Source organism: Lathyrus oleraceus, chromosome 3 (assembly GCF_024323335.1).
Source record: "Lathyrus oleraceus cultivar Zhongwan6 chromosome 3, CAAS_Psat_ZW6_1.0, whole genome shotgun sequence".
NCBI lineage: Eukaryota > Viridiplantae > Streptophyta > Magnoliopsida > Fabales > Fabaceae > Lathyrus > Lathyrus oleraceus.
This window is the reverse complement of record NC_066581.1, coordinates 301,859,347-301,931,435: the sequence shown is the minus strand read 5'-3', so window position 1 is coordinate 301,931,435 and position 72,089 is coordinate 301,859,347. Positions and strand designations below refer to the sequence as shown.

The 72,089-nt window shown below is 35.8% G+C and overlaps 2 protein-coding genes and 1 long non-coding RNA gene across 9 annotated transcripts; 2 read left to right on the top strand and 1 right to left on the bottom strand.

Moving 5' to 3' along the window:
* Positions 1 to 25,551: 25,551 nt before the first annotated feature.
* Positions 25,552 to 29,291, top strand: LOC127127239 (protein SCARECROW). Its single transcript, NM_001427617.1, has 2 exons — positions 25,552 to 28,036; positions 28,381 to 29,291. Exons 1-2 carry the CDS (start codon positions 26,037 to 26,039, stop codon positions 28,838 to 28,840), a joined length of 2,460 nt encoding a protein of 819 aa, NP_001414546.1. The 5' UTR covers positions 25,552 to 26,036; the 3' UTR covers positions 28,841 to 29,291.
* Positions 29,292 to 40,937: 11,646 nt separating this feature from the next.
* LOC127129194 (uncharacterized) lies at positions 40,938 to 43,526 on the top strand. 5 transcript variants are annotated; one of them, XR_007806212.1, is made up of 6 exons: positions 40,938 to 41,301; positions 41,924 to 42,060; positions 42,188 to 42,291; positions 42,376 to 42,714; positions 42,893 to 43,094; positions 43,229 to 43,526. It is a non-coding gene; the product is annotated as an uncharacterized LOC127129194 (long non-coding RNA). The 5 variants fall into 5 exon arrangements; XR_007806211.1 differs by having other exon boundaries at positions 42,188 to 42,508; positions 42,622 to 42,714; XR_007806213.1 differs by having other exon boundaries at positions 42,188 to 42,508; positions 42,622 to 42,755.
* A 12,303-nt stretch (positions 43,527 to 55,829) lies between these two features.
* On the bottom strand, positions 55,830 to 62,373 carry LOC127127238 (probable galacturonosyltransferase 7). 3 transcript variants are annotated; one of them, XM_051056369.1, is made up of 10 exons: positions 62,105 to 62,373; positions 61,165 to 61,196; positions 60,983 to 61,045; positions 60,565 to 60,624; positions 59,686 to 59,761; positions 59,539 to 59,588; positions 58,933 to 59,234; positions 57,945 to 58,299; positions 57,306 to 57,848; positions 55,830 to 56,620 (listed from the first exon to the last, which is right to left on the bottom strand). In XM_051056369.1, exons 1-10 carry the CDS (start codon positions 62,259 to 62,261, stop codon positions 56,342 to 56,344), a joined length of 1,917 nt encoding a protein of 638 aa, XP_050912326.1. In that variant the 5' UTR covers positions 62,262 to 62,373; the 3' UTR covers positions 55,830 to 56,341. The 3 variants fall into 3 exon arrangements, with proteins under 3 accessions (XP_050912326.1, XP_050912327.1, XP_050912328.1); XM_051056370.1 differs by lacking the exon at positions 60,565 to 60,624 and having other exon boundaries at positions 62,105 to 62,372; XM_051056371.1 differs by lacking the exon at positions 62,105 to 62,373 and having other exon boundaries at positions 60,545 to 60,624; positions 61,165 to 61,202.
* Between the last annotated feature and the right edge of the window lie 9,716 nt (positions 62,374 to 72,089).

The window sequence follows — 72,089 nt, the reverse complement described above, 5'->3', positions numbered from 1 at the left end:
TTTTTCCAGGTTAATTATCCTCCCGATCTAATCAAAACAAAGGTTCATCCAGGCGGACACCCTCATTGGTTACATTTGAGATTCAGATGCATCTTTCAGATATAATCCATATGAATATTCATTCTGATAAGCACTCTGATATCCTCCTAATGGTGGCATCTTTAAGCCCATCCCAGACATTTATTGCAAATACAACATATACAACATATGATTCCTTCAACTGTGCCAATATGGTCTAGCGTACGACCCATTTGGATATTCATCCCCTCAGATACTACCTAGCGTACGGTACATCCCGAGGTGTAGTCTAGCGTACGACTACTTTTTGTCAGATACAACCCAACGTACGGCTCATTCTGCAACTCAGATACGATCTAACGTACGATCCATTCTGATCTTCTTTCCTCAGATACTACCTAGCGTACGGTACATCCCGAGGTGTAGTCTAGCGTACGACTACTTTTTGTCAGATACCGCCTAACGTACGGCTCATTCTGCAACTCATATACGATCTAGCGTACGATCCATTCTGATCTTCTTTCCTCAGATACTACCTAGCGTACGGTACATTCCGAGGTGTAGTCTAGCGTACGACTACTTTTTGTCAGATACAGCCTAACGTACGGCTCATTCTGCAACCCAGATACAGCCTAACGTACGGCTCATTCTGCAACTCAGATATGATCTGGCGGATGATCCATTCTGACCTGTTATCCCCAGCAGCGTATGACCCATTCTGATCTTTTCTCCCCAGTGAGGTCGCCAGCCTAACGGATGGCTCATTCTGCTACTCAGAGACGATCTAACGTATGACACACTTTGAAGCCCTCATCATTATACCTTCTGGATGGCATCTTTAAGCCCATCTCCATCAAGACTAACTTTTAACAAGTGCAAATTTTAGGGGCATTCTAAGCGTTCAATAATCTTCCACCTCCAGACCACGAATGGCGTACATACCATTCTAACTCTCTCGGTTCAAGAATATTGAACAGGGGCAGCTGTCATACCCCAAAATTTGCCCGTTAACCGTGCAAGACATTTTTCAAGACACTCCAACTCATTTTTTCAAGACATTGATATTAAAGGAACAAAGGCCCAGCACACGGGTGGCCAAATCCAAAAAATGACTTAAAATGGCTTGCTCGCTAGGCGAGCAAAATCCTTCGCCTAGCGAACTTGCGAGTACCAGAAATTTTGGGCTTCATTCTGAGCCCATCAGGTCAAAAAAAAACTATTATAAATACCAAGACCTCATTCAGAAAAGGGGACAGACAGAGAGGAAGGAAAACCCTAGCAAGCAAACCCTAACAGAGGCAATCGGAGCAAACCCTGGAGGCTAACCAAGAGAATTCAGAGCAACCCTAAAGGAAACCCTGAAGGAAACTCATCTGCACAAAGGTTACCTCCGCCCAACTCAATCCGGCGCCAACCCTAAGAGTGACTTGCCAATTCAAGGTTGCAATTCAATTGCAAACAGGTTTGCATTACTATTACCGCTTTATGTTCCTAATTCACATGTGATATCATAATTGAATTCATAAATATATTTGAGGTTTTGCATGTGGACTTAAGTATGCCTGGATATCTTGAATGTTTCACCATGTAATTGCTGTAATGGATGCCATAGGGTTTGGAGCTTGTTGAAACCGTACTGCTGTTAAATTCAAAACCCGCAGCCGTTCGCTAGCACATCGCTAAGCGAACATGTAGCGAGTGCTCGCTAAGCCTTCGTTAGGCGAGGCAGTAGCGAACATGACAGTCGCTGTTTTTCGTTCTGTTTTGATCTTTGCTCATCTGACCTGTTTTATTATAACCATGCTTGGTTTACCTGATACTATTACTGCTTTGGTGCAACTCTTGATTGCACCCCATTTGGTGTTATGACCTGTTTGCGGAATTTTGTAAGGGCTCACATACTCCCGAAGAAGGTAGCTTGCTAGGTATTCCACTCTATTTTTGGGATACCCTTGTGGAGATTCATCCTAATTACCTAATTGATTACAAATGTTTTGGAGATTCATCCTAATTACCTAATTGATTATAAAATATTGCCTGTGAATATGTGATCTTGGACCTCTCTTTGTTGCCTTACGGTATTACGGTATTACGGTCATGTCCCGCGAATATGGGGATACACTTAGCAAAGATCCTTCGATTAAATCATCAGGTCCCTATAAGATAAATCATAGTCCCTCGGATGTTGCCTGGGAATATATGATTTTGTCCCTCGATGACCCTTCGTTGTAGCCTACGGTTAAATGATGATTGTCCCTTTGAATGCTAAGGTATCCTTGCAAATGTTGCCTTCAATGACCAATCGATGACCCTACGATGTCCCTTTACATCCAAAGGATGAAACTACTTACTTCTCAATAGTAAGGACAGTTTTACCCTCATAAGGATAGGAAATGCCCATAAAGACCTTGAGTAGGTATAACTCTTAAATGCTGAATCACAACTCAAAATACTTTTCACACCTCACACTTTGCAAAACATCTACTAGAAAATCACCACTTGGTATACATTCGTACTAGAATCATTGCCAAGTTATATTTTTCTAAACAGTTTTCTAAACAGCTTTCAAAATTAAACGAGATAAACACTTTGTATACATTCATACAAGAATCATTACAAAGCTAAACTCTCTTTTCAAAACATTTTCTAAGCAATTCACAAACACTTTTTTCAGACAAGGAGAAAAACATAAGTGATTCAGCAGTTAAGAGCCCATGGATAACCATGGATACAAAGGGTGCTAACACCTTCCCTTTGTATAATATACCTCCCGAACCCAAAATCTAATCTAGGTCTTTCCTGTTCTTTTCCGCCTTTCCTTATTGGATAAAAGAAAAGTCGGTGGCGACTCTTGCTATCCGCGACATTGCGATTCAAAACAAAACACAAAAGTCCAGTTCACCGTATGACAGGTGGAGATATCGATGATGAGATAGACCGGAGAGAGTGGCTCTCTCCATTCCACTCTTACCCATATCTCACACCCTCCCCTCAGCGTCATCACTTACATCTATTACACACACACACACACACACACACACACACACACACATACACACACACACCATGCACCACCCTCCCCTGTATACACAAACAATCTATTCTTATGCCAGTTGCTCCTATTTTCACTATAACAACATTGACTACGAGCTCAACGTTCTTCATCATGAGGTTGTCGCTTTGCGACTAGAGGTGTAAGAACGAAATGACCGAGAAGTAGAGCAAACTCACCACTAGGACTTGTGGAACAACATGATCAATGGTATTTGGTTTTGGATGCAAGACTATGTCATGTGTCCCCTGAACCGCTCTCAGCAGGATTAGTCCCCAAGCTTTACCCATCCTTTCTTGCACTTTTGTCATTACATTGATGATAGTGTATGATTCAGGTGTGCGGGAGGAATTTCCCACTTTTATTAGTTTATATTTAATTACTTTTTAGATTTATTTCCTTTCTAATTAGGACTTCCATGCTTTCTAGTTTAGCAATTTTAATTTTATTGTTAATTTAGTGTTAGTGAGTCATTTATGCACGTGTATTTTTCTATGTTATTGATTTTTCCCATTTCTTGAACCGAACAATTTTTATAAAAAGGCTTAGGATTAGTGGCTCACTTAGAAAGTATATAGGTTCCAAAGGAGGAGAGACTATGATTAAGAACACTTGGGAAATTTTTAACAAAATCGGTATTGTCCCAACACCTAAAGCCTATCGAATATGGATATCAATTCAAATACCCGTTGTGCCATAGCCTCCAAATTCTTTTTCAAAGTAATCCATAAGTAGTTTATTTATTCAGTCATACATAATCTAGAAGCACACATTAACTAGGTTAATCAATGAACAAAATTGGAAAAAAATTGAAGCGTAAATAAATAAAGGCAGTTGCATCTACTAACTTGGGTAACCCCCACTCGATTACTTAGCCCAACGATGGTTGAACCTCGAGAATAAAAAAATAAAGCATGTGCATATTTGATTAAATATCTAAGTGAAAAAACATGAAAAAAGCACTAACCAATTTTCCTACCATGTGTGTGATGATTACCTAGATACCTAAGTACCTTAACGTGTCTGTCTCGAATGAATAAGGATACAAGAATTAGAATAGTGAGACTAAGATACAATGACATGATTTAAATTGATATGCATAAGAGGAATATTTTTATCCGTAAAATGTGATTTGTATTGTCACAATATCCTTATTGTTGATTTTAGTACCTATATAATTAACCTTTAGTCTATTCAATTTTGGAATCACGTATGAGTATTTGTGAAGTTGCTTTGCTTGAGTCCTTTTATGTTAAGTTGTTGTTGTATTTTACTTCTCCATACGTAAGCTAAGTTGCTTGAGGACAAACAATGGTTCAAGCGTGAGGGAGTTTGATAACATGTAGGATACACCATTTAATTAGCGCGATTCACACTTGTTTTAGGGTAGATTCATGAATCTTTATGGTGTTATGATAGTTTTCTACTGTATATTTAAGGTATTTATCATTCAGAGGTCTCTGAGCGGAAAAACAGAGTAAAATGGCAAAAACGAAAAAATTACATCAAGTACTGACTGTCATTACGGGCTTAGCCCAATCATGACAGACGTCATGCCTTCCTAAGGACTAAACCATAAGCCAAAAGTCAACATGAGCAAGAAGTGCTAGTCAACTTGCCATGATGGGTAGACTGTCATCCTAGATGACGCTCGTCATGGCCCACGATCCATAATTATTTTTAAGTAGTCTTGACGAGCTGACCATCAGTCTAACTGACGTTCGTCATGATGTTAATGACCAAAAAATTGCACTAGTAATCGGAAGCAGTTTTACTATTGTTAGGTGGGAATTCCGACATCAGGTTGGAAGTGATAAACTAAGGAAAGAGAATGTTCTTTGCAATTATCTGGGATTTCGACACAAAGCATTACTGACATGAGGAGGTGTCGAAGTCTGCCTTTTGTAAGGGAAGATATATGTGAAACTTAAGAATAATCTCAAGTTCAGAATATCACTTCGACATAATTTCACTTCGACATATATTTGAATTTGAATGACAGAAGAGTAATCGTATTTCATTCTTATCCGTTTTTGATGGAAAAGACGCGTGGAATGTTTTCTTGAAACGCAGACGTGCCGAGTGTAACGTGTCAGTGCGTAGGAGAAGATTCGTTGGAGACGGTTATTTCAGTTTAGTATAAATAGGCGTCCTGATATTAGGATTAGTGTGTTCAATTTGCTGTACAATCAATCATATTTACTCAAAGTATCCAATGTATAGAGAAAAGAGTACAATTGAGAATGTACGTTTAACAACACCATTATATTTATATCAATCAAAGTTTATTTACATCTTTAAGTTCAACAATTACTCTTCATTACCAGTTATTTATCAAGCATTGTTTTATACTTTACTTGCATTTCGACCATTTATCTTCTTAAGAACGCTTTAGGTAAACATTCTTTCTTCAAGGATATTATCGAGGTGTCCATCTTTTATATACGATTTTTAGAACAACAACACATGTCCTAGGATCAATCTGATTGATCCTGTGAGTAACCAAAGTTTCTATAATTTGGAAGATCAGCGGTTGTTTACCAATTGTCACGGTAAACAAATTAGCACGCCGAGTGGGACCCGTGCTTTGTTTTTAAAAGAAAACCTTTACCCATTCTTTATATTTCCAGTATCTCTTTGTATAACTTCGTTGCATGTTATTGAGAAGTGGTAAAGTAACCACAATCAACGAGGATAGACCAAGGAGAGGGTACACGAGGATAATGGTGAATCCACCAAATAATAAGAATCCTCCAGATAATAATGGAGAACCACCCCCTACTTCAGCGCCAGGGGTAAGTACGGTTACAATGTCTACTATGGAACTAGTACCATCCACGGCGAACTCGACACCTGTGCGTTCGAGGGCCCATAGTGGGCCTATTTTGTCTTATGCGGGGCCACAAGTCCCACCATCAAATACTTTAGGAATACAGGGTCCACCAAGGATCCCCCCTCCAAGGGGAAATCAAATTTTTAGGCCTTATGTGAGTGGCTTTTCGGTGCCATCGAATGGTCGCGAACAACCCTTTGGCATGCCAACTGCGATGATGGCGAATTTACATAATTCGACGTTGACATATGCCAACCCAATAGAAAATATATCTTCGTCATTACTAGGATATGGGTCTGGTATAAACAATTTGGGTCGAAACCAACCTTTAGGGATGAGTCTTCATACCTAGATGCCTAATATGACGAATAATTCCGCAGCGGTGTTGAGGCAGCAAATGGACGAAAGTAACCATGAAATGGTCCAAATGCTGGCCCAACAATGGGTATAATATTCAACCCATTAATCCAAGATACTACCCACTCGAACCAACAAATAGTAGCGTAAATGACGCACATTGCAGATTTCTTTGGTGTCCCACAACCTCCTCGACATCCTTAGAGGGGATGGACAAGAGAGAATCAAGGACTAACCATCGAATATGACCTTACCATTAACCAAGTCCCATGAAATGCACCACAAGAGAACATGGTGAATCAAGGGATATGAGTGGAATCATCTAGGGTCGAAGCCCCTAGGGCTGAACAACAGATCCCAAGAGAGAGGGAGCCAAGGTAGTGATGGCAAATAGGCACCAAAATGCTGACGAACTCGCACTGCAAATTCGATGCAATAATATTGCAATAGACAATAATCTAGCAGCCATGGTCGAAAGAATCATGGCACGAAATGGGGTAGACGTTGGCCTCCATAGACCAAATTATATGTCCCATTTATCTGAGTATGTTCTGCAAGCAGAATTACCCCCTAGGTGGAAAGTTCCTAAATTCACCTAGTTTTCTAGGGATACTAGTGAATCCACTGTAGAACACGTGGTCAGATACCCCATAGAGGCGAGGTAAATTGCAAACAATGAGAGTCTTAGGATAAAATATTTCCCAAGTTCTCTTACGAAGAACACCTTTATGTGGTTCACCACATTACCAGTTAATTCCATTGAAACTTGGACTCATTTGGAAAGGCTGTTCCATGAACAATTTTACATGGGGAAGTCGAAGATAAGTCTGAAAGAGTTGGTCAGTATCAAACGAAAGTTTATCGAGTCAATAGATGATTACCTGAATATGTTTCGTCTGCTTAAGGCAAGATGTTTTACACAAGTGCCTGAGCATGAATTGGTCGAAATGGCCGTTGGTGGCCTCGACTATTCTATTAGGAAAAAGTTGGATACACAATACCTGAGAAATATGACCCAGTTTGTTGATATAGTTAGAAAGGTGGAGCATTTGAAGGCTGAGAAAGCCAGAGCAAACAAAAATAATAGGAAGGATAGATTACCCTATGTCGAATTAGGTAACGACGAACCTTAAACATTTGGGGAACATGTAGATTTCGATGAAGGAGAGATTGACCTTGCTAAACTAAAGCAAGGATCACCCTATTCCTGCAATGTTCTAACTCCCTTAAGCGGAAAAAGTCCAGTTGAACCAGATAAGGATACTAGGTTCCCTAAGAAGACTTATACCTTCGATGTCACTAAATGTGACGAAATCTTCTATTTACTTGTTAAAGATGGCTAAGTGATAATGCCTCATGGCGCTAAAATTTCCCCTCTAGAACAAATAAAAAATAGGGGTTTTTGTAAGTATCATAATTTTCTGGGCCGTAAAACCTCACAATGTTTTCTTTTCAAGGACCTTGTACAGAGCGCTATAAGAGATGGAAGGCTCCAATTTGGAGATAAATCGAAGGCTCTGATGAGGTTGATGTTGACATGGTGGAAGTATCTGAAGATTTTGTAGAGAAGGCTGACATGGTTGAAGTCTCTGATGACTTCAAACATGAAGTTGCTAAAGGGGTCACTGAGGATCCCCATCAAATGTTCCCAATAGAAACAGCTAAGGGTTTCGTCAGAGAGGTCACTAAAGATCTCATTAATGGGACTGCTGTCAGTTTCACAACAAATGAGACCACTGAAGGTTTCTTACACGTAGGTATGCCTAAGGTCACTGAGGGCCTTAGAGTCAAGCTGGAAGAGTTAGACATTATTGAGGATGTCAATATGAGAATCAACATGGTCGAATTGACTCAAAAGACCACTGAAATGGAGGTAGATGAAGAAAGCCTTCGATAGGAAGAATACAACAAAACAACCTACCCCAAACAAGAGGAAGGCCTGGTCGAATTTCTCCATAGGTGCCAGAGGAAAAGGTCAGAAGTTATATTATGCCCAAGGCGCAGTTAGGTTTTCGACTGGAAAGCTGCGGAGAACCTCGAGGGGGTTCGACTGGCTAAAATAGGGAGAAATTGGAGGGATCTAAGAAATATCCAAGCATCCGACGGCAGATGGGATCTTAGAAGGGGAAACCAAAAGTGCTTGCCCCTTTAGGCAAACAGTCATTCGACTTATAGGCCTACTACTGAAGCCCCAACGGATACTTGGACGAAACCAACCGGAGGGAGAGGACAGGGCCATCAGAAATGGCAAAATTTCGATGTCAAAAGAGGATCCTCAATTACCTATTGGAAAGAGTTTCAGGCGTCAAACACAAGTGGCCTATCTTTTCGAGAATTATAAAGGAAAAAACCCAATGTCCCGCTCTCAATGGAGAAGGAAACAATGGTAAAGGAAAACCAAAAGAGAAGTTGCAGAACAGGTGAAGCCTGAATCCAGTAGCAGCATGACGTTGAAGCAGGAAAAGAAGCCAGAAAAGAAAGAGGAAAAGAAGTCGGTCAAGAGGAAGTTATTTTCTCCTCAAGATAAGGTGTATGCGGTAAAGTCTGATCATGACAAAGATATGATGACAGACGACTTCGACTCTGATTCAGACGCTTCTATGGATATTGTGTGCAATGTGGTATATGTCCTTCCTAGAGAATATGACCAAGTCACAGAGGTCGAAGAGCCATATGATATGGATGAAATGGAGATGGCGAAACACAAGCCTGTTTGTTATTACATCATGAACAATGACTGTGTGGAGGAGCAAAACGCCTTCATCAAAAGGCCAAATGATTCGATGAGGAGCTATCTAAAACCTCTGTTTATCAGAGGCAAAATGGAAAATGTAGGGGTAAATAGGATCCTCATTGATGGTGGAGCGGCAATGAACTTGATGCCGCATTTCATATTAAAAAGGTTCGGTAAGGATCCTCGTTGATGACGGAGCAGCAGTGAACTTAGGCTTTATGGTCCACAAGAAAGGTATCGAAATTAATCAAAACAAGACCAAGGCTATTATGGATGCGAAAGCGCCATCAACAAAGAAGGAATTACAATCGTTGCTAGGCAAGATCAACTTTTTAAGGAGGTTTATATCAAACATAAGTGGAAAGACTCAAGCCTTCTCACCTCTACTTCGACTCAAGCAGGAAATATTTGAATGGGGGCAAGTACAACAAGAGGCTTTCGAAAAGATCAAAGACTACCTTGTGCATCCTCTGATTCTGTCACCTCCTTGTAGGAATAAAAGTATGAGATTGTACATAGTTGCTTCTAATGTAACTTTAGGGAGCATGTTGGCTCAAGAGGATGATAATGGCATCGAAAGGGCCATTTATTACCTCAGTAGAATTCTAAATGATGCAGAAACTAGATATAGTATAGTCAAAAAATTATGCCTATGCCTATATTTCTCTTGTACAAAACTAAAGCACTATATAAATCCAATTGATGTGTATTTTTTGTCTCGTTTCGACGTTATAAAGTATATGTTATCTAAACCTGTCTTACATAGTCAAATTGGTAAATGGGATTTGGCTTTGACTGAGTATTCTTTAACTCATAGGCCTTTAAAGGATGTTAAGGGACAAGTGGTAGCAGACTTTATAGTCGACTACTCCATAATACAAAAATCCTTAAACTATTTGGAGTTGGAGCCTTGGAAGTTGTACTTCGATGGTTCTACTCATAAAGATGGAACAGGCGTGGGGGTACTAATTATTTATCCTAGCAAAATTCCAACAAAATTAAAGTATAAGGTCGAAGGCCTTTGTTCGAAGAATGAGGCTGAGTATGAGGCTCTGATAGCCGACCTTGAGATCTTGTTGGAATTGGAGGCAACTCGAGTCGAAATAACGGGAGATTCAGAATTAGTAATAAAACAAATCACAAAGGAATACATATGTGTTAAAGAAAATATGATTATGTACTTTGTGATAGCTAGTAGACTCTTACGTAAGTTTGAGGTGGTAAACACTCGACATATACCTCAACTTCAGAATCAAGAGGCCAATGACTTAACTCAGATTGCCTCTAGATATAAAATTTCGAAAGAGAAGTTACAATATGTGATCGAAGTTAGAGGAAGAGTAGTGTCGACTAGACTCTCCCCATCAGATTTGGAGGAAACAAAGCTAGGATATGCTGACGAAGAGAAGTTCGAGATTCTTACACTGGACTGTTTGGCGGATGAAGATTGGAGAAATCCAATAATAGAATATTTAGAAAATCCGACAGCATCTACTAAATGAAAAGTCAGGTATCGAGCTTTAAGCTACGTTCTTATGGGAAACGAATTATTCAAAAAGACACCTCAAGAGTCTTACTCAAATGCCTAAGCGAATCTGAGGCATACACAACCCTCTCTAGTGTCCATGGTGGGGCATATGGGGCACATCAAATGGGTCATAAGATGAAATGGCTATTATTTTGACAAGGGATGTATTGGCCTACCATGTTTAAGGATTGTATGAAATTCGCTAAAGGGTGTCAAGAGTGCCAAGTGCATGCAGGCATACAACATGTCTCGACAAGCGAACTCCACTCCATTGTGAAACCTTGGCCTTTTAGAGGTTGGGCTTTGGACCTAGTTTGAAAAATTCGACTAGCGTCATCTAAAAGTCAAAGATACATTCTAGTGGATATAGATTATTTCACCAAGTGGATTGAAGTTATACCTTTGACGAATGTCGACCAAGAGACCGTGATCGAATTCATTCAGAAGTATATTATCTATAGGTTTGGAATCCTATAAACTATTACAATGGATCAAGGATCAGTTTTTACTGGTCGAAAAGTCCAAGAGTTTGCTAAATAAATGGGGTTTAAATTATTAACGTCTACACCCTATTACGCTCAGGCTAATGACCAGGTCGAAGCAACAAATAAGGTAGTAATTTGGCTAATTAAAAAGCATGTGGGGGAAAAAGCCAAGAAATTGGCATAAGACATTAGACCAGATTTTGTAGGCATATCGAACATCGCCTAAAGAGGCTACAAATACTACGCCTTTCCGATAAACATATGGTCACGATGTTGTTTTACCAGTCGAAATCTATTTACAATCAACAAGAATTCAGAGGCACCATGAAATTCCATTTGAGTCTTATTGGAACATGATGTTAGATGAATTAGTTGATTTGGACGAAGAAAGATTAAGTGCCTTAGAATTATTAAAAAGGCAGAAAAAGAGAGTAGAAAAGTCTTATAACAAAAGAGTCAAAGTTAAATTATTTTCGACTGGAGATTTAGTGAGGAAAGTGATTTTACCCATGGATCGAAAAGATAGAGCATTTCGAAAATGGTCTCCTAAATGGGAAGGCCATTTTCAAATTACTCAAGTTTTTTCAAACGGCACATACGAGATCGAAGAGTTGGTTGGAGATCGAAGACTCTTGAAAATAAATGGGAAGTATTTGAAGAAATATAAGCCTGCACTTTAACAGGTAAAAATAGCGAAAGAATAATTTATGTAAAAGAGTCACAACCATAATGGTAAAACCAATGTCGAATAGATTGCTAAAATGGCTAAGTCATTACATAAAGATCCACCAAGGGCTTTAAAAAATCATCACAAGAATTAAACTAAAACAATCACTTCAAGTAAATTTGACCCATCCAAAAGGGGAACGATTTTTTCATTTTCTGGTACTTCGATCTTTGAAGCTGTAAGCGACGTTCCCTACCATATTTGTAAGCAGCGAAAGTGTCAATCTCCTCCCTTAGTTTCGGGGCCTTTTCCACATGTTGTAGGCCAATTTGCACTTATTTTGCCAATACATCTTCGTCCAACTTTAGGAGTTCCTCTTTGAACTCCTTAGCCTTGATAATCTTGGTTTGCAATTATTTGATCTGTTGCTCCCAAGCTCTTTTATTCTTGTCACAGGCTTAGATTTCCTTCTTATTCTTCTCAGAAGTTTTTTCCAACTCAGTGCTTTTGGAAATGGATTCGGAGGCTGCTTCCCATTTTATTGTCTGAGTCTCTGATTTGCTCTGAATTTTGTTAGAAGCTTCCCTTATTCGACCAAGGTCAACAATAACACAATCAATCATCATCTATATATCCATGACCAAATATGCAATTTTTGAGGAGGTATGCACGACATCGATTTGTTTTAAAATATTTTAGATCCTGAAGGAAGTAGAGGTGTCATTCTCTAAAAGTTGAATTAAGTCAACATCGAAGGCTTTCTCCTTAAGTTTCTGGAGCACTTCGCTCTTTGATTGGCTTGTGGTTGGACCTCTTGACACTGTCGAAGTGCTGAGACTTTTCTTTGACGAGCTACTTCTGGCATTGATGATGGCCTTTAGATATTCCAAGGGATTGCTTCGTTTAAGTGCTTCTAACTCCGCAAGAGATAGGGAAATGGCAGTGTTTGTCGAAGATCTTGAGACTTTGCTAGCAGTATCAGCTTTTGAGTTGCCCTTGGGTTGTTCCAATGTTTGTTGATCCTCTTGGACAATCCTTTCTTCATCACCAACGTCGTTTTGATCTTCATCATCATCTTTAAGGGGTTCTTCGTCGAAGTTAAACATAGATTTATCATCACCTTCTTCGTTATCAGGATCACCCACGTCTTGGTTGGTTTCAGGTGAACTATATTCAGATTTGTTGATTCTAAGTGTTGGCAGCAATTTTGGTAAAACAAAGAGTGTTCACAAGATGTCATGTGTGATGTCTTAACATGAGATATCCTATGTACCTGCTGGAGTTGAAGAACATATGCAAGCAGGATTGTTTCAGAATGCCACTTACATTGACAGGGCTTCTGATATTGGTTGTACCTGCTGGAGCTTATATGGAAGACATATGTTGCAGGATTGTTTCAGTTGACATACTCATTGTCATGGTAACTGATATGGCTGTACCTGCTATAAAAGGAAACTGGATTATGCAGGATTTTTCCAGATGTCAGACCCGATGTCATGACATCCTGTACACAGAACATTCAGTGTGAATGTCTGGTGTTTTGTGATTGCACAATTGGTGGCAATCATTGGTTGATTGAAGATATGGCTAGCTGGTGCATTCTATCAGGGATATCAACCAGATTTGTTTATTTTCCAAGGAGATCTTTACAGCTGATATGAAAAGATTTGATTGGAAAATATATTTAGGGTTTTCAAGCTGTCCAATGTTTCTATAAAAAGGGACTCAGAAAACCTGTTTGTACACACAACCAAGACTGAGCGAAATTTAGAGAGAGAGCTAGGGTTTGTGTTTGTAGGTCATTCAAGTCATCCATTGATGATTGAATTGGACTGATTTGTCTTCTTGATCAAAGCTTTGAAGCAAGATCAAGAGTGTGTCTTCTTGATTGAAACTGTGAAGTAAAATCAAGAATATTGTAATTGAAAAGTATTTTCTTTTCACAAGGGATTGTTGTTTAAAATCACGGGTGTGGGATTGTAAGGGAAGTGAGTGGGTTCTCATATCTAAGAGTGCTTAGGTAGAAATTGCACGGGTAGAGATTAGGTGAGAAAGGCTATAACTTGGTGAAGTGTACGGATAGTCTTTGAACTAATTCTATTTTAGTGGATTTCCTTCCTGGCTTGGTAGCCCCCAGACGTAGGTGAGTTGCACCGAACTGGGTTAACAATTGCTTGTGTTATTTGCTTTACCATTCTGTTTCTGTTTATCCATTGTTTATAACCAGATATCAGTGTCATGACATTACCTTCGACATCTTATATCTGATACCAGAATTTCAATTGGTATCAGAGCAGGCATCCTGCTCTGGTTCTGGGTGAGATCTAGGGGCAATACTTTCTGGTACAATGGAGAGAGATGGAGGATTTGTTCATAGGCCACCAATTTTGGATGGTTCTAACTATGACTATTGGAAACCTAGAATGGTAGCCTTTTTCAAATCCCTTAATAACAAGGCTTTGAAAGTTGTGCTAACAGGTTGGGTGCATCCTATCATTACTAATGAAGGAGTAGCCACCACTGAGGAGAAGCCTGAAGAACAATGGTCCAAGGAAGAGGATGATCTCGCTCTTGGAAATTCTAAAGCTTTGAATGCCATCTTCAATGGAGTGGACAAGAATATTTTCAGGCTGATAAATAATTGTGAAATAACCAAAGAGGCTTGGGACATTCTCAAGACCACTCATGAAGGCACATCTAGGGTAAAGATGTCTAGACTTCAGCTGCTCACCTCCAAGTTTGAAAACTTAAGAATGAAAGAAGATGAAAATATTCACGAATTTTACATGAGCATTCTTGAAATTGCCAATGCCTCTGGAGCTTTGGGCGAGAAGATGTCAGATGAAAAGCTTGTAAGAAAAATATTAAGATCACTCCCCAAGAGATTTGCTATGAAAGTCACAGCCATAGAAGAATCTCATGGTCTGATGGAAGTGAAACTGAAGAAGCCACAAATCATGTGAATGCTTTGACAGGAAGATGGGGGTCTGAGGAAGAGTCAATGGATGATGAAAGATCCGTTGAAGAGCTGGACACTACCTACAAAGAGTTATGCCACAGAAGGGCAGGAGTGTGCAGACAAGTTGAAAGATAGAAGCAAGTGATAGCTCAGCTGAAAAATGAGAAGAAAGAGTATATGGAAACCATCTCAAAATTGGAAACTGAGGCTGTACTCTTGAATTCCAAACTAGATGAGATGACTAAGTATGTAAAAATGCTTAACAATGGATCTGCCACCCTAGACAAGATTCTCCAGACTAGGCAAATAACTGGAAACAAATCTGGCATTGGATTCAAGGATGAGTGCAGTTGCAAATCAAAATCCAAACCTAAGAGCAGCCATGGCAAAAGCAAACCTGAGATGTCACATCAGATGTCACAATAGCAAAAAGGGAACCATCAAAGATGGAAATGCCAATACTGTGGAAAAACTGGCCACCTGAAGCCCTTCTGTTATAAGCTATATGGCTATCCTGGTCCTCTTTAGTCTCAACACCAATCTAGGACCAAACATCACAAGACTGTCAGCAGAAAGCAATGGGCTCTTAAGACAAAGGTCACAAGTCTAATAGCCCACACTTCCCTCAGAGTCTCAGCCAAAGAAGATTGGTATTTTGACAGTGGGTGCTCCAGACATATGACTGGGAACAAAAACCTGTTGACTGAACTTCATCCTCATGCCATGAGTTATGTTACATTTGGTGATGGTGCAAAAGGTGAAATCAAGGGAATGGGTAGGTTGGATTGCCCTGGAGTCCCTGACCTTGATGATGTTCTACTTGTTAAGGGATTAACTGTTAATCTTATAAGCATCAGTCAACTATGTGATCAAGGTCTTAATGTAAACTTCACAAAAACTGAATGTTTGATTACTAACAAAGAAAATAAAGTAATCATGAAGGGAGTTAGGTCCAAAGACAACTGCTACATGTGGAGCTCTCAAGAAACTGGATACTCTTCAATGTGTACCTTAGCCAAAGAAGAAGAAGTGAAGATATGGCATCAAAGGTTGGGCCATCTGCACCTGAAAGGTATAAAGAGAATCATATCAGTAGAAGCAGTTAGAGGGATTCCCAACTTAAAAATTGATGAGGGTAAAATCTGTGGAGAATGTCAGATTGGAAAACAAACAAGGATGTCACACCAGAAGCTCAGACATGACACAACTACCAAAGTCCTAGAACTACTTCATATGGACTTAATGGGACCCATGCAGGTAGAAAGCCTTGGTGGTAAGAAACATGCATATGTGGTGGTGGATGATTTCTCCAGATACACCTGGATCAATTTTATAAGAGAAAAATCTAATGTGTTTTTTGAAGTCTTTAAGGAGCTGTGTCTGAAACTTCAAAGGGAAAAAGAAAGCCCTGTTATCAAAATTAGAAGTGATCATGGAAAGGAGTTTGAAAACAGCAAATTTGCTGAATTTTGCTCTTCAGAAGGAATTCATCATGAGTTCTCTTCTCCCATCACTCCCCAGCAAAATGGTGCGGTGGAAAGAAAAAATAGGACTCTGCAAGAATCAGCCAGAGCTATGATTCATGCTAAGAAGTTACCCTATCATTTTTGGGATGAAGCCATGAACACAGCCTGCTATGTCCATAACAGAGTGACATTAAAGAAAGGGACTCCCACAACTCTCTATGAAGTCTGGAAAGGAAGAAAGCCTACAGTAAAATACTTCCATGTATTTGGTAGCAAATGCTATATCTTAGCTGACCGTGAGCAAAGAAGGAAGATGGATCCCAAAAGTGATGAAGGAATATTTTTGGGCTACTCAACAAACAGCAGAGCCTACAGAGTCTTCAATTCCATAACTAATATGTTGATGGAATCCATTAATGTAGTGGTTGATGATCAACAGACTGATGTCACAGACGATGTCGAGACATCTCTGAATGATTCTCCAGCTGACTCCTCAGATAAGAATAAGGAAGAAGAACCACCACAAGCTGAACCTGAGGATGACAAAATCAACAAGGGACCCTCTATCAGATTCAGAAGGATCATCCTAAAGACCTTATCATAGGAGACCCAGATAAAGGAGTCACTACTAGATCAAGAGAAGTAATCTCACATGGCTGCTTTGTGTCAAAGATTGAACCCAAAAATATCAAGGAAGCCTTGACTGATGAGTTCTGGATCAATGCCATGCAAGAAGAACTAGGTCAATTCAAAAGGAATGAAGTATGGGAATTGGTTCCTAGACCTGAAGGAGTAAATGTTATAGGTACAAAGTGGGTATACAAGAATAAATCTGATGAACAAGGGGTTGTTACTAAAAACAAAGCTAGATTGGTAGCCCAAGGATATACTCAAGTTGAAGGAGTTGACTTTGATGAAACTTTTGCTCCTGTAGCTCGCCTTGAGTCCATTAGATTACTGCTTGGAGTGGCATGTATTCTGAAATTCAAACTGTTTCAGATGGATGTGAAAAGTGCCTTTCTAAATGGCTACCTAAATGAAGAAGTATATGTTGAACAGCCTAAAGGCTTCACAGACCCAAACCTTCCTAAACATGTGTACAGATTGAAGAAAGCCCTCTATGGGTTAAAACAAGCTCCCATGGCTTGGTATGAGAGGCTCACAATGTTCCTCACTGACAATGGATACAGGAAAGGAGGTATTGACAAAACTCTGTTTGTGAAGAATGAAGGAGGGAAGCTCATGGTGGCACAAATATATGTAGATGACATAGTATTTGGTGGAATGTCAGAATAGATGGTTGAACACTTTATTAGACAAATGCAATCTGAGTTTGAAATGAGCCTTGTTGGAGAACTAACGTACTTTCTTGGGCTACAAGTCAAACAGATGGAAGACTCTATCTTTTTATCTCAAAGCAAGTATGCCAAGAACATTGTGAAGAAGTTTGGAATGGAGAATGCAAGCCATAAAAGAACTCCTGCTCCTACACATGTAAAAATCTCCAAAGATGAAAATGGTGTCAGTGTAGATCAAAGTCTATACAGAAGCGTGATCGGAAGTCTGCTATATCTCACAGCAAGCAGACCTGACATTGCATTTGCCATTGGTGTGTGTGCTAGATATCAAGCTGAACCAAAAGTCAGTCACATAAACCAAGTGAAGAGAATACTGAAATATGTCAATGGCACCTTAGACTATGGGATGTTATATACTCATGGATCTGGATCTATGTTGACTGGATACTGTGATGCAGATTGGGCTGAAAGTGCTGATGATAGGAAGAGCACATCAGGAGGATGCTTCTTCTTATGGAACAATCTGATTTCATGGTTCAGTAAGAAACAGAACTGTGTATCTCTATCCACTGCTGAAGCTGAGTACATAACAGCGAGAAGTAGTTGTTCTCAACTGGTCTGGATGAAACAAATATTGTCTGAATACAATGTCACACAAGAAGTCATGACATTATACTATGATAACCTGAGTGCTATAAATATTTCCAAGAATCCTATTCAGCACAGCAGGACAAAGCATATCGACATCAGGCATCACTTCATCAGAGAACTTGTGGAAGAGAAGATCATAGCACTGGAGCATGTTCCTACAGAAGGGGAATTAGCTGACATATTCACAAAAGCTTTGGATGCCAATCAATTTGAATGTTTAAGAGGAAAATTGGGGATTTGTGTGTATGAGAATCTATAGCAATCAAAGGGGTGTGTGGTTAGTTCTCACAAAAAGAGTATGAAGATTTATAAGGAATGGTATGGTGAAAGAGGTAAGGGGTGTAAAGATGCCATGAGATTTGCTCGCCTTTGGTCAATTTTGACTAAAAAGGGGGAGAAGTGCTTGATATGGAAGTTGGATGTGGCTGATCAGAAGGACAGCTATTATTGATATGGTGCACAGGTGCTGATGTTGTAGCAGATGGTGCACAGGTGCTGATGTTGTAGCAGATGTCAGTATGACATTCTGGCTGGTACAGGTGCTGGAGTTACAGTAGCTGTTATTTGATGAATGCACAGATTTAGGGGGAGAAGAAGTACCCTGGTGTATTGTGCATTTGTGTGTCTTACTAGTTGCATCCATAACTAGTAATTCTGATTGTTGCACAGATTTAGGGGGAGGAGAAGTACCCTTGTGCATGTGTGTATTACTAGTAGCCATAGCTAGTAATTGTTTTTTGCTTCTGCTGCTGATTAAACTACTGGTATGTGGTTTAACTGCTGATAGTTTGCCTTGTGAACAAAAAGGACAGATATATGTTTTAGCCAAAATTTGCCAAAGGGGGAGTTTGTTGATTCTAAGTGTTGGCAGCAATTTTGGTCAAACAATGAGTGTTCACAAGATGTCATGTGTGATGTCTTAACATGAGATATCCTATGTACCTGCTGGAGTTGAAGAACATATGCAAGCAGGATTGTTTCAGAATGCCACTTACATTGACAGGGCTTCTGATATTGGTTGTACCTGCTGGAGCTTATATGGAAGACATATGCTGCAGGATTGTTTCAGTTGACATACTCATTGTCATGGTAACTGATATGGCTGTACCTGCTATAAAAGGAAAATGGATTATGCAGGATTTTTCTAGATGTCAGACCCGATGTCATGACATCCTGTACACAGAACATTCAGTGTGAATGTCTGGTGTTTTATGATTGCATAATTGGTGGCAATCATTGGTTGATTGAAGATATGGCTAGCTGGCGCATTCTATCAGGGATATCAACCAGATTTGTTTATTTTCCAAGGAGATCTTTACAGCTGATATGAAAAGATTTGATTGGAAAATATATTTAGGGTTTTCAAGCTGTCCAATGTTTCTATAAAAAGGGACTCAGAAAACCTGTTTGTACACACAACCAAGACTGAGCGAAATTTAGAGAGAGAGTTAGGGTTTGTGTTTGTAGGTCATTCAAGTCATCCATTGATGATTGAATTGGACTGATTTGTCTTCTTGATCAAAGCTTTGAAGCAAGATCAAGAGTGTGTCTTCTTGATTGAAACTGTGAAGTAAAATCAAGAATATTGTAATTGAAAAGTATTTTCTTTTCACAAGGGATTGTTGTTTAAAATCACGGGTGTGTGATTGTAAGGGAAGTGAGTGGGTTCTCATATCTAAGAGTGCTTAGGTAGAAATTGCACGGGTAGAGATTAGGTGAGAAAGACTGTAACTTGGTGAAGTGTACGGATAGTCTTTGAACTAATTCTATTTTAGTGGATTTCCTTCCTGGCTTGGTAGCCCCCAAACGTAGGTGAGTTGCACAGAACTGGGTTAACAATTGCTTGTGTTATTTGCTTTACCATTCTGTTTCTGTTTATCCATTATTTATAACCAGATATCAGTGTCGTGACATTACCTTCGACATCTTATATCTGATACCAGAATTTCAAGATTCGTCTTCAGGAATCTCCCCAGGGTCTCGCATTTCTACATCTTCTTCCACTAGGGAATCTTCGACATGCTCATCCTCAGGTTTAAAGCCACTAGAGTGGGAATGTTGGGTGATGATGTTTGGTGGGGAGTTTTCCTGTCTTTCTGCAGCAGGAGTGTTCACTTCGCCCCTAGACCCTTTGTCGGATGTAACGACGACCGATGTAACAGTTGGATGTTGAGGACTTCCTGCAACAATCTAAAATTAAGACAAAGATTGGGTAAGTTGAAGGCAAAAGGAGAATGTAGTCAAAAGTAAAGGTGATATGTTTTACCTTAGGATCTTCATCCCCAGGACTGGAGTTATCACTCTCCATTTGTTCTGGTGTCTTCTTTGACTTAGGCACGGATTCAGCCCCAGGTATATTTTGGGCAGGAGGTCTTATTGATACAATGTTTTTTGTCTTTGGATGGACGGGAACGCCTTGAAGCTTTAGTTGTTTCTTTCTCTTTTGTTTGGTGGGTTTAGAGGCATCAGAAGATAAATCTTCATCATCAGATTCACGGCTTTCGACCTCAATTTGTTTTTGCTTTCTTTTCTTGGGGGTTAGCAGTGGCTTTCGGCTGGCCTAAAGGAAACAAAGGTGTAAATATTTAGCAACAAGAAAATTATTCCTAAGTCGAAGGTGTTAATATATGGAATGCACATACCTTTGTTGTTGTTGTTGCTTTGTTGGTGTCTTCCTCTCTTGCTTTAGTGGATCTTTTTGTTGTGGGAGCAGTTTTCTTGGGTGGAACTCTTACAGATGAAAAAAGAATCAAATTATTGCAAAATGAAGAAGTGAGAAGGACCAAGAGAAGGAGTGAGTCGAAAAAACCTCCCATTCCACACCTTCATAGATTTCAGATTCTATATGAACGTCTTCTATGCCAATATGAAGGTGTCATTTGAAACTTTCCAAGTTGTGCTTAGTCAAAACCACCCAGTTAGATTTTTTCTGAGACTCTTATTGAAGAATTTTTATAAAGTCCCCATAGACGAACCAGTCTGGAAATGGAGGGCTAAAAGCCACACCAAATTCAGCATTTGACAATCGAGGGAATTTAGGAGGATACATATTGAAAGCAGTTCAATATTGTTGCTCAGGTTTAATGTACGAGGGTAATTTTAAAAATTGCATTTTCTTTGTAAATTTCTCCTTTAGAGTGACTGCTGCGTCGCAGACGGTTCGACTAAGATCATCAGGTCTATAGGCAGTTTCAAAGTACTTTTAGAATGCTTGGATTTCTATGATGTGAGTTGAAATACCTTTTTTAACTTTATCCTGCACATAAGTAAAAGCTTTGGTAAGATGATGATGAAATGCAGGAACATTAAAAATTTTTGTTTCATAGTAATCACACCACCACTGGTCGAATTCGTGGGTGTAGAGAAAATAAGGTTTGAAGGCGAATGGACTAAGTTTCGTTTTCCCAACATATCTGGCTATTTGCCTGCTGCTGGTAGCCTCTGTGTTGATGGCATTGTAAAGAAGAAGGGAATTTTTTCTTGCATAGAGGGGTTTGGGGAAGATCTGAATAATACCAAATTGTCGTGCAATAAGATTTGGTTGGTATGCTGTCAAGGTAACCTTACTTTTCGATTGATTGAGTCTCCAGGAGAATACCCTAGGAGTAAGGAATGCTTCCCATATAGCAACCGATTCAGCTTCTTTATCCTTCGATGGGGAGGGGAATTTCCTCGTAAACAATTATGGGCCACATGTTCTAAAGGCAAAGGGGGCTATGGCTGGATTGAAGTTGTAGCGCTTAACAAACATCATCACATAATTAGTGAAGCTTTGCTGAAGGTTTCGACCTTCATCGCTTGGTGTTAGCATTGCTAAGCGCGTTCCTTCGACTCTCTTATTCTTCACTACTGCAACATCCACATCAATAGGGTTATGAGTTGGAAGACATGCCTTGAAGCTAGCATTCAACCATAACTGCAGTAACCATAAAGGGCCGGAGAGTAGTAAGTTTCCCTTTGTTCGAATGTTTTTTAGGGCAGTGACTCCTTCGCCAAGAGATTCATAGAGATTGGCTAAGATCATCTCGCTGAGGCATACATTGCGTCCAACATGAAGTTGATTTGCCTATGTGAGGAATTTCTTAGCTACTTGGAGATACTTCGAACAAAAAACACAGCAAGACAACCACAGAGCCAGAAAAGCAATATGCTCAGTGTCGGAAACTTCATCAATATCTTTATCATGGTAATAAGCAATGTGCGTGTGAAGGAAACCCTAGAAGTGTCGAAGCCAATGGTGTCTTTGGATAAGAAGTCTGGATCATAGGTTTCACCCATAGGCTTAAGCCATGTGATGGCAGTGATGTTAAAGAGTATGGGCATCATCATGCCACAGGGTAGGTGAAAAGTGTGGTGACTACTATCCCAAAAGTACAAAGAAGAAAGTAGCATAGTCTGGGAATAACCAGGTACTATTTTTGACAATTGTATCAAGTCGAAAATGCCCATTTCTTTCCAGACTTGGGATTTATTTTTCTCATTTTTTTCCCACCAACTTAAATAATCGGAAGGATCTCGAAACAAGGGACAAGATCGAAATACCCCGAAACCGCTGTTCATGTAGGTTAAGTCGATGGGTTCATTTGTCGAAAGGTTACCCTGATTATCTAGATTAGGGTTTTCCTCAGTGTGGGTTTCCTCATTGACCTTGGGATTTTTGACGCAAGCTATAGGTTTATACCTATGGTAAGTTGGAAAAAAAATCTTTAAGCCTATCAGGATCAAAAATCGGGTTGGATAAAGGTCTTAACATTGTATGCTTTTTCTCAGAAATAGAAATAGGAATTAGTACCTGTGATTGAAAAATCATCCTTTGTTCTTTAGTCAATGGTTCTGGAACATACTGTTGGTTACCCACAATATTTAGTCCCAAAATCTTGTCAGAGAGGGGAAGACCCTGAGATTTTCTGGAATCTTTGGTGTTTTTGGTGGAATCTTTGGTGATTCTTATACATGATGCCATTGTTGAAAGAAAAAATGAGCTGGGTTTTTTGGGTTTGAGGAAGATGAAGAGTAGAGGAAATAAGTTCTTTGAGGAAGATCAGAAGGTGAAAAGTTAAGAGAGAAAAAGAAGAGTGTCGAATGTGCCTATTTATAAGCTATGAAAGTGGAAGTGGTTTTGTTAGGCATTAAATGGGGAAAAAGAAAGTGGACACGTGTCAGTGTAAATGGTTATGGTAAGTGGTAGCAGTTAAAGACTATGCATGATTTCCTAAGGGCTAGGAAATGTGATAATTACCTAAAGATCCTCATGTGGATTTTGAAGAGACGTTTTTCTAAAGTGGTCATCATGGTTGTGACGTCATAAAAGATGAATACTTTTTGTGATGTCGAATTAGATAATCAAATGCAAAAAATACCTTTTTCTTCGGTGTATCAAAAAAGGAATTGTTTGGGGCAATTTATTAGGTGAGAAATTAGACATCAGGTTGGAAGTGATAAACTAAGGAAATAGAATGTTCTTTGCAGTTATCTGAGATTTCGACACAAAACATTATTGACATAAGGAGGTGTCAAAGTCTGCCTTCTATAAGGGAAGACAAATGTGAAACTTAGGAATAATCCCAAGTTCAGAATATCACTTCGACATAATTTCACTCAGACATATATTTGGATTTGAATAACAAAAGAGTAACCATATTTCATTCTTATCCGTTTTTGATGGAAAAGATGCGTGGAATGTTTTCCTAAAACGCAAACATGCCGAGTGTAACGTGGCAGTGCCTAGGAGAAGATTCGTTGGAGACGATTATTTCAATTTAGTATAAATAGATGTCCTAATGTTAGGATTAATGTGTTCGAATTGTTGTACAATCAACATATTTACTCAAAGTATCTAGTGTGTAGAGAAAAGAGTACACTTTAGAATGTACGTTTGACAACACCATTATATTTATATCAATAAAAATTTATTTACATCTTTCAGTTCAGTAATTACTCTTCATTACCAATTATTTATCAAGCATTATTTTATACTGTACTTGCATTTCTACCACTTATCTTCTTAAGAACGCTTTAAGTAAACATTCTTTCTTCAAGGATATTGTCGAACTGTCCATCTTTTATATACGATTTTTAGAACAATAACACATATCCTAGGATCAATCTGAATGATCCTGTGAGTAACCAAAGTTTCTGTAATTTGGAAGAACAACGGATATTTACCAATTCTCACAGTAAACACCTACTCCTTCACTATCTCCACTTCTGTTACACGACACACATCAGTTGCATATCAAATTTTACACTATAAATAGACCATTTGTTCATTATTTTTGTGATCCAATCTTTGTTAGACTCATACATTTATTTGTAAAAACACTTTTACCTCACATTAAGGTGTTCTTGCAAACATAATTTCTACACTTGGAGCCTTTTATTCGCATTGTTGCTGCTCTATTTTCAATATTAGTTGCTGCTATTTTATTCTTCCTATTTACGTTGTTGCTGATTCAATTCAAATTCTATACCGGATCGCAGTCTCCGTTCAGAGCAATTTCATTATATGCAAGTTTCAGTTTTTATTAATCTTTGAGGTTCAAATTCCTTTACTGCTACTTTAATTATGCTTTGTTGTTACTTTAATTATGCTTTATTTAATAATATATTTTTTATTTACTTCTATCAATATGTTTGAGTAAATTTGTCAAATTCGGAATGTGATGATCGTCATACCGATGAGACTCTCTAAAATGCATGCACAATAACTTCTTAATAAGAATAATTTTTAGTTCTGAAAATTAAATTTTAAATAAAGAAGAATTTAGATTTTAATGTTTAAATACATCAAAAGTGCTTTTCAAATTAATTAAGAAACTTCAATTTTTTAAAGAGAATTTAAACTAGTAAACTGAATCACACGAAAGCGTCGGTTTATGAGTTTAAAATCTGATAGTTGACGCACGAAAGAGTACGATATACCTTTAAAGGTTTTTGTTGTTGCTAAACATATCTTTTTTTCATCAAAATAAAGCGATGAAATTTACATGAACAACAATGGTAGATGAAAATCACATTCCGATCTCTTGTTACGCACCAAGAAACTGATTGCACCACCTTAGATAAATACCATAGTAACAAATAATAATAATTGGTGATTGATCTCTATAGGACCGATAATCTTTTATACTAAAACGGATAAAGCCTTGCACTTGGGGTCTATCATTGAACAATAAACTTTAATGTAAAAATCAAATTTAAATTAAAAAGAAAAATTACAAATTTTAACCTCAAATAAAATCAATTATAAATTATAAAGATAGAATCACTTCTATTTGAGAAGAATCAACTACTTCAAATTACTTCAAAATCAATTTTACACTTTTAAAATTACTTTTTCCAAACTTAACATGCTAATGCTATAAGATACCTAATACTAGATAAATAAAAGACTATACCTATAATGTAATGTATGCATTCACAATTGGTAGTATTTTTTGTGATTAAAAAAGTTGGGTAGTATATGAAAAGAAAAACAATAGTCTATACATACATGTGGTTCGAGCATATAATAATAATATATGGTTAACAAGATATAAATAGAAAAGATAAAACAAAGTACACAAAGACGAATAACTAGCCGCCGTGAGCAGTTTTGATTCACATTTTCTTCTACCCAACACACCCCTCCCTTTTTCCACCCTCCCCCATGCGAAAGAGAGAGATATCAGAAACATCCAAAAGGCAAAAGGCATAGAGAACCGTGTTGTATTGTGTTATAGTCTATAGAGAGAGAATCCTTTCTCATTCAATTCAATTACTCAGTCCTATGAGAGAACAGAATCCTTTAGCTACTGTCTCAATCTTCACAACGTTATCTCCTTGTAACTTTGGAACCAACAACAACATTAACACATGGTTTTTTCCCTCTTAAACCAACACAACACTACTACTATGTCTATGTCTATGTCCATTCTCCACCTTTATTATTTCATTCTCTTTACTTACTAGTAGAACTCAATATTCATCTTCTTCCTCTTCTTCTCATTATGGCTGCTTGTGCTTTGTTCAATGGTGTTGGAGGAGGAAACACTACTCCTGATGAAACCAACAACAATAGTACCTCTAACTCAAGCAACATCAGCACTGAAGATTTTCACAACATGCCACAACAACAACCTCATCATTCTGAAAGAAAATTACTCAGAAAAAGAATGGCTTCTGAAATGGAACTTCAACTTCACAACAACAACAACAACAACGATTATCATAGGTTTTCTCGTCGAACCAACAACACTTCCTCGTTGAATTGCTCTTTACCTGCAACCACACAAAAAGGTGTCACTACTACAACAACAACAACATTAGCCTCATCAGGTAATAATAATAACAATAATAATAATAATAATAACTATCATTATCATAACAATAATAATAATAGTATTATTAACAATAATAATAATAACGTTGCTTTGTCACGAGATAACGTTGCTATTCAAAATTTCCCTACTGTGACCGTCACAACCAACTACTCCACTATGTTGCTACCTTCTTCTTGTTCTTCCAACCTCAACAATTCCTCTACCTCTGCTGCAAACTACACTCATTACCAACAACCACTTGTAGAAGAACAAAACACTCTTCCTGAAATCTGTGGATTCTCTGGTTTACCTCTTTTTCCATCTCAAAATAACCAAACAAACCGAACCAACAACAACAGCAGCAACAACAGAAACAACACTAACACTGTTGTTGATGTTGTTAGTTCTTCTCCTTCAATGGAAGAAACCTCGGCTACAACAAACTGGATTGACGGTATTTTGAAGGATCTTATTCATACTTCAAACAGTGTTTCCATTCCTCAACTCATCAACAATGTTAGAGAGATAATATATCCTTGCAATCCAAACCTTGCTCTTGTTCTTGAACACAGGCTCCGTCTTCTCACAGAACCAAACACTTGTGTTCCAGAGAGAAAAAGAAACAGCACTGAACAAAGTGGTGTTAATGTTAATGGTAATGTTTTAGCTGCTTCAAATGTTAATAACTCTTCAGTGAAACTCATGAACCGTGTTGATGATGTTGTTCCAACAAGTTTACATTTTTCTGACTCTTCAACTCTTCTGAATCAAAACCAAAATCAAAACATGTTTCCCAATTGGGGTGCTACTCAAATCAACAACAACAACAACCCTTCAGTTTCGTTGGTTACTTTACCTTCACAACCACTATCCACTCAACAAGATCAACAACATCAACTTCAACAACATCCAGAAGATCTTGCTCCTGCAACAACAACTACTACTACTTCTGCTGAGTTGGCACTAGCAAGGAAGAAGAAAGAGGAGATTAAAGAACAGAAGAAGAAAGATGAAGAAGGTTTGCACCTTCTAACACTTCTTCTCCAATGCGCAGAAGCTGTATCAGCAGAGAATCTAGAACAAGCAAACAAGATGTTACTCGAGATTTCGCAGCTCTCGACTCCATTCGGGACTTCGGCACAAAGAGTAGCAGCTTATTTCTCGGAAGCCATTTCAGCTAGACTAGTGAGTTCATGTTTAGGAATCTATGCAACACTTCCAGTTTCATCACACACACCACACAATCAAAAAGTTGCTTCAGCTTTTCAAGTCTTCAATGGAATTAGTCCATTTGTGAAATTCTCTCACTTCACTGCTAACCAAGCTATACAAGAAGCATTTGAAAGAGAAGAACGAGTTCACATCATAGATCTTGACATAATGCAAGGCTTACAATGGCCTGGTCTTTTTCATATCCTTGCTTCAAGACCAGGTGGTCCACCTTATGTGAGACTCACTGGATTAGGTACTTCCATGGAAACACTTGAAGCTACTGGTAAACGTTTGTCTGACTTTGCTAATAAACTTGGTCTTCCTTTTGAGTTCTTTCCTGTTGCTGAGAAAGTTGGAAACATTGATGTTGAGAAGCTGAATGTGAGTAAATCAGAAGCTGTTGCTGTTCATTGGTTACAACATTCTTTATATGATGTAACTGGATCAGATACAAACACTTTGTGGCTCTTGCAAAGGTTGGTAGTAAAAGTTATAGTTTGTTACTCTTTTTCAATATATAACTGATTCTGTGTATATATTTTACATGATTTAGTGGTAGCTGATATGGAAAAACAACACTTTTTCATGAAAGATTTCCCAAAACTTTACATGCTTCTTTTTTACCTTTATAGACTATAGTGCTCCACTTTATGTCTACCTTTTTCTCTTCAAAAGGTAAAATGGAAGCCATGATTATGTTTTTGCATAAATTAATAGATAGAAACAAAAAGAGCTTATATGTGTTATCATGATGGTGTTTATAGTAAGTTTCTCATGTTTTCATTGGATTTGCATGTTTTTTTTTTGGTTATGTTTTTAGGTTGGCACCTAAAGTGGTAACAGTAGTGGAACAAGACCTGAGCAATGCAGGTTCATTCTTAGGAAGGTTTGTGGAAGCAATACATTACTACTCAGCACTATTTGATTCTCTTGGTTCAAGCTATGGTGAAGAGAGTGAAGAGAGACATGTGGTGGAGCAGCAGCTATTATCAAGAGAGATTCGTAATGTACTTGCGGTCGGAGGGCCATCGAGAAGTGGCGAGATAAAGTTTCATAATTGGAGAGAAAAACTTCAACAGTGTGGTTTTAGAGGTGTCTCTTTGGCTGGTAATGCTGCTACTCAAGCTAGTCTTCTTCTTGGTATGTTCCCTTCTGAAGGGTATACTTTGGTTGAAGATAATGGTATTCTTAAACTTGGTTGGAAAGATCTTTGTTTACTTACTGCTTCTGCTTGGAGACCTCCTTATCATACCAACACTATCATTCCTCATCATAACTAATATTGGTAACTGCGTGACTGCAGATAATATATTTTCATAACTAACTTTTGTTTAATTATGAAAGTGAATTATCTGCGGTCACTTGTCATTAGTTATGATAATCTTAATTGTTGATGGAGATCGGAAGGTTGAGATTGATTTATCCAAGTTGTTATGTGAGTGGCCTGATGTGGACCTGGTGAGTTGGAGTAGCTCGGTTGTTGGTGTTTTGATTTTTTATATTCTAATGCTATGTAGTATCTCTATGTTGTTGCTCTAATTAAAATGTAAGAGATATTGTTAGGTGTTTGAAGAGCATGTGATTTTTCTTGCTACCAAATGTGTACGGCTTCAGTGATGACACAAAAGTACTTAATAATAGAAGAGAGGGATCTGAAAATGGCTGAAGTGGTACACATTTAATGTGATATATTTTGTTTTATTAGGAGAATTCATGAGGATGTTGCTGTGATATTTCTTACTTTTATGGGTACTGAATTTTACAGTCTTTTTTTTTTGTGTTTTGTTTAATATATATATATATATATATATATATATATATATATATATATATATTAGTATTTTTTAATTGGGGTTATATTGGTTTTTTAACTTAAAAAACATCTATTTTAATCCCTTCAATCCTCCAAATAGACTAATGTATGTTGTGTTAGTCAAAATCATTTTAAAAGGTCAATTGTCGCTTAAGGTGAAATAATATTTGTTGAGTCATGTATTATTATTTTTTGTTGTTATTGATGGTTTAATTTCAAAAAGTAAAATTAGAAAATTTAGGGTCCGTTTGAATCAGTTTTGTTTTTCATTTTTTAAAATATGTTTTATAAAATTGTTTTGGAAAAGTATTTTTAAGAAGAGAACTATTAAAAAATTTATTTGGTAACATGACTTTTCAAAACTGTTTTAAAAATGAGAAAATAAAAATATTTGTTTGGTAAATTATTTTTAAAAACAGTTTTAAAAATGAGAAAATAAAAAATGATAACTCAAATCAAAACAGAAATCCAGAAATCCAAAATTAAAAATGAAAAACATGTTAAACCTGTTTTTGTTTTTCACTTTTAAAAACAATAAAAATGAAAGAGTTTTTAAAAACAGTTTTCTAAAACATTGTAATCAAACAAGTTTTAATTTTATAAATTTTGAAAACAAAAAAACTGTTTTTAAAAACTAAATCAAACACACCCTTAGTCTCTAAGAATTAAAGAGAATGAGAACAAAGAAAGTGCTTGAAAGATTACAAAGAACGGAGTTTGAAGTGAGAGTGAAGAAGATGAGTGTGATAATCTTGCTATTTGCTTAAACAAAATGAGGAAAACAAGTATGGATTTGCTAGGATCTTGTGTTATGTTCATGTAAAATTTCTTCATATGTTAGTCTCTTGGATTTTGGATCTTAATGTGAGGGATTTATGATCTTCTCTAGATTTTTAGGACTTTTTATTGGTTTTAAGGTTTTAGGGTTTTCTTCCCATGTTCGTGTGCGACGATTGTATGATTGTGAATTAAGTTGTCCAATTTTCTTTTTAGGTAAAAAATGGATGAATTTATTCATGTATTTCTTCATCATGGGGTTTCCTTCTAAGACGATGACTTGTCCAATTATGAAGGAATTGTTTCAGAGTCAAGATGTCATCTTGATAAGTGAAACTATTTTGAGGTGGTAGGGGTAGTTAAAGAAATGTGATATAAGGAAGTTTAAACTATATTATACAAGGATCCAACATTTGATAATGTTTATATTGAGTGATGACAAATGTGTCCAAGATATTGCTGATTTATGTAAGCTACACTTAAGTGTTCATATTTATGTATAACATCCACTATCTCAATCTGAGTATTATAATGGTCTTATAGAGGATGAAGTTATAAACCTTGATAATGTCGTACCGTGATGAAGAAAATGAGATTTGAAAACTGTATGAAGAAGTTGTCAATAGTGAAACATATGATGAAATTTATTTGAATAGGGATGTAAATGAGGTGAATGATCTTAAGGCTAATGACAATGAGAAGAATGAAGTCCAGGTGAATGATGTTGGAGTCAATGATGGTGAACCGAATGATATTTGGATCAAAGATAGTGAAATGAATTATGCTAAGGTGAATGATGTTGGGGTCAATGATGGTGAGATGATATTTATCATATTTTTTATCCTTTTAATTGATCTAACTTATGGGTCAAAAAAGACTATCTAGATGTGCAACCACCACTCTACATAAAGATGGCGGGAAGACCAAAAATGAAAGTGAATCTCGAGAAAGGTAAAATTCATGAAATTGATCGTAAATGAGGAGGACATGATTGCATGTTAAGTGCAACAAGTGCAAGAAAAATGGTCATAATAAGCAAACTTGTAAGGTTCCACAATCAACTCATGTAAGTCAAAATCATTCAACTTGGGCCAGTCAACCTCAAACAAGTAAATCTCAAGCAAGTCAATTTCAAGCGACACAAGCAACTCATCTTAGGCAACACAACCAACTCAAGCTATGCCAAGTGAATTAATACATGCTAAAAAGAAAACTCAGACTCTAACAAGTGTATCAAGAACTGCTTCAAAGACAACTCAGTCTCAAGGTGATGGATCAATAAATGCTACAAAATTGTTAAAGTTGAACATTAGGAGACCATCAATAAGTGTTGGATCACCATATCCTACAACAAGATCAAGTGCAACATGGAATATTAAAGGTCATATCACCAGGTTCAGTTCATCTCAGACAAAATTAAATACTCCAAGAAAAAAGACAACTTAGATTTATATTAGTTTAGAATAAGATTAATGTTAGTTTATAATTTGGTTTGTCTTTTGGTTGAGGTTAATTTTGATGTTGGATTATTTTAATGTTTTGGTTTATGTTCCACCAAAAATGATGCAAACTTTATATGCAAAATTGAGTATACAAAACATTGTTTCCACTTCATTGTATTTTTGAGAGCCATCTCAAGTATTTTTAACTCTTGCTTTTGTGCATCAGATGCGTCTCTTTATCTTTCAATTCTTCCTTCGTATTGAACCACTTTATGCCTATGATCTTCATTTTCTTTTGTTAAAATTTCCAACATCTTTTTTTGCTTCATGATAAATATGTGATTCACATCTTTCACTTCATCATAAAACCAATCAAAATAGTCACACCTAATTTGAATAATCCCCTCTATAAATTCAAGAAAACATCACTCACTATTCCAAAATAAAATTAGTGAATAAATATAGACATCTTACCCTATAGTGTATACATCCTCAAAATTACTTTCCAAAATTATTAACTATTATAACACATCTAAGCACAATGAAGTTACCCCACAAACATTTAAGTCTCCATTACTTCTTCAAAGAAGAGTAAACACTTGATTCATAATTTTTAGTATCGTCTCCCCTATTATCAGACACTTTATAAGAGCGAGACGGATTTGTAGAACACATTTTTTTCTTTGTTTTCAGAATGTTCATTCCTTAGCAGAACGAAATAATGAAAGAGAACGCAAGATTGAAAAGAAGATGAATCCCTAATTTTATGAAGAAACTTAGACAATAACGAATTCCTAATTTCACAAAAAAAATGTAGATCTATCTGATATCATCTATCATGAATGAATGTCATATATTGATGGCTATAACAAAACGTTAAAATATTTAACACCATTTAAAAAAATGAACAGAAAGAATAAATTTGAAGGAGCAAAATAAATATTTTTAAAATTAAGAGCTCGGTATGAATATGATTAAAACATACAATGAAAAAGAATATTAAAAATTAAATTAAATTAATTAAAATTAAAATTGAGTTATTGTAAATTAATTTATATTTATATATATTCATTTATAATTGAATTGTTTTAATTGGAAAGAGAAACCCACACTTGCAATAAGCCAAATGTCAAGAAAGTTATATGCATTAGTGGTGCTATTCATGAAATAAATCAAGTACTGTACGACTCATGCAATGAATTAAGTGCATCACATGCTAGATAGTAATGTGTCAAGTATGTAAGGATCTTACAATAGTTGGCCTTAGATCACTATTAATGAACCTTAATCATTGCACGACTTATTCACTCTTTATTATTCGAAATTTCCCCCCTCCCTACCCCCCTTTTCACAATACCACACTTTCCACAAAAAATTTAAAAATACCACACTCTCAAAATAAAAAATAAACTAGAGTATATTCCTCAGGATTTAATCTGGCACCGACATTTTAAACTCCACTCCCCCATTCTCTATATTTTTAAAAAAATTCTAATTATATTTATCCATTTGTCAAAAATTCTAACTTTCAATAAATGGAAAAAATTTAAATTTTTAGTAGTTTTAAAACGAAATTTTTGGTATAGTTTTTTTTCCGTAAATTATTGAAAGTTTGTATTTACGGAAATATTAAATTTTTTGATATATTTTGAAAAAATAAATATATAATTATATTGGAGTTTATAAAATTTTTGGTACTTCACCGAGATAAAATATCGGCAATTTTGATAATTTCAAGAAATTTTTAAAATTTAATTTTTGGGATATTAGAATTTTCATCTTTTTTCAAAATTTTCGATAATACAGAATAATGGTTCGCTTGTACGGTCCCAAATCGGAAGACTCGTCAACAGATTCCTGTGAAGATTATACGCAGTTCTTCAACACAAACGTTGTAAGTTTACTTTTCAACTTTATCTAGATTTAAATGTCTTTACATATGTATGTTATTTATAATTTAGTCTTCATATGATGGAAATGACAAATATTTCAGTCCTGATCTAAAGTATTAACATGTGCACAATTTATTGATAAACAACATGGTATTATTATTGTCATTGCTCGTTATGATACCTCAATAAACATGACTCAAAGCATTAATTTTTTTTCTTATTGTAGTTGATCCACCTATGTATATAAGCAGGTAGAAAATCATTGTTGTTGGTTTTGTCAATAACAATCATTAGGTTTAGATAAAGTTGAAATCTGATTGTCCATTATCTTTCATCATTGATAGCTAGAGAGAGATGATTGTCCATTATCTTTCATCATTGATAGCTAGAGAGAGAATTGTACTGAAGGGACCAGAGTATTATGAAGTTATCGTAGTTTGCTTTGTATTTATATATGTATCACATTTTAGAATTGTATTTCTATATTTTATCGGATAAATATTTTATCTGGTTATTTACTTAACAAATTAATGCAAAAAAAAATCAAACAAATTAAATACTCAAGTTATATAGGAACTTTTTGGTGCATATCAGAATTTTCAAATTTATAGATTGCAATACCAGAATATACCATAAATTATGAAACTTTCGGTATTTCTGCATAACAAAACAAAATTGTCGATATTAATAGTGAAATTTCCAGTATATTTTCTTCAATTTCAAAATTTTCCAATATACTTTTGAAATTTTCCTTACATACTCACATATTGTAAAAAAAATCGATGACTTTACTAAAGGGTATATCGACAAAATAGTGGGTGCCAAGTATAACACGAGGGAAAGGTTAAAACCTCTTTGAAGCTAACGGAAATATACTCGAACGTATCGCACACTCGAACATACAACAGAGTCGCCATCAAACTTTATTTATTTCCGAAAGAAAGGGAAAAACATCGATAAAACCCGGGGAAAAGAGATATGTTGGGTAATGAAGTCGGTTATGCAAGGGGAATGTATTAGCACCCCAAACATCCATGGTACTCCATGGGAACCGTTTTGACTGTTCTCACTCGAATAGGTGTTATCTAAAGATTACTCACAAAAGAATGAGAAAAGGAAAGAAATGGATAAAGTGTTCGGTGAGGATTATGGCCCTCATGCCTACGTATCCTCATAGTGCAATGAGGAATTCAGAGTTCCGTAGTTCAAAGAACTAGTGGTAGGAGGTGAAAAGAATTGTGATAACAGTATGGTCTAAACCAAAGAATAGTGTTTTGAACTCCAGCAAGGGTGAAAACATGAACCCAAGAGTAAAACTGGCTTTTACCGGTACGTGGGCTAGCATGGCTGCCGCTATAGGGTAAAACCAAAACGAGGTGAATTAAGTGTTTGGGAATGATCTAAACAGCTCTTGGTTCACAGGGTGATGCAAGATGTAATGTACTTGGCTCAAAGATAACCCGTATATCACATGGAGTGAATGAAGGTAGAATCATGGATGCATCATGGAGATGAACAGAATGAATGACAAAAGTCACATAATTAAAAGGTTTGGTAACAGTGATTGAAAATGTATTGTTTGAAATCTAAGGTGAAGGTGTATTGGAATCCATAGGAGAAATGAGATTTGTACCATAGAGGGAAACATCGTTAATCGATATGTGGACTAGCATGCAGTGGCGGAGCCAGATAAAAAAATTTGGGATGGCCGCTAACGTAAAATAAAGATTATAAATAAAATGTAAATAGTATTTTAAATAAAAATTAAAGTTAAAATAAATACAAAGTTAATTACTAAAAAATTAAATTACATGACTTAAAACTACCTTAAAGTAATATTTTACGCGTTCCGAGTGACTTGAAATCGTCAATAATTGACTCCGAACTAATGCTTGCACTAATCTCCCTTTCAATATATACTGTCATGTTATCTCCAAGAAACCCATCATCCATCTTGTTTCTCAGCTTAGTCTTAAAAATTTTCATTGCTGAAAAAGACCTCTCAGTTGTGGCCGTAGAAACGGGAAGAGTCATGATAAGACAAAGTAGTCTATCAATCAAGAAGTAAGTTTCAGCCTACCCAGATGCAACCAAACATGAATATAGTTCTTGAATAGTTGATAAATTATTCAAGTTTGATGTTTGACGAGCAACAAATAGAAAATGTTGGAGTTGAAATTGCAAATTATTCTTCTCTTGATCACTAAAATCCATAGGATAATATTTTTCAACTAAAGAACAAATAGTATCAATGCAAAAAGCTTTATATCCATCCTTAGGAGATAAAGAACAAGAAAGAGTTAACAAATCCATTGCCTGCTCACTGAATCTGCTATTCAACTCTTGTAACTGTTTGTCAATGGTAGTGAAAAAGATTTCAACTTTAAAGTAATGTTGAATTGTGACTTGATTCTCTTCAAGACGGGAGCGTCCAAATCTTGTTGTTGAATGAACATCATTAAGATCAGGAATCTCAATACCATGCTTTTCACAAAAAGATACCACTTTAGTAAACAATATATCCCAACCATTTTCTCTTAAACCTTGAATAAGATGTTTTGTTGAACGAACCAAGTTCATAGCATTAACTACATCTTGATTTTTTTTGTAAGGCTTGACAAAGCATATCTGTTATTCCCATGATTTCTTTCATCAAGTGCAAAATAAATATAAAATCAAATGCCTTCAAGTAATTGTGACAACTATCTGCATCCCCACGTGTAGCATAACTCCCTCTATCTTTTGCAATTTTTTTAAAACTAAACAAGTTGCTTCATACATGTTTATCAAGCTAGAAATTGAATCGTAATGTGATCCCTAACGAGTATCTCCAGCTCGTTTCAATGTACCAACTTGACTTGCACCTTTACTAGTTACAATCTCATCAATTTCTAACAAATAAGCAATTTCTTCTAATTGGGCAGCTTGTAACTCATCATGACGCTTTGTAGAAGAACAAACAACATTTACAACAAAGATCAGCTTCTCAAAACATTTATGAACAGGTTTGACTTATCTTGATGATGTAACTAATGCAAGTTGCAATCGATGAGCAAAATAATGAACATAGTATGCATAAGGACAATCCTTCATAAAGAGGGCTTGTAAACCATTCCATTCTCCTCTCATATTGCTAGCACCATCATACCCTTGGCCACGAATGTTAGAAACATCAAGGTTATATCGAGAAAGTATATCACATATTGCTTCCTTAAGAGTTAAAGATGTGGTGTCTTTAACATGTGCCACATCAAAAAATCTCTCTTGTATTAAACCAACTTTATCAATAAATCTTAATACAAGAGCCATTTGTTCCTTTTTTGACTCATCACGAGCTTCATCAACAACGATACAAAATTTGGAATCACCAATTTCCTCACGAATACTCTTTTTCACCCTACTAGAAAGAATTTGCAAGAGCTCTTTTTGAATTTGATGTGAAGTATACTTGCAATTTTGTGGAGCATTTTCCAACACAACTTTTGCAACTTCATCATTGTAGGATGCTAAAAGTTTCAATAACTCAAGAAAGTTACCTTGATTTCTTGATTTGCTACTTTCGTCGTGACCCCTAAAAACACAAGCTTGTAGTGTTAACCAACAAACAGTGTCAGTTGAAGTCTTGAGTCGTAATCGATTATTCATTCTTTGACTTGAACTTTGCACTTGAATAACATTTCTAATATGACCATCTTGATTCAACAAGTCTTGACAAGCTTTCATTGCATTGTTGTGTGGTGAGCAAGGATCCTTCCCTATGTGTTTAAGAAAGGAACAATGTTTTCCATTCCTAACTTTCTTCCAATTTCTAAAACCCATAGAAATAAAGACAAGTGATCCGGGACGTCCACTTAGTTTTTTGCTAAAAAGGTAACATGGTAAGAAATATGCGGCATCTTCAGATGGTGAATATTCTAACCATGATGGAAATATGCTAAACCAAGTATGTTGAAACATTCTCAGATGATCCTCGTTACCGGACAAAGGATAGTTTTCTAAATGAATTTGATATGGACCCCATTTTAGATAAGCTCTTCGTATTGCATCCACTTGATTTGGTGGATATTGCCGAATCGGAGGACGCTTTCCAGGACCGCGTTCGAAAAAATTTTCAAAACCATGATGCTCTTCAATTGTTGGATTCTCAAGAACTGTTTCAGATTCGGATGTCGGGATTATAATTTCTTCATCTTTCTCTTCTCTTTCAATTTCACATGCTTTCCTTTTGAAAAAAGAATTAATTTTCCTATTATTCGTCTTTACTCTTCCTATAATATCATATCAGATCCAAAAATCAATTTAGAGAACATAAAAATTAAAAGAGAAAAAAATTAATAAACTTAATTAATCAACTTTAATCCGTTTTCAAATACCGGTAACTTCACTATTAGAAATTAGCAGCAACAATGATTAAATAAACCTTATTACAGTGTATAACTATATTTGTAAATTACAGTGTTATGAATTGGCTTAATAAACCTCATATAGATTATTTTAACACATCAAGAAAGAAGAACCCTAAAAATCTCAAAAACACAAATCAAGCAATCACTTTAATTTGTTACTTTTTATAAAAGAAGAATGAATAAAGTTTTTTACCTGTTAAATGCCGATCACTTTAATCTGTTCCGATTCCGGTGCCGGTAGCAAACCCATATGAGAAAGAAAGGAAAGATAAAAGTTTTTTACCTTATCTGTATTTTAACCTAACTTTGAATGAAAAATAAAAAATAAAAAATAATTTTAATTTAAAATAAGGATGTTTTAGTAATTTAATATATATGAATTAAAAAAAAATAAAAAGTTGAGGGGTGGTCGTGGTCTTCCGACGTCCCCCCTCAGTTTCGCCACTGCTAGCATGGCTGCCACAATATGATATTTAGCCAAAGAAGAAGGAATTAAATGTATAGGTATGAGACAAACAACTCTAGGGACAAATGCGGTATGCCGCTATATCGTCCTAAAAGGGTATATATGGAATTCCAAAGAAAGTGTGTTTCAGTGTCAAAGAAATAGTACGTCAGTAGGGTGAACGGTTCATGATCGAAGGTAGATAATGGATCATGAAAGATATGGATGATGCCCTAAGGCGGAAGGAGGAATAATTAGGAGTATGCTCACCAAGGATTCGCATCCTCGTGCCTACGTATTCTCACTGTGCAATGAGAAAGTCAGAGCAATCGTAGTTCATGGAACCAAGAGAACAAAGAGGGAGATAAGTGATGCAAAGTATAACTTGTACCAACAGAATGGTATCAAAGGAACCCACAAATGGAAAGAACTTGGAATCAAAGAGTGAAACTGGCTTTTACCGATACATAGGCTAGCATGGTTACCGCTATAGGGTAAAGCCAAAAACAAAGACTAGATTAAATGTCTGGGTACAAGCCAAATAACTATTGATTCACAAGATGGAATGCCGCTACATCGTCCTAAAATGGTATATGTGAGGCCCAAGAGAAAGTATTATTGTGTACAAGGAGCAGTATATCACTGGTTGGGGAACAAACAGTTCGAGATCAAAGAATAATAATATCTTGGATCCATGAAAGAGATAGACTCTGAATCGAAGAGCAAATAGGTGTTTAAACCCATAAATATTGAATTAAATTTTTGGGAATGAACCAAACAACTCTCGATTAATGAGGTGGACTGTCGCTATATCGTCCTAAAATGATGTACAAGGAGTCTAAGGAGAAGTATATTTGATCTCAAAAAGATGGTATTGATTGAATGAATGAAGAATGATTGATTTAATAAATAGGGTAGCTCGCGAAGAAACTGGGCTCTCCTGCCCACGTATCCTTATAGTGCAATAAGGAAATCAGAGCAATCGTAGTTCGGCCCACTAGGGCTGAAAGCGAGATGATGGAGGCAAAGAAATGAATGATTGATTGGAATAGTGGAATAGACTTGATAGTTATTGGGTAAGAACTACACTAAAGTCTATGAGTAAAGGTGGATACGATAAGCAACGGGCCAAACATCTAGCACTCAAAGATATCCAAAATGAGTGTAGGAAAGCTCCAGTCTCATTCCTTCTTTACTACTTAAGGCTCGTGACATGTAATTCTCATCCTAACTTTCAAGCTGCTGGAGGAGAATCTCCGTTATTGTTTCTTGTAATGGTGAAGAGAGAGAGAGAGAGAGAGAGAGAGAGAGAGACTTGACAGTTGATTGACGAGAATCACACTAAAGTCTTTGAATAAGAGCGAATGCTTTGAATAGCTAAGGCATATGCCCCGTACCCAAAGTCACTCTAGACAAGGATAGGAGAAACTTATTCTCATCATTCCTTATTGCTTAAGGCTCATGGCGCATGATACTTCTCATAAATGACAAGTTGTTAGGGAAGAATCTTCCTTGTTTCTCCTCATTTTGTGTGAAGAAGACTTGTTAGTTTACTTGATTCGTATTGCACTAAAGTTTATAAATAAAGGTGAATGCTCTGAATAGCTAGGGCATACGTCCCGTACACAAATTCACTCTAGACAAGGATATGAGAAACTCCGTCTCATCATCCCTTATTACTTAAGGATCGTATCGTATAATTTGAATCGTATTTACCAAGTGTTGGCCTTTGACTTATCTTGTATAATCCGCAGCTTGGTATGATTAAGGATGCCTTGATTGAGAGTCTGACTAAGAGGGTTAGAACTGATTTAAGGAACTAGGTTAAATCCTAATGTAATGGTTAGAATTTTTTATAAATTATCCTAAGGGAACATGTAATAGTTAGTCAAAAACTTGATTAAAGCTATGTCAAAAATTCATAAGGGAACATGCAATTATATTGTCAAAATACCAAAATAAACCCCTAAGGGGTAAAATGGTCATATCACAAAATATTGATATTAAATTTCTAGCCCAAGAAAAATCAATTAAAAATCTAAATCTAAACCCTAAACAACCTTGATTCAATCTAATTCTAAAGGATCTAACTAAATTTATCAATTTTGGAACCTCGTTAAACTAAAGGATTAATATTTCTAAAATTTCTAATCTAATTCTAATTATTTCTAATAATCCTAATTAAATTCTAATATTCTAAAAATCTATTATTTCTAATTAATCCTAACTAGATTCTAATTAACTTAATATTTCTAGTTAATACTAAAATCTACTACACTAATTAAGAATCTAATAAACCTAATTAAGTTAAAGTTCTAATTATTGATTAATTAAAATTTAATTAATAAAATAGAGTAAAAAACAGAAAATGGGCCTGATCAGTGGAAGTGTAGGAAGAAATAGTAGTGGGCCAAAGAGATAACCCAACATGATTTTTTGGCATATGAATAAAAGAAACAATGGGCCAAAGGGCCATGACCCAAAATCTCAAACACCTGTACAGGGGGTGAGAATTGAAACGCCGGGTGCATCAACAGAAAGATTGGATCTAGCCAAATTTAGGCCCAACGAGAGTCAACAACATTTGAAAGGGCCAAACACTCATTCCCTCTAAAATGCCTCGCCAGACACGCCACGGGCCACTGCGCCGGAAGTCGCTTCCGGCGACGGTGGCCACCAAAACACACACCGGAGTTAACAAAAAGTTCATCTCCTCACGCTCTGCTTGGATCCTTAGTCAATTTCACGAAATCGGAGCCTCACAACCCTAACCGAAGCTCCACTCTCCAAGAACCCTAAAGTGTAATCCTCAAATTAAATTCTAACCTCAATGATTCAAAGCCCTAGGGATGAGGGCTTCAAATCCTCTCTTCACTCTCTACATACTGGTAACCAAGCATTGAAGAAATGCGAAGGTTTACAGAATTACCTTGTTGGAAGTCGCGACGGTGATGATTTGATTCCAGGTAATGCCTTGCACTGCCTGCTTCTTGTACTAGTTATAACCTCTTCTTATTCTCTTTCTTCTGGGTTCGAAAATGGTGAAATGAGTGCCTTGGTATTGGATTGGAGAGGCTTAGCATAAGTTGTATTGAAGCTCTAATGATGAGCTTCAATGGCTTTTGGATTGTGCGTGTAGTGAGATTTAGGGAGAGGAAGGAAACTTAGAGAGTGCAAGGATTTGAAATTTGATCCAAAGGTCCTCACAATGATGATGGAGAGTGAAATATATAGGCATTAGGTTTGGAATTGATGAGATTTGGAGTTAGTTATGGTTAGGTTTGGAAGTTGTTTAGGAGTTGGTTAAGATGAACTCAGTGAGTTCAATCTGTTAACTCAATGAGTTGTCAGTTAGTTGATTGAATTAGTTAGTTAGGTTTTTTTTATGAGTGAATGTTACAAGTCTGAGCTTATTTTGACTGGCTAATGCAGGTTATAGTTTTAAGTGGAATTGGTCTTAAAGCTTGAGAGATGACTTGCTGAACAAGTTCACTCCTTAACACCAATTGGAACTTATGAATTAGTTTAGGCAGTGTTATGTTATTGGTTAATGTTAACTTTTATACATTGCTTGGTGTTGGACTGCAGGTCAAAACATGTTTCCATGTGCTCATGCCTCTATTGCATTGGACTGTTGGTGTAAGGCATTCGTGTTAATTTGAAATGAATTTGAAGCCAATTTTCAAGTGAATTTGAAGTTGAATTTATAATGAACTTGTTGTGTTGTGAGTTATCCATATTCTGACTTAATTGGCCTTGTAGTCATAACTTCAATGTGTTAAACCAAATCAGTTTTGAGTCAATTCTGGTGTTGGCATTGAGCTGATTATGCTTTGCCTTGTTTACTTGTAGATTGGTTTAGGTCATGGGCCACTGCCTTTGTAGGGTTTGTAACAAGTGGTTTGTGGCATGCATATGAATCATGGCTTTGTTTTGGCAATGAAAGGATCCTGTAGGTATGACTTGGATTTGAGACAGGTTTGTGGTTGTGCAGGTATATGAACTGTTAGATATGAACTTGTGCACGTTATTCCTGGCAGGTAAGGTCTTTTGCAATGTAAATTGTTTCACATTATCTTGCTACAAGTTGGATCAAAGTTCATGAATTGCCCCCAATCCACAACCTGGTTTGTTGTAGGATTTTATTTGGTGCATGCTTGTATTCTATTGCAGGTGTGGTAATGTTCTTCTCTATGTTTTTGTGTCCACCATAGTGCGGATGGAATGGCTGCATGCCAGATTACTAGGACTGATGTGTTGTTGTAATTTTGTTGCAAACTCTGCAGGTTGATGTAAGGCATTGCTCAACAAAGTTGCAAGGCAAATCCTGGTGTACCATGAACTCATGACTTTTGTGCAAGTCAACTGGTTTTGGCATAGTGAGTCCATGCTTTCTAGTAGTTGGCATATTTTATGGCAGGTTGTTATGATGTGTTGCAGGTCATGTTAGCTGCAACTTATATCATTTTGCTGTGTTATGAAGTCCTTCTAGGAATTCTGCAAGTGATTCAACTTGGTGCTTTGTAGGTTGATTCAATTCTTGGGTTTATGTTGCAGATTGGGCATGATCTGGTGTGTTGGCTGCAGGCTGAAGGATGCTAGGCATGGTGTAGTAGGTCCTGAGCTGTCATGATTTTTCTTTGCAGGATTTCATAAGTCTGCTACAGGAAATCACATTCTGACTTGGACAGGTTACGGAGATGTAATAGCTAGGCCATCTTATTTGATCAGAACCAAAGGCCATGTAGCTTGGATTAAGGTATCTCAACTTAACCATTAGCTCATGTTTTCTTGGATGATGGAGTATTATGTGATGCATCATTGGCCTGTTTCTGTTTGAAGTTCATGACAATGTGCTAATTTATATGGTTATGATATTGGTTGTTTTTGTAGGCTTGGTGGACATGATTATGAACATGGACAATGTTACTTATAAATGAAGAAACATGGCACAAGCAAACCAACATGACCTTTAGATGATGAATCAAGGCAAGGTGGATTAGATTATATCTTAGGTGGCCAAAAAGGGATGAGTTGACGTTGGTCAAAGTTGACCAAAAAGTCAATTGTTGACCAAAGTCAACACTTGGTCAAAGTTGCTAAAATTTGTAATTTTTCATGTAATGATCAATGTAATGGATCGAATGGATTGTAAATGGATCGTAATAGATTGAATGGAAGTTAGATGGTTTTCAAATTGGTTTCCAAATTGGGTTTTGTACATGTAAATACTGGAATTTGAATTGAAATAAACATGAACGTGACTTGTAAATGGAATGGTTTATGAACAAGGCTATGATTTATGAATAAGGGTAAGGCTTGAATGAAGAACTAATCATGAATCAAAGGCCTTGACCCCCACTTGAATTGAAACACAATATGTTTTAGTGACTTGAATAGACAATTCCATGAATGCACCAACAATCCATGGACAAAATAACCAGGCACTGAAAATAGGATGAGATGGTTTCAAGATCAATGACCAGATGAAAACAAACCAAGAGTGGACCATGTACTTGAGGTGATCATATGAAATTACATGTATGGAGCAAAGAATGGAAGTTATGGGACCATAGGCTTGAGCCAAGACAAAAGGTTATAGGGGACAAGGATAAAAAAAAAGGCACCCATCATGACAAGGATAAAACAGTGGATGAAACTAGGGTTTAGGGGTTATCAGATGGAAAGTCAAGCCACAAATCCCATCAAGACCATTCCCTCCTTGGTTAGGGTTTCCATGAGGCCTACCCCTCCAACAAGCCTTTCGAATCAAACCAGATGCTTCAACAACAAGTCTTCCAATGTATGAGCCCTCATTAGGGTTTTGATAGCCAAGATAAGGCCCAGAGAAGCTCCAAAGGATCCCAACATCATATCATCAAGAACTAGGGTTTTGAAGACCCCTGAGGATAGCTTAGGTGGGACCTTGTTGAATCCATACCTCTAACATCAAATGATTAGGGTTTTGATATCCCCTATGCTTTGATGAATATCCAAGCCATGCTTTTGAAGTTATTGCACACAGAAACCCTAGCTTCACAAGCCAAGAGTTTTGAATATATGGTGATCCACTAATGGATAAATGATGCATATGAATGAGTTGTTAATGTATGCAAATGATCCCCAAGTCAAGTGGTTGTATGGAAAGATGAAAAAGTGGAAGAGGGAAAATTTTGGGGTACAACACTCTTCGTCACATCTATTGACATTCATTCCTGATATTTCATACTCCCCCCGTCTCACAATGAGTGACTCATTTGAAATAAAGTAGTGTCCCAAAATAAATGACTCATTTCAATTTTCAATATGCATTTTCCAATTTTACCCTCTAATTAATATTACTTTCATCATTCTCAATACATAATAAGAGTACTTTAGTAAAAATATCATTCTCTCTCTTTCATTTATTCTTTTTTCTTAATATGTGTGAAATGGTCAACTGGGTCATTCATTGTGGGACGGAGAGAATCCATACTTGCCTATTGTTTTGGTAGACTTTGTAGCGGTAAATTCGTGACCATTAAGCTATGGATAAACTTAACGTCAATAAAACTAGAGTCGCCACTGCGCTTTTATTGTTTCCAAAGGAAAAGGGAAAAGTACGAACAAAACTCTAAGATAAGAAGTTTTCAAATCAAAACTAATAAAATGCCAGAGATCACAGGTAAGGGGGTTGGTTACACAAAGGGAATGTGTTAGCACCCAAAGTGTCATAGGTACTCCTAGGGAGCCCTTTTTTATGTGTGTATGTGTTTTTGGTATAAAATATGTTTGAGAAAAATAGAGTGTGGGGATGAGAAAAGAATTCATTGATTATATTTTTGTGTTTGACAAGACCTTCGGACTTGTGCCTACGTACCAACATAAGAATGATGGATCAAAACCTCGTAGTCCGTGGTAACAATTTCAAAATGAGTGGATTGCTTTTAACAAAAGTTTAAATTTAAAAGGGGCACAAAGGGCCTAAAAGTTTGAATGAATGTTAGTTATTTTTGTCTTTTGAAATTTTAAGTCAATATGATTAGATTCATTTACAAGTTTGATTGAGAAAAGAGTTTAAAAATGCAATGACATAAGGCCAAAGTTTATAATTTGCAATAAGGTCTAAGTTTAGAAATCACAAGCAAAGAAATTTTTGAAAGGGGGGAGAGATTTGAAATTTAAGAAGTGGGAGGAGATGAAGAGACTAATCCTAAGCATAAAATTAAAAGTTAAGAGTTGAAAAATATCTGACTAATAGGATGCAATCCAACAGACAAGAATGTCATATAGAAAACCAACTTTTCCTTTAGACTTTGAATTAAGCAATATCAAGAAGCAAGTAACAAAATGAAGAGAAAGACATCAAATAAAGATAGCCACATCCAAGCAAGCAACTTCATAGTCTTCTTCTTCTCATGTATCATATGACATACTCCTTGATTGGCTCAGAATAAGGCATTAGACACATGTTCAAAGTAACAGTTGCATCAAGGCCATGTAGCAGATGAATTCATGTAGATCCCAATACTTACATCATATCACAATAACTTGGTTTCAGAAATGTTGGCATTGGCCATGTCCTTTTGCATATGGAGTGTTGCCTAATTCTAAGTCCAAAGCTCAGATCAAACTCAATAGTTCACACAAACATTTTTTAGGGTTTTTGTTGTTTATTAAGTATTTTAAGGTCCTAAGACCACAAGCACAGACAAAATACACAAATAAATATATACAATCACAATATATGGCTCAAGTGAGCAAAGTGAAAATGACATAAACATAAACAAGTTAAATGATATGTAAATGACAAATAAAATGGTAAATGGCTTGAATTTAAATTGCATAAAGTGAATGACTTGAAATTAAAAGCAAGAATAATAAAAATTAGTCACATGTTAGTTGATTAGATGTTAGTGGTGTTTTGCTTTTCAATTGATTAAGTAATTTTTTGGAGAACATTCAACCCTCTATTCATAAGCATGGATCCTTGAACCAAGACATCTTCCAAAGGAAGGAAAAAATGCCAAGTTTCCACATAATACCATGAAAGGGGGAGACTTACAATCTCACTTACTAGAATATTATGCCTTTAGGGTCAAAATTTAGCGCCATGTTAAGCAATCGTAATTGGACTTATGTAGAAGTCACAACTATCTGAGATCGGGAAATAGAAATATTGGAGTTAATGCATGTTAGAGATACGGTATAATGAACCATACTCCTAAAATATACCACACACAAAAAGAAAAAGATCAAAGGATGGACTTATCTCATCCATACTTGTATTGGTTCATCTAACATAAAGTTTTTGATGAACCAATTAGCCTTAGGATATTGAGACTTCATTGGTCAATGAAAGGGATGAGAGAGAATTAGGATTGAAGATGAAGAGGGAGGGAGGGGAGATGAGAGAAACACAAATTGGTCATGGGAGGACTTTTATCAAATTAAAATCATTCATTCATTTTGGGAGATGAAATGTACATTTCATCAATCCCCTAAATCCAATGATTTTAATACAACAAAAGTCAAATCTACCTTGACCAAGGCCTAAACACATATTCAAACTTCACAAGTCAATAAAAATGGCTCAACACAATTTCTCTACAATTAATCAATTAAAAATGAAATTAAAATGCATTTAAATTGAATAATGTTTGGTCGAATATCTAAAACCTCTTCAAAATACCAAATAAATGGCCAAGAGATTTATCCTAGGTCAAACAAGGTTAAAGGACCTTAGACAAAAAAAATCATAATTTTTGAAAAGTCAGAAGTATTTTTAAACAATTAAAAATATGCACAAAAACAATTAAATCATGAAAAATATCAAAATTAATCCAACAAATAAGTTTAATTCAGAAAATGAAAGAGAAAAGTATTTGAATTTTTTTTTGTGAAAGTCCCATATTTTTTGGATTAAAAATGAAATTAATATGAAGTAATCAAAATAAAAGGATTAAATGGAAAAATCAAAAAATCAAAAAAACAAGGGCCATCTGATCTCCCTCATTAATTGAGGTGGCATATCAGATGACCAGGAGCGCGTATTCCACAAAGACCTTAGTCAAACGCGCTGCAGGCATGGTAATCAGATTGAACGCGTGAGATTAAAACAATTCAAACAGATCAGATGGCCTGGATTGATCCAGCGCATCACCGGAGCCCTAACTCAAGCCATCTTCTCCGGTGAGCACCATCGGTCTGGTCCAAGCTCAAATCAATGGAAAATGAAAATTGAATACACTAATTTGAAGGAAAAATGCCCAGGAGCACGAATTTGGCCTAAATTTTCTCCAATTCCAAGTATATAAAAAGATATAAGGATTTGAATTTTGAGGATCATGAACTGAGTTACTTCGCTTTGACCTCAAAGCAACTCAATCTTCTTGCCTATATTGATAGGACTTCAGACAACCAAAAATCAACTAGAATGGTGAAGAATTGAGGGAGAATCGAAGAGATGAAAATTCTGAAAATTCACCTTTAATGGAGCTTTAGATTGGCACGATCTTGCTTTCAATTATGCTTGGCCTTGCTTCAGATGCTTGTTGGAAGTGATTAGGATCAATGAAAGGTATGGACTCTTGGAGTTTCAATCTCAAAATAGATGGAGATTTGACACTTGACTTTCAAAGAAAATCTTCAAGCTTATCCTTCAATGGTGAGGGTTTGAGATCGCAGGTTCAAAGCTTGGGTATGAGGTCCTTAATTCTGAGCAAAAAGGGTCTTATTTATAGGCCATGAGATTGATTTCTACACACTTCCGAATTTGACAATTTTGTGAAATTCTCTTTGCATGCTTGCGTGGGCGTGTGATAGGCCCATCAAGTGATGCAATTAGGTCCAAAATTGAGTGTGAATCATGCTGAAACCATGTTACAAAGCCATGCGATCGTGTATGAAAAGTGGAAGTGGAAATCATCCAAATGGTTCTTCATGTTGCACCCATTCACAAGTCCTTCATCCTTTGGCCAAATGAGATGATCTTTGACTTTTTGGAAAGTTGAGATCAAGGGAAATAACTTTCATGTTGAACACTTTATCACTTTATCATTTTATGCTTGGATCATGATGAATTTTGAGGTGGAAGTTTGGGAAATCAAACATATTTAAAAAAATTCTATGTCCCAAGTCAAATGTTCACTTCTTCCACCTTGAATAACTTTTTCTATGGACTTCAAATGAGAAATGTTCCTTCATCAAAGTTGTAACTCTTTAAAACCTATTCAATTTGGTCATAAATTTGACCTAATTTGGATTTGTCATTAAGAAGTTATGCATTTTAGAAGTTGAGGAAAATCACTTGTTCAATGGTATTGACCCAAAATGACATATAATGTTTCCTCTTGGCACATGCATTTGAAAGTTGAATTTGAACTTCCTTCAAACATCAGAGTTGAATTATACATCTTGAATTTGATTATGGAATTTGAATGGATTTCATCTCATAAAAATTGAGCAAGTTATGGTCTTGGGAAGTTGACCTCCAAACTAGGGTTCAGACAAAATGACATATAATCTTTCACCATAAAAAAAAAGACTTTCCAAGCAAACCTAGCTCTTGACTTCAACATGAAAGTTTCTTGGAATTTCATTTTAAGTAACTTTTCTCTTGGAATCATTTTCATATGACAAAAATTGTAGGAGATCGGGTCTAGGGAATCCCAATTTTGACCAGTTGACTTTCTCTGCTCAACCACCATGAACTACCTTGCTAGCTTGACATTCTCTTGACTTTTGGGACTCATGGAGGATCATATATGTGTAAGATGATGTAATATGAAGTATCCTTTGAAATATTTGATCAATTATTGAAGAAACTTGTAGAAGAAGTCACACAAGATACCTAGATGAGTTAGGGTTTCCAAGGCAAACAAACTCCAAACTCTTGATGATTTCTTGATCAAAATAACATTTGGAGATCATGCGGATCCATATATGATGCTTAGAGCCAATGTGAATCAATTCTTGATTGTACTTCTTGCATTGAGGGTCTTAAACCCTATATATGAGCTTGATAGAGCATTGGTAAGCATACACACTACCTACAAAAGCAACAAACTATACATTGACATATTTTTGGTATTTTGGTTAGTAAATAATGAAGAACAAAGTATGGTACAATCAAATGTGCTTGGTGATCTCTCCCAATGTAAACCCAATGAATGGAGGGGTAAGGAGAATGACAAGGTGTGATCCCAATGTCAATGCATATGATGAAATAACATGAGGGATCTTAGGGCCAAAATTGGGATCTTACAGACTTTTTTAAAATTATTCAATACATATTATATTATTAATTTAATAGTAATTTTTATTTTATTAAATAATGAAATAATAATTAATTAAAAATGATTTAACATTTTTTAAAAAATTAATTAATTAGTTTTTCAATAAAAAAAGTTATTTGACTTAATTAAAAAAATATATTAATTGATTAAATTAAAATTACATTAGAATTAAAATGATTAATCAATTATAAATAAACATATATATCAAGTTTGCCAGGTCTTTGAAGGTGACTTTCAGTTCCACTTGGAGGAGGTGCTCCTTATTGTTTATCCTACATTGTATTTGTTGGGATGGTCCAGATGATGTCTCTACTTCATCTTCTGATAAAAGATAGTCCTTAAACTTGTTGAAGAAAGTGTTTGTGGCTGGTGCGCTCTTGAAATTTAAGTCATGGTTTTGTTGTTAGGGTGGATTTAGGGGTGAATGGTTGTGTTGGTTAAAACAAAAATTGTTATTGTGGTGTTTGAAAGTTGCAGTTTAATCGAGGTGTAGGTTGTGTTTATTAATATGGGTTAAGGCATTAGGGTAATGGTGATTGATGTTGAAAATAGGTTAAATTATTGGTGTTATTGTTGGGTGTTATAAATGTTTTGACATGTGTTAATGAACGATTGAGGTGTGTTGGTGTAATTGGGTTGTGTTGGTGTAATTGAGTTTTGTTGGGATATATGTATTAGTGATGGTTTGGTGTGTTAGAACTTTGAAGAAGATGGTCGTTCATGTGGGTAAAATAGTAATATATTTTGGAAGAGATGTGCAGTTGGAATCGATCTATACCATGTCATGCATTCACTACTTGGTTTACGTTTTGTTGTTATGATAAAGACGTCTGAGACATAATTGCGGTGGTCATTTGAAGTTTTACTTTTATAATTTTCTTTGATAAGACCACTTCTAAAGCGGGCGCCTTATGAATTATACAAAGGAAGAAAGCCAAATATTTCTCAATTACTTATTTTTGGATGTAAATGATTTTTCCTTAACAATGAGAAAGATAACCTCAAAAAACTTGACACATAAGCCAATAAAGGCATATTCGAAGGATATTACACTTCTAGAAAAACTTTTAGAGTCTTTAAAAAATAACTCTAACAACTGTAGAATCAATTCATATTACCTTTGATGAATTTAACCCTAAACCAGTAGAAGTATAAGTTGTCGATTGTGCAGGTATCTTGGAAAAAACAAATCTGGAGGAATATGATCAAGAACCGGATCAAGGAAAAATTGAAAACTAAGATAAAGAACCAGCTCAGGATCAAATCACATATACTTCATAATAACATCCAGATCTTTCGAAAGAATGAAGTTTAACAAGAGACCATCCTATCTAGAATGTTATTGGAGATATCTCTAAGGTAGTCACTACTCGAAGGTCCCTTAATAAGGTATGTAACTTTGTGGATTTTGTTTCACAAATTAAGCCAACAAAAATGAATAAATATCTTGTCGAAGAACATTGGTTTCCATTCAAGAAGAGTTAAATAGATTTGAACGAAACAACATTTGGGAACTAGTTCCCGAAGCTTTAGCTAATCTAGTGATTGATATCTGATGGGTCTTTCGCAACAAGCAAAACGAAGATGGCAATGATTTAAGAAATTAAGTCAGACTCTTGTGGAAAGATTAGAAGCCATACGAATGTTATTGGATTTCTTTTGCATCATGAATTTTAGATTATTTCAAATGGGTGTAAGAAACGCTTTTCTAAGTGGCTACATCCAATAAGAGGTGTGTGTTGATTAGCCTCCGGGTTTTATCGACCCTACCTTTCCAGATCATGTTTTCAAGATTAAGAAAGCTCTATATGGACTAAAACAAGCTCTTAGGGTTTGGTATGATCGTCTGAGAAAATTCTTTCTTGAAAACAAGTTCCAAAGAGGACAATTTTACAAAACTCTCTTTATCAAGAAAACCGAACATGACATATATTAGTTCAGTTCTACGTCGATGATATCGTTTTTTGTGCTACTAACAAATTCTTGTGCAAGGAATTTTATGAAATTATACAGAATGAGTTCGAAATGTCAATGATGAAAGAGTTTAAATATTTTCAAGGACTTAAAATCTATTAGACTCAAGAAGGAACTTTCATAAATCAATCAAAATATTGTAAAGAGTTGCTAAAAAAGTTTGATACAGAGAAGTCAAAAGTAATAGCAACCCCAATGTCAACTTCTTGCAACCTTGACAAGGATGAAAATTGAAAACCATTTGAAGAAAGCAAATATCGAGGTATGATAGACTCTCTTTTTAATCTAATTGTATCCCGTCTTGATATAATGTTTGTTATATGTGTGTGTGCACACTTTCAATAATCCCCAAAGGAATCACATCTTAGTATGGTCAAACGCATCATGAGATATCTCTCTGGAACACAACAAATGGATTTATGATACTCAAAGGGAGCGAGTTATGACTTAGTTGGGTATATTGATTCCGATTTTGCTGGGTATAAATTTGAAAGGAAAAGTACCAACGATACGTGTCACATATTTAGGAACTCGCTTGTATCATGGCATAGAAAGAAATAAGAAAGTGTCGCACTATCCATAACTAAGGCATAATACGTTGTTACGGGTAGCTGATGTGCTCAAATTATCTGGATGAAAGAAAACTCAATGATTACAGTATTAATCTTGGAGTTGTCCCGCTAAGATGCGACAACACTAGCGCCATAAACCTAAAAAAAACCTGATTCTTCACTCTCGGGATAAACACATTGAAGTTAGACATCATTTTATTAGGGATCATATTGAAAAAGGGAATGTATACGTGAATTTGTGACCTCATCTAATCAGCTTGCGTATATTTTTACTAAACATCTTTCTAAAGAAAACTTCTTTTTCATAAAAACTGAACTAAGAATCTTAAACAAACCATGCATGGATTAATATGCTTGTGTTTTTTTCTTAACTTGATGCCATGTGATCTATGTGCTTTGTTTTCCACCTTTTTTATTATGCCAAAGGGAGGAAGTATACTCTCTAATAAATTGAGGGGGAGTTGAACCACTCTTACCACCTCCCTGGGAGATGCATTGTCATAATCAAAAAGGGGGATAATGTGGATTTATGTGCTTGCATGTATAAATTTGATAATCCTGCAAAAAATCCTTTCTGACGTTTTGACGATAACAACATCAATGTCGGTTAAAGTAGGTGGTAATAACTTACAACTCTTTGATGATGGCGATCCAACGGAAAACACATCTCAAGCCTCATCAAGAAAAGAGACTCAATATTCTATTGAAGTTCTTATATGATCTAAGTATCTGGAAAAGAGTCTTGGAAGCCTCAGAGTTATGAAAGAGAGGAAGTGTGAAAGCTTGTCGGATCGTGTATGTCTGAGTGAGCAGAATTTTGTAAAAGTAAAGAAGTAACTCCTAAGTACTAAGTCAACTCACAAACACACTTAAAAGTCTTTTAAAAATATTTTATCTCTTAAAAATGTTATAAGGTTGAGCCAAGTGATTAAGAAACTGACTACTCTCTTTTAAAAAGATTTTTTGAACTACCCAATAAATTGGGGCCTTAAGCCAATCAATTGGAAATAGTTTTTAAACTATCCAAACGATTGAGCATTAAGACAATCGATTGGAGATGACCTAAACGATTAGCCAAACTATTTAAACAAGATATTAATGACTTGTAACAACTCTCTATCCAATATTTCCATATTGGGTAAAGGTAATTGGTTAAATTTTGTCATTCAATCAATCGGGACAAGATGCCAATCAATTGGGACTTTAATTTTTCCCATAGAGTTTTTCCTTTTTTTTTTGGATTTTTCTTCTCCTATATAAAGGAGTGTTGCCTCCTCTTCATTTGACGCCATTTTCCAAAACTTTGCATTTTCTTTAAAAAATCTCATTTTAGTTGAGGATAAGCCTTCAAAATCTCAAGATCAAATTGTATTAAGGTTTGTGAGCATAACCTTTAAAAACTCAAAGTTTATAGTCAGAATCTTAAGAAGATTTCTTGGAGACAGAAGTATGCCAACGTTCGGTCAAACCTAGATAAAGTTTTGGTGGAATCTCTCTAACCTTTACTCTCCTTAATTTCTGCTATTTATTTTACTCTCTTTATTTTGCTGCTATTTACTCTATACTTAATACATCACTAACACAATTTCGAGTGTAATTGAGAAAATAACAAAAATAATTGCGAATTTAAATATCACCTCTCTTCCCCTCTTATGCTTGAAGTCACTTATCCAACAAAAATTTATATTGTCTTCAAACAAATTAAAACTCAGAGAAGGAACCGATAATACTAAAGAAAACTTGCTACGAAACAACCACTTGGTGCAAAATTCTTGAATTTGAAAGGTGGAAGTAAAGATCGAGTGAAGACCTTGCAGATATCATTTTCAGACGTTGTATATATTCGAAGAGAAGATTTAGATTGAAGATTGTTTTAATTCACCATTATCTTGAATCTTGTGATTGTCTTAAAAAAAACTCTATAAAAATTGTCAAATATAGTGGAAGACTAAATTTTTTTAATGAAAAATCATTGGAGAGTGGAGTAGATACAAAGTTAGAATGAATGTGTTAAACCACTCTATATACGGCTTTGTGTGTGCGTGCGCGTGCGCGCGTGTGAAAAGTTCATGGTTTTAGGTTTTAACACATTCATAGTGAATTCTTGTATAAAAGTTATGTATGTGCTAGATCAAGATTCTGAACAATCTTACTTGTGATTAAATCTGAAAACAGTAATAATAGATTTCTTAATCAATTGAATATCTTTGATTTACACATCTCATGTAAAATGAATTTAAATAAATTGAAGTGTTGATTGCTTTAGTATTCTCATCATTCGTTCATCTTATTTCTAGTTAAAACGTATACGAAAATCACTCCAATAATATATATTGTACGAAAGTGTTGATTTTGATTAAAGCATTGATTGCTTTTTAAAAACAGTCTATTTAATCTCCTTTTAAACGATTCGAGTTCATATTCTCCTCCAATAATAATTATCATAATATATTCATAATTCATTTTATTGTATTACTAATAATTCATTTTATTGTATTACTAATAATTCATTTTATTGTGTTACTAAATCCACCCGTAAATAATCTCATTTGAATGAATCATAAGTCCATTCAAAATCAATCTTCAGTAACATACCATTGTCCCTCTTCCTTCTTGTCAAATCAAGAACTTCGTTAAGAACAAACAAGTAAGCAAGACTTTGAGCGCTTTGGTAAAGACAGCGTTTTGACACTTCGAAATCAAGATCCCTAATACCTTGTTCAACCTTGAAGCGAAGACCTTAGAAAACACCTTATATAAGCAATCAATCAAAGATATTGGCTTACATTCATTTAAAAACTAGATGCTCGAATTATGAAATTTAAGCAAAACTTTGGGGAATTCTCCTAAAATCCTTCTCTTGAAAATTCCCACAGTTTGTGTTTTCCATCAATCGAGCTAGAAGGCTAGACATTAACAACATACACAAATCATTATCTTTCCTTCCCCCACATACCTAAAAACATTTCCCAAGAGAATGTAAATTGAACATCCACAAAGCCAGAGTTCCAAATACGTAAGAATAGAATGCCACCAAGAATCAACAAGAGTATCAAACTAGTATTTTAGGTTTTATACTCTGGTAAGTTTGTAGTTTGGCTGCCCAAATACTAGTTTACAAATATCAAACTTACCAGAATCAACAAGAGTACTAAATAGACAAGTGAAGCATGATAAACTCACCAACAAGAACTTTCGTTTAACCCAAAAAAGTGTAATGTTGTCTTCCTGATTTTTCAGAAATAACCCAAAAGAATGATCTTGTCTTACTCTTTTTATTTCCTGCACCTAACTTCTATCATCTTAAAGATTGTCTGCCAACTTTAATAATTCCTTAATTTTGCATAATATTAAAAATATTAAAAATTTAGCAGTAAAGTGAGAATCTTAAGTTGTTGTTCCAACAATCTCATGTTTTGTTATGATATATATGCAAGATCTACCTTTGGTTTATTTATCAATTGACCACTTTCAAGAAAACAGATATAATCCAACATTACACTAATTAATACAATTCAAATTTAGATTTTTGTATGATAAAATCTAAATAATATTACATGGCTCATAAATGAATACATTGAAATTTTTGTAACCTAAGACTACCCCTGCAGTGCACGGCACAGGTCAAATGTAAGTACAAGAAATAATGAAAGCAAATACACTTAGGGAATGTAAAGTGGACAAAATTGTTTTTTTTTGTTTTGTTTATATAGCTGTTGGATAACATTTTGTCATCAAACGAAAACAAACCTTGCGCAAACTATAAATCCAGAGAACTAGAAGGAATCATTCTACTTGATTCTCAGCTATGAATAATTTACATCATGAAGAATAATAGAATCTTGAAACAAACAATTTCACTGTCTATATGAGTTATACTGCCTTTGCTCATGCATAACTCTTCGTACTGCCCACCAATAACACAGTGGGAAAAACCTCAACACCAATTAGCTATCTTGAAAACTGTGAGGGTACTCAGATTTCTTAATGCTTTTTGCCGGAAATGCTATGAAGTTTCCAGGTTCCTTATTGAGTGATTAATTTTATAACAGGTGTGTTAACCTCATCAACCCTATAGGCTATTGCCTCTTCCACAAAACCGCATCGAAAAATTATATCGAAAAATTGAGCACCCATAGCACAGACATCTTTTTGTTGCTTCTTAAAAGCTCTCCCGTAATTTTCTATGAATTTACATTGCACTCACTCAAGAGCTGATTCTCTTTGTTCAGAAACTTCTTCCAATAGCTCTTGTAGTTTGGAATTCCCAGATCAAGCCATGGTTTCATTTTCCCATTGTAGTGTAGTACTGGAGCTGTTTTAATGGAGTTAGTGTCAATTTTGTAATCGTAGCCCAATCCAGACCGCACCCACGACTCATTGAGTGGATATATTTTATTCTCAAATGCGAGCAAGCTTGCAGGCCATGTTGCAGCTATATTGAATCCTTTTTGTACACTCAACTATATAAGGAAATAAATAACATCATAAGGTAAATAACACAATACTTAACAAACCACATCATGCAATCATTAAAAATAACATAATTCTTTAGGTAATTTTATATTTGCTATGCTATATGACCCACCTAATGTAAAGGCTACTTCTAACCTTTCACAAAAAATTCCTAATAAGAAAAAACAGAAAGAAACCGACAGGGGATCCCCAATTCCCATACACAAATAAACTGTCTCCATCGCTGCTATTTATAACTAGTAACTAGTGTTAAATCAGGCTGGCCTAGTGCATTTGAGCAAGAATTTAATTGTGTCGAGCTCTAAGTCCTATTGGACTGTGTTCCTTTTTTTATTCTTATAACTAGAGTTCAAAATAATTTCCAAATAAATTATTTAATTAACTTGTTTTGAAAGATTTCGAAGTAAAAGATGCTTGTTTTAAAACGATATTTCACTTCAAAATGATAGATTACAGTTTCATTGGATTTGCAAATTCATTTTTTATTTTCACTCTGATGTGCAAAAAAATCACCTTTTTTTTCAAAGTGATGTAATAAATAGTGAAAACAACAACAAAAAAAATGTTTTCACTGTTTTCTTTACGTATTACTTTCAGTACTGCTATATCCAATAATAGTACCATTTTCCAAAAATATTGTAATGCGGAGATATAGGGATTTTAGCCACTAACCTCTTTTATCAACCTTTTGTAAGTTTGAGTCAGACCAAGCTTTCTCCACTTCACTAGGTCAATTATGTTTAACCCTGACATCCAAGCACAGGAATTATGACTGAAACCTTTCTTGCCCAAATAACTCTTCAGCTGACCTAACCTTACCGAGCAGAATTGCACTGCGCCATTAACTTTTTCACCCATGTCTAGGTTCCAAAGGGCTGACAAGTCTTGCTGAATAACAACGTCGTCGTCCAGAACGACAACTTTTTTCAATTTGCTGAATATATCAGGAAGTAAATAATGTGAATGAGAAAAAATTGAAACATATTCTGTTCTAAACTGGCCCATGGATGGATTATCATAACTGCGAAATGAAACACGGAACTCTTCAGGCAAGGACAGTTGTGATGGATTGTCTTTTAGTTTATCCATCTCAAGATGCTCAACATTTAACACTTGAACAGCAGCTTCCCTGTAATTGTTCCTTTTGAACCAAAGCTTCATTGCATAATAATTTTGTCCGTCAGACAACACATGAAAAACCTGATTCCGACTTACCTGAAATATTATGCAGCAACAAGTGAAATTATTAGAATTGCTTCTACAATTCAACCTCTATCAATTCACTAGTGCATGATTAGAAGCAAAGCATACTTTTGCATGAGTTACAGTGGAGTTAATAACCACAGACGCAGCAAGCACATTATTAGAGAAAATAACATAATGGCGCAATGAAGAATCTTCAAATTTTTCTGAACCGGCCTCTTTTTCATCATGGGAAGATTTGAAATACTCAACAGTTAGTTTCAGTGCCAGACAGTGAAAACTCTTTGGCATTGTCAGAACATTGAGTTTATATAGGAATGCACTCTGTTTCCTGTGGAAATCAGCTTCATCCTCGGTCAGATCATATATTTGTCTCAATTTCTTATCAACATTGTCGCAAACCACGGGGACTGATTTAGCTTTGGCTATTGCAACTTGCATCTTCTCTGATTTAGTCTCAACCCTATAAAATGATTTTGAATACCTTGTAAAATTTCTTGTAAACTTTAGTAACTCAAATGAGAATAAGTGATTTTGCATGAGGGGGTAATGTTAAAAGCATTCCCGGGCTAACACCTAGCATCCTAAGGTTTTGATTGTTGGTTTATGAGCCATGGCATGCCTTAAAGTCAAGGTTCGCATGGCAATAGCATTGAGTTTGAGGTCAATCAACATAATGGATATCTTACACCCCAAGATAGAACAAAGTTAAGATTAGAAAGAAAAATAAGGTCATGCTTTGCAGTATAACGTATTAGCCCAAAAATTGTCTACGGAACCATAAATGGTGCTAAAAACAAATAGTAACTAAATAGAAGTTAAAGACATAATATATAGAAGCTAATAAAACTACAGACCACTTTAGTTGTTTTAGGAAATTAATTAATTAAACTGCACTAAGGACTCTAATGTCTGAAAACATAACAAAAACATTTAGATCCAAGAAAACTGAAAATCAACATTTTTACGAGACTACTTGATTGAAGGTGAACCATGTTCACAAAAAAATCATCAGATGCCAATAACTTCTCAAGTAGAAAGCAACTAAAACAACTAAGCTAGGGGACAAAAGAAATATCAAATGATATCAGCTTACAGTGGGGGGAGATCAGCGTCTGTAGAAGATTCACTAAGCACATGCTCCAGCTCTTGTATACTCTGTTTTAGTTCACGAGACAGTTTGTCTTGTGCTGGGAGTTTTGCAATGCTAGGATAATAAGATCTAGCCACAAATAGTTGGTCTTTCAATTTCTTAACCATGGCATCTTTCATAACTTCTCTATGTTTTTGTTGCCACAGACAATAACTACCATATGTGAGCTCGCACGACTTTCCATTATCATCAGAAGAATTTGTCTTAGGGTCGGTGACTTGTTCAATGCGAGCAACTTTAGGATTCTGTTACAGAATTTAAATATGTTCAAGTAGCTACTAGAACAATAATATATAAAATAGATTTTAAAGGAGTCTGCTGGAAAGTACAAAGTTATAAAACTTGTGTTATAACACTGAGACTGAGTGTTATTTGGCTGTTTTTAAATCTCTATGTTTTTCTGCAAGCTAGCTAACTATTTAAGTGGAGTGGTAAGAGTTTCATTTCGATGTTAGTACATAGTGCGCTGTGAACATTATAGTATGAGGATAAAGATTATACTAGTTATAGAAGATTAATAGTCAACAAGTGACAATGATATATTCGTACATTAGAAATTGGGGGTGGTTGCAGAGCAGATTTAGGCGGCGCCTTGACACCTGAAAATTGTTTAAAATTAGAACCAAACAAAAAAAGGAAATGATTTCCAAGAAGGTTTTCATGAGGACATATGATATTGAATCGATAGAAGCACACCTCTATGTTTTTCTTCATTGGCACCCTTACTGATGGTGCCATTCTTGTCTCCTCGAGCATATTTCTTCATGACATCCTGAAATGCAAAATTATTATTGATATATGATAACTAATAGTATTGCCTCATATATTCTAGATGGCATATGATGCAGTGTTGCCAGCCCCTTCAGTTCCATGTGTATTGTATAAGGAAGGAGGATTCTTATTTAATTTAATCCTGTGAATCTTATAATTTAATTCAAATCTGGTGCACACAAGTGCGTCAAATTTTGCAATGTAAGGATAGAACCAATTTAAGGATAGACAATTATTTTGCGGGATTGAGAAGTTTATGCAGTCCATGGAGTGTTTAGTCAGATAGGATAGGGTTACCTTGATACCTCTCAAGTCTCAACTAGGGGATAGGAATGAGTACATGGCTTTCTTCTAATGCCTGTTTTAAAAATAGCCCCCATTTCAAACATACTTTGAGAATTGAGATTGGGCAGCTTTTGATGTATCATTTTTTTTATATATTTATATTCCACTGTTCTCTAATGTTCCTTCTTTTTTTCTTCTTTTTTTTTGTTCTGGAGGAATCAGTGTTCTCCTGTTAATGTGTTTTACCCAAATTTTTCCAACAAATTCATTTTTACTTTAATAAAACCAAAAAACTATGCAACTCGAAAGGATGAGATCTTAGGTTGACACGAAACCCAAAAACCTTATATTGATGACAATTACAGAAACACTGCATACATGGAGTTTTCCTTTCGATTACATTAGGCAGGAATAAACAGGCGAGACAATCGGTTATTTATATCTAGATAGAGTTTTTATCATACAAATTTCTAAATAAAGAAGTATAAAAATTAACCACCAGAGTATTATGCAGAGAACCTTGGGAAGAGTTGGTTCAAACTTAGTGATCAGATCCTTCACATGACTTGACTTTTCTCCCTGCGGAAGAAATTTACACAAAAAAAAAGACATCACTCGTGGATTTGGGATTTCTGTTTTTGAATGTTTGGTTTATTCATCAAGCATGTGTTCCTCTATTACTGGTAACCTAATAAAAGGTTTGATTGTTTACCCATTTTCTTGGCTTTGAGAATATCCATCAAACTTGTGCATGACAATTGAAAATTTGAAATTATTCACACATTTGACTACTTAAAAATTGACAATTTGTATAAGTAACGGTACCTCTTAACTACAATTAAAACAGTGAGGTTACCATGACAAACAACATCCCGCAGAAGATTGCTAGAAGAAAAAGAAGGCTTATTTAAAATAGCTTGGGACTAAACCACCATACCTTAGACGGATTCTTGGTGCGGCCAATATCGTGTCTATCATAACTTTCGAGAACTTTATGACTCTGATTTGGAAAATGACAAGAGAAAGTGAGAAATAAAACTACAAATTCAACATGATAATACTAAATTAAGCTGGAAAAATTGTCACAGATTCACAGATGCATTTGAAGTGAATATTTACCGAAGGAGTACTTCTCTGTTCATATATATATCCTGCAAAAACACAATGACAAATGGAGACAAACTGTAAGAAAATTTTTTTTTTACACAAAATAAATAAATAAAGTGCAATGCTATTTAGCCCAACACTATCATCACAAAAACATTACCAATAAAGAACAGCCAATCATAAGAGTATTTGGCAGAATACAGGGAAGTTGCTCAATGAAATGCAAAGTTCCAAAATTCTGTTATAACTACCGGCATTTTTCATAAATAAATTTTGCACAATATACTTTGTGAGAGAAGGAAATTCAACTCAAAAACGGAACTGCATTTCTCCTAATAAACACACATGAGTTTAATGGACATGCACGGACAGTCTAAAATAGTTTTACACTAACGTCCAATAAGAAACCACCAGTCTCTCATGTAAGTAATTTATAAATATCTTCACGATTTGACGGAATACACTACAAATGCACAATTGTAAACATGAGTATCAGCAATCATTAATAAATAAAAATATCAGAAAACAGACATTTATGACAGAATTAAATTGGATTAAATTAAATTATATAATTAATCCATTAGAAGCAAACGTGCATTGAACTTTTCGCCATTAAATTAAAAACAGGAAACATACGAAAGTGAAGGGATGCGTTATTCACATTGATAACACTACACGCAGATCTTTAAGAAGCGGCAAAATTAAACTATACACACTGAAAGTAATATCAGCTTAAAGTGATATGATTAACGAAAACGAAGGAAAAAGATTAAACACTGGATCTAGAGCGTATAATCATTGAGAACGATGCGTAGCATAATTAGGAATGAAAAATAGGTGTGATGGATGTGGATCTGTTCCGTGTGGAGAATGTGATTCAAAAGAAGAAAGTGAAATTGAATTGAGAATTGGAGAATGATAGATCTCAGTGATTTAGAGCGAGATCAAGTACCGGAAGAGTGAAAACCGTTGTGGAGACCGAGCAAGAAGACGAGAGGGACGAGCATGGAGAGAATGACGAGACCGAGAACCGCAATTACGAAACCTCGCCACCGTCGTTTTGCGGGGACGCCGTAAGATGGAACCGCGCCCAAACCACCGCTCTTCATCGTTTTTTCTTCCGATTTCTTCAATTTCTCTCTTTCTCTATTTATCTTTCTCTTTTTCTCACTTTACTAGTTTGTGTTTTGTACTTTTTCTGTTTTTTGTTTTTATTTTATTTTTTTTGTTTGAAGATAATAACACTTGTTTGAAAATAATTATAATAATAATAAAATAAAAAGTTATATTTTGTAATAACTGGACTCTATTTCAATCAACCGCCGACTGAGGAAGTTAGTTTAGCTTGATCTGCCAACAATGGAAATAAATTGGATCTGGTCTGGTGGTACAAATGCATTATTATCGACTCCTCTCATGCGCTCAAATCAGGGTGTTTAATATGCTTTTTTAAAAAATAAGAAACTTAACCGTAAAAACTAAGCTAAGGATTAAAATTAATTGTATTTTATTTATTTATTTATTTATCTTTTATTCAAATTCTAAAATAGGAATATTTTTTTGGTTTAATATATATTTTAATTCTTTAACTTAATTTAATATTCGGTTTTAGTCATTTAATTAAAAAATGTGGTGACGCGGATGTACAACCTTAATATTTGTACTATAAAGAAAGATTTTCATTTAAGTTTTTCAGAAGGCGGACAACGTTAATCTGATAAACTTAAGTAGAAATCATATTTTATAGTATAAATGTTGAGTCGCATTTGAATCTTGAGTCTCGATGTACATCCACGTCACCATAACTTAACATTTTTCTGGTCATAATTTGACGAAAGAGACCAAATAAAATAACGAAAGTGAAGTTAATGAACTAACTTGTAATGTTTTATAGTTAAGGGACTAAAGCGAAATATTAAATTAAGTTAAAAAAACTTTGGGATTAAATATACCTATATTTTTTTATAGACACAATGTGTTCACTTTTATCTCTCCATTTTATATTTTTTCAACGACTATTGTAATGGTATGAGTCTAAGATTATGTTTGGATATTATAAAATAAACTGAGTGGAATAGAGCACATCAGAGTGAAATGAAGCGGAATGGAGTGAAGCGAAACAAAGATATCATTCTTTTGTTTGGAAATTTTATAATTGAATAAGATAAGTTGTTCATTTCGTCCAAATAAAATGGGAAAGATTATGGTGGTAAGTGATGGAATGGAATAGAATACATATCACTCCATTACGATCTCTGCTCCTTTCAATTTTAAATAATTTAAATAATAAAATTTCATCACATTACATCTCATTCCGCTCTACTCCATTTGATTTCATCAATCCAAACAAAGTCAAAAGGCTCAATTCAAATAGTAATTGGGCTAATAAATACATATCAACATAACATGCTTAAATATTTAGCTTGCTCTTCCCTTAGTGGTGAAAAACCACTTTTAGGAAATCCATAAATATCTTTAAAATAGTATGAAAGTTTATTTCTAGACGCCTTTATACACACCAAAATAATACGTAAGTGAGAAACTCCCATTTTGCCAAAGGATTGATGGAAGGGTGGGCACAAAAGTTAACTTCCTGACTAATCCCTAGATACATTTTAAACTTATGATAGTGTGTTTATTTCACAACTCACTGGAGAATTTGGATGTTAGGTTCTTGATTAATCCTCGGGACAGTGAGTTTCCCTCCTAGGTAATAAGTATGATATAAATTTGACATATTTTAATGAATCTTGTATTTTAAGTCATTTATACAAAGTATACATAGTTGTTTAAATAGTGAGATGTCTTTGGGGCCTCTTGGGAAAAAAATCAGGAACAACAACAACAGGTTCAACAGGTTAGACTTATGGGGTTTATCGGGTAGCAAGAGAGGACACGTGCCTCCAATAAGAAGATGTCGGAGACATGTGAACTCGGGAAGACGATGCTTCAGGGTCAAATGAAGTGGTGCCAAGGATGCATGTTGGTGTAAGTTATGAATAAGCCTAAGAGGTGGGTGAATTAGGACTTTTAAAACCTTTTTCCTATTTTGATGGATAATGGTTCTTTCTTTTCTGATTTGGTTAGACGAAGAAAGCAGTAAAGTGCATAAAATAAAGAACACCGAAAATTATCCAGGTTTCCCTCACAATCCGAGAGTACTCCCGTCCCCTTACAACATGTAAGAGATTTTATTATAGTTAGATCTTCCTAAACAAACCTCTAATCAAGTTATCAAGAACAATCCTCTTGAAACTTATTTCACAAGAAAAGAAAATAATCCTCCCTTTTCTTGAACCTTATCTCCAACAATCCTGGATGATAAGTAACCACACCTAATATCAAACAATCCTTGATACTTAGGAATTTACAATAATAATTTGTATAAGAAGTAAGTTTGTATAATGGACAAGATTTAATTAAATGATAAAAATCTTCATCTCTTTCAAAATATGAAGATTCAAGAACAAATGCTCTCTAAGTGCTCAAAGATACTTTGTTGAATATGATATGAAATTGTATTTCAAAAAGTATCTTAGTGTAAAGGTTTTGTTGGAAATTATACAGAGAGATTTTATGCTTAATTTGAAAGAGGTGTAGCGGTAAATTCATGACCATCAAGCTATGGATAAGCTTAACATCGATAAAATCAGAGTCGCCACCGTGCTTTTATTGTTTCCAAAGGAAAAGGGAAAAGTACGAACAAAACCCAAAGATAAGAAGTTTTCAAATCAAAACTAATAAAATGCCAAAGATTACAGGTAAGGGGGTTGGTTACACAGAGGGAAGGTGTTAGCACTCAAAGTGTCTTAGGTATTCCTAGGGAGCCCTTTTTTATGTGTGTATGTGTTTTTGGTATAAAAGATGTTTGATAAAATAGAGTGTGGGGATGAGGAAAAAATTCATTGATTATATTTTTGTGTTTGACAAAATCTTAGGTCTTGTGCCTACGTACCAACATAAAAATGAGGGATTAAAACCTCTAGTCCGTGGTAAAAATTTCAAAGTTGGTGAATTACTTTTAACAAAAGTTTAAATGAAAAGGCACCAAGGGGCCAAACATTTGAATGGGGTTGTTAGTTCTTTTTGTCTTTTTGAAATTTTAAGTCAATATGATTAAGTTTATTTATAAATTTGATTTAAGAAAGAGTTTGAAAATTCATTGGCATGAGGCCAAAGTTTCTAGTCATTAAAATAAAGTCTAAGTTTAAAATCACAGGCAAAAAATAGTTTTTGAAAAAGGGGAGAGATTTTGAAATTTAAGAAGTGGGAGGAGATGAAGAGGTTATCCTAAGCATAGATTTAAAAGTTAAGAGTTGAAAAGACCTGACCAATGGGATGCAATCCAGCAGACAAGAATGTCATATAGAAACTCATTTTCCTTTGGACTTTAGCAAGCAACAAGCAATAAGTAATAAGCAATATTCAGACATCATGGAGATCAAGGCATCAAATAAATACATCCACGTCCAAGCAAGCAATTCCAAAAGTTAGTAGTCTTCATTGTCTTCCCATGTATCAGATGAAATATTCCTTGATCAACTCAGAGCAAAACATCAAACACAAGATCAAAATAACAATTAAGCACAAAGATAGAGTAGCAAACAAATCCCAAGACTTGCATCAGATGAAGACTCAGTTCAAGATAGCTCAGTCTCAAAATGTTAGCATTAGCCTAGTCCTTTTTGCACATGGAATGTTGCCTAATCCTAAGTCCAAAAGTTCAAATCAAGTCCAACAGTCCAACAAATGTTTTTTAGGGTTTTTGTTGTTATTATGTGTTTTTAAGGTCCACAAACAAAATCAAAATACACAAACAAATATATACAATCACAAGATATGGCTCAAATGAGCAAAGTGAAAAATAACATAAACATAAACAAGTTATATGAAATGTAAATGACAATGAATGATAAATGACTAAAATTTAAATTGCATAAAGTAAATGACTTACAAGTAAAGCAACATTAACAAGAGTTAGTCAAATATTAGTTAAAAGTTAGTCAAGTGTTAGTGGTGATTTTTAATTGATTAAGTCATTCTTTGAAGAACACTCAACCATTCATTCACAAGTATGAATCCTTAAACCGAGACATCTTCCATGAGAAGAGCTCCAACTTGGATAATTCAACAAGTATGCAACTAGCTGCCATGAAAGGAAAAAAGGTCAAGTTTCCACATAATGCCATGAAGAATGGGAGACTTACAATCTCACTTACTAGAATGTTATGCCTTGAGGGTCAAATTTAGCTCTATGTTAAGCAATCGTAATTGGACTTATGTAGAAGTCACAACTATCTGAGGCTGGGCAATGAAAATTTAGGTGTTAATGCTGAAGGAGAATGACGATCCAAAACGCAGCGAAATTTAAAAATTCTCCTTTAATGATCCTTACGAATGGGCATGATCAGTGATAGAATCGTTACCTCTTATGGCGATCACGAACGTTGAACGATGACAACGCCTCTACTTAGTCCACACGAACGGATTCCTTCACTCTCAGTGCTAGCTGCTATGAATGAAGGCTTTGAGTGAGAGAGAGAGAGAGAGAGAGAGAGAGAGAGAGAGAAACGAAATTGCAAGAGTGACAATGCTTCTACCCAAGGGTTCTATTTATAGAACCACTTGTGTGGGCTGCAAGCTAAAAAGCCCACTCAAGTGTATATGGCTCATATCTTATAATATGCCAAAATCACTTAAGTTCATGGTACCTTACCATATTTCATATTCTACTTAAGTACACTGTACCTTACAATGTTCTATAATTCACTTAAGGGCGCCGTACATTACGGTATTCCTTAATTACTCTATCTCTCATCAATCCGTCCTTTGTGTGTGACCCTATAGGTTTTCGCGACATTGGTAATTATATTAAATCACATATTTAACATAATAAACAGTGAGCGATATCTAGCAACACATCACTGCTACCCAAGACACGAAAATGTCATGTGATCTGACAAATCCTTCTGTGATAATAATTATGTGTATATTACCCTTTTTCCCTTATGTCTACATTGAACACGAGGCATAGACCGTGTCATCCTTGTCCAGTTCAATATTGGGCCCATAGACATTTATCCTGTTACGCAGGATGGGCAAATTCCATCTAGGTCACTCATGTCCCTTAGCATGCGTCGTGAAGTACCCATCAACTGTCTTTATGGTCATCCAGTTACGGACAACATTTGATCAGCAATAAAGCACCCGACTCTACATCTAGGGTCCATAGTGGTTTCAGGTCGAAGGGTGGTATACACCATTATCACCATGAGAATAACTTATGACACTTTGCATAACATTCTATATAGTATTCTCATAGCGGGTCAATCCTGTATAAATATTACTCTTAATATTCATACCTATGTTTGAGACTTGATAACTCCTTATCCATGATCCATGAGATGTGATCATCAGTCTATAAACATAATAGTCTTCATGCTTTAATGTTATCCCACTTCATAATAAAGCTCGACTACGGATACTTTAAGAATAATGTCCTTATGTTTAATGTGCTCTCATGATTATGTCACACTTGATACATTAAACGGACTATCTATTCCAGGGACTTTATTAAAAAAACATAATAAAGAAAAAGCCTTTTATTATTAATAAACAATTCGATACAAGTACCAAAAGTATTGGCCTCTAGGACTTACACCAACAATTTCCCACTAGCACTAGAGCCAATCAGGCATACCCCTAATGCCCATAGATCTAGTATGACCATCATGCTTCTGTTGCGTAAGAGGCTTCGTCAGTGGGTCATCAATATTGTCAAGTGTAGGTACTCTACATATTTTCACATCTCCTCTATCTATTATCTCTCGAATGAGGTGATAACGCCTAAGTATGTGTTTGGATCGTTGGTGAGATCTAGGCTTCTTAGCTTGTGCGATAGCACCCTTGTTATCACAATAGAGACCAATGGGATCCACAATGCTAGGAACTATGTCAAGTTCACTAATGAACTTTTTGATCCAAACAGCTTCCTTTGCTGCACTTGAGGCGGCAATATACTCGGCCTCGGTTGTAGAATCAGCAACTGTATCTTGCTTTGAACTTTTCCAGCTCACAGAGCCACCGTTTAAGCAAAACACATAACCAGATTGCGATCTAAAGTCATCCTTATCTGTCTGGAAGCTAGCATCGGTGTATCCAATTACAGCCAACTCTTCCTGACCTTCATATATCAAGAATGAATCCTTAGTCCTTCTCAAATACTTAAGGATATTCTTGACAGCTACCCAATGGGCATCACCAGGATCAGATTGGTACCTACTCGTTGCACTTAAAGCATACAAGACATCTGGTCGAGTATATAACATGGCATACATGATAGATCCTATTGCAGATGCATATGGAATCTTATTCATGCGATCCCTTTCTTCCTTAGTTAAAGGGGATTGTGTTTTTGACAGACACAGGCCATGTTGCATAGGTATGAATTTTTTCTTGGAATCATGCATGTTAAAGCGTCTCAGCACTTTGTCTATGTACGTACTCTGACTTAGGCCAAACAGTTTTTGTGATCTATCTCTATAGATTCTGATTCCTAATATATAGGCTGCTTCACCTAGGTCCTTCATAGAAAAGCATTTCCCCAACCAAGACTTTACTTGTTGCAGGGTAGGGACATCATTTCCAATGAGTAATATGTCATCTACATATAATACCAGGAACACGATCATGCTCCCACTAACCTTCTTGTAGACACAAGGCTCATCTTCGTTCTTGATGAATCCATATTGTTTTACTGTTTCATCAAAACAAAGATTCCAGCTTCTGGAAGCTTGCTTCAATCCATAGATTGACCTTTGTAACTTACATATCTTTTGGGCTTCTTCTGGTACGTCAAATCCTTCAGGTTGTATCATGTACACATCCTCAAGAAGATTCCCATTAAGGAAAGCAATTTTGACATCCATCTGCCATATTTCATAATCATGATATGCAGCGATAGCAAGTAAAATCCGAACAAATTTAAGCATTGCAACTGGTGAAAAGGTTTCATCATAGTCAACCCCGTGAATTTGTTTATATCCTTTTGCAACCAGTCTTGCCTTATAGGTATGTACCTTACCATCCATGTCAGTATTCTTTTTGAAGACCCACTTGCATCCTATAGGGTTAACTCCTACAGAAGGCTCTACCAAGGTCCAAACTTGGTTTGTGTACATGGAATCCATTTCAGATTTCATGGCTTCTAGCCACTTCTCAGACTCGGGACCAGTTATGGCCTCTTGGTAGGTCACAGGCTCATCTTGATCCATGAGTAATACATCACCTTGATCAGTTATGAGATATCCATATCTCTCAGGTATGTGACTTATCCTGCTTGACCTACGTTGGTCTTGTTCTACTTGAGCAGGTTGCTCTTCCACAACTACTTGTGTTTCCTGCTCTAATTCCTTCATAGGTGTGTCGATGCTTTGTGATTCTTGAATTTCTTCAAGTTCTATTTTCCTCCCAGTGATTCCTTTGGAAATAAAATCCTTTTCTACGAAAACTCCAGTTCGAGCGGCAAACACTTTGCCCTCAGAAGGATTGTAGAAGTAATACCCTCTTGTTTCTTTTGGATACCCCACAAATAAGCATTTGTCATATTTGGGCTCAAGCTTAGTTGAAATTTGTCGTTTCACATAAACTTCGCAACCCCAAATCTTCATGTAAGACATATGTGGTTTCTTACCACTCCATATCTCATATGGTGTCTTCTTAACCTTTTTGGATGGAACACGGTTAAGTGTGTAAGCTGTTGTCAATAGTGCATGTTCTTAAAAGGAGTTTGGAAGATCGGCGTGACTCATCATGGATCGGACCATGTCTAACAGGGCTCGATTTCTTCTCTCAGATACACCATTCCATTAGGGTGTTCCAGGAGGAGTAAGTTGGGATAGGATCCCACACTCTTTCAGATGGTCATCAAACTCTAGGCTTAAATATTCACCACCTCGATCTGATCGAAGAGTTTTAATATTCTTACCTAGTTGGTTTTGTACTTCATTCTTGAATTCCTTGAACTTTTCAAAGGACTCTGATTTGTGTTTCATTAAATACACATAACCATATATACTGAAATCATCAGTAAATGTGATGAAGTACTGAAAACCTCCTCTGGCTGGTATGTTCAGTGGTCCACATACATCAGTATGTATGAGGGCCAAAAGATCATTAGCTCTTTCACCTTTTCCTGTGAATGGAGACTTTGTCATCTTTCCTATTAAACAAGATCTGCATGTCTCATATGATTCATAATCAAAAGAGTCAAAGAGTCCATCTTTATGGAGTTTGGAAATGCGTTTCTCATTTATGTGGCCTAATCGACAATGCCAAAGGTAAGTTGGATTTAACTCATTAGGTTTCATCATTTTCGTATTAATGTTATAAATAGGCATTTCAAGATCAAGGACATATAGTCCATTGTTCATTTGTGCAGTAGCATAGAATATATCATTCAAATAAATTGAGCAACAATTGTTCTTTATTATAAACGAAAACCAAACTTGTCCAAACAAGAAACGGAAATAATATTTCTGCTAATTGCAGGTACATAATAACAGTTCTCTAACTGAATTATTAAACCACTAGGTAAAGTCAATACATAAGTTCCTACAGCTAAAGCAGCAACCTTTGCTCCATTGCCAACTCGTAGGTCGACTTCACCTTTTGCCAAATCTCTACTCCCTTTTAGTCCCTGCACATTGGTACAAATGTGAGAACCGCATCCAGTATCTAAACCCATGATGCAGAAGTAGATAAATTAATTTCAATAACAAAAATACCTGAAGTTGAAGTCTCTACTCCATTCTTCTTATCTTCTAGGTACTTTGGGCAGTTTCTCTTCCAGTGTTTGGTCTTACCGCAATGGAAGCAGGTGCCTTCTTTTGTTATGCCTCCACTAGGCTTTAAAGAAGCAACGGTGGGTTTGGGTTTGGCAACTTCCTTGCCTTTCCCTTTATCGCCCTGCTTGGTGGGCCTTTTGTTCTGTCTCTTTCCATTTCCGATCATCAAAATGGACTTCCCTTTTAACTTCAGATTCTGCTCAGTAGTTCTTAACATGGCGAGCAGTTCAGGAAGACATTTGTCCATATCATTCATATTGAAATTTAGGACAAATTGACTGAATCTATCTGGCAACGATTGCAAGATCAAATCAGTCGCAAGTTCCTTTCCGAGGGGAAAACCCAATCTCTCAAGGTTTTCCACATACCCAATCATCTTGAGCACATGGGGACCTACAGGGCCCCCCTCAGCTAACTTGCCTTGAAAAAGGACTTTTGAAACGTCAAACCTTTCATGCCTTGCTTGCTCTTGATAGAGCATCTTCAGGTGTTCGATCATATCGAACGCTGCGATGTTCTCATGTTGCTTTTGCAATTCTGAGTTCATGGTAGCTAGCATGAGACAAGCAGTTTCATTTGCATCATCGACATGCTTCTTATAAGCATCTCTTTCTGCCTTAGGTGCAGAACTAGGAGGTTCCTCTTCAGGAACAGGTTTCTCCAAGACATACAGCTTTTTATCATGTTTGAGGATAATCCTCAGGTTTCGGTGCCAATCCAGAAAATTTGTCCCAGACAATTTTTCTTTGTCAAGGATTGATCGCAAGATATTGTTAGAGGTGTTTGTTGTCATGGTAATCTACATAAGAATTAATGAAAATATAAGTATCAATAACATATTTAATTAGGCCTTTAATTAAATATGTTCCCACTATTTTACTCAAAACAAATGACCCTCACCATTTGATTCGGAAAATCCCGTTGGAAGATTTTCTAGTGGGTCGAGATCCATATTTCACTTCGTTTTAAGTCCGCGTAGGCGGATTACACAAAACTAGGTTATTTAGGTAGGAACTCCTTCCAATTGTATCTAATACAACTCTCGAATATTTTAGTTGGGTGAATAACTCCTTATTCCAATCCATCTCATGG

Coding starts and splice junctions, on each gene's coding strand:
- LOC127127239 (NM_001427617.1), top strand. CDS start 26,037: ATGGCTGCTTGTGCTTTGTTCAATGGTGTTGGAGGAGGAAACACTACT. Junction 28,037..28,380: donor ACTTTGTGGCTCTTGCAAAG/GTTGGTAGTAAA, acceptor TTATGTTTTTAG/GTTGGCACCTAAAGTGGTAA.
- LOC127127238 (XM_051056369.1), bottom strand. CDS start 62,261: ATGAAGAGCGGTGGTTTGGGCGCGGTTCCATCTTACGGCGTCCCCGCA. Junction 59,235..59,538: donor AACCACCCCCAATTTCTAAT/GTACGAATATAT, acceptor ATTCTGTAACAG/AATCCTAAAGTTGCTCGCAT. Junction 57,849..57,944: donor CCACTGTAACTCATGCAAAA/GTATGCTTTGCT, acceptor ATAATATTTCAG/GTAAGTCGGAATCAGGTTTT.